Below are 72,089 nucleotides of genomic sequence, written 5' to 3'. Positions count from 1 at the left end.
CAAATGAATGTTCGACCTACTCCTCGCTATAGTAAAATTAACAGCAAGAATTTCGCAACGTTCATTCACAGCACTCTAGTTTTTCTGTTTCATTTTGAAAATGAAATTGGTACTTCCACTGAATTTTTTCACTGGTAATCGGGCGCACTTGATTCCACTGTAGCAACGAGCGAACGCTTTTGATTTCTGTACTTTTTCTCCCACTAGCGAGCATAATGTGGTCGCAGCGATAGCAGATCATCCCGACCTGGCTGCCGGACCTGAGCCTGGAAGGTCGTCCATGATATCGCGGTCGAGAACATCGCCGAGGGCGCCGCGAAAAGTGTCCACGCTGAAAGAAGACGACGAGTTTGTGTAGGAGGCAGTGGACGTGAGGCTCGTGCCCGTGGAAGCGTCGGAATAAAGACTTCCCAACCAAGTTGTAACGCCTGATATGTTTCAAAGGCACGTGATCTCTCGCACAAAGTGCAGATTCAACAAGTGCTCACGAAGGTTGCTCGCATACACACGCAATGAGCCTTTTCCGGGTAGGTAGTCTGTGCATGCGCGCCAGCCTCGAGGAGGCACGCGCCATGATTTTCGGTGGGCAAAACGCGACGACACGTGCGGACCAAGTGACATCTGGTGCCGCAAACATGCAAATGTTCTCTCCGAAGAGACCGTGAACGCAAGCCTCAGAGAGTGCTCACCGGCAAGCGGAAGGCAACTGCGGAACTTAAAAGTGTGGCAGCTTAGGCTAGTTGGTATGGCATGACGATAGGTATAGCGCGAGAACAAAACGATGACACAGAGACAAGAATCTTTCGTGTCCTTCTTGTCTCTGTGTGGTTGTTTTCTCTCGCGCTATAGCAATTGCGGAGTCCCAAGAGCTACCAGTTTGGATTTTGGTACTCTCCACTTGGGGTGCTGTTCGGACACGGAAAACGTCAATTACATATATTAACACAGGAGCTGTGCAAAGCCGAGGCGATCGCTGAGGATCCGTCGTCCGCGCTTTCAGGCCCAGCTGCGAGAGTGATGCCTCACGCGAGAAAGTGGGTGATAGGGAAGCCAAGCGCATAGGTGAGCAAAAATTGTGAAGCTCACTCAGACCCACTTATGAAATATGTTTTGCACTGGGGACTCGCTCGGACTCAAACTCACCAAAATACTACTCCCCGGAATCACGCAGACTCAGACTCACGGCTCGATTTAAATCCGAGTAAGTCTTAGTAAGTCGACTCATGAGTCTCTTAGCCAAAAATTAACTGGCTTGACCATCGTGTCAAGGCCCTTACACCAATAGCTCTCGTTATTGGTGCTGTTGGCGCCTTTTGTTATAGTATCTTGGAATACAAGTTATAAGTGGTTGCAAACAAATGAAGACATTTTTTTTCAAAGAGATGATCACATAACGTATATATTCATCAAAAGCTTTCCCGGAAGAGTTTGCTTGGGGAGACCAAGGCATCCCCTTACGTAATTCACGCCTCTGCTGCTTCGCATTACGTGCGAGTAGACGTGCGTTTAAATAAGCATCCAGGCAAGGCTAAATTTGAGTCTATCGTAGAGATTTGATAGATAGATAGATAGATAGATAGATAGATAGATAGATAGATAGATAGATAGATAGATAGATAGATAGATAGATAGATAGATAGATAGATAGATAGATAGATAGATAGATAGATAGATAGATAGATAGATAGATAGATAGATAGATAGATAGATAGATAGATAGATAGATAGATAGATAGATAGATAGATAGATAGATAGATAGATAGATAGATAGATAGATAGATAGATAGATAGATACGTGGAGTTTAACGTCCCAAAACCACCATATGATTATGAGAGACGCTGTCGTGGAGGGCTCCGGAAATTTAGACCACCTGGGGTTCTTTAACGTGCACCCGAATCTGAGCACATGGGCCTACAACATTTCCGCCTCTATCGGAAATGCAGCCGCCGCAGCCAGGATTTGATCCCGCGAACTGCGGGTCAGCAGCCGAGTACCTTAGCCACTAGACCACCGCAGTGGGGCGCGTAGCGACTTGAGTCTGGTAGAGAAAGGGTAGCGACTTGGAGAAAATTAGGCTGGTGGAGAGAAGGAGCGCGAAGGCGAACCTATTGCGGGAACGAAGCAAGAGGTATGGAGAGAAGAGGGCAGGAGCGCGATTATATATTTGTGCCGGTGAAAGGAACCGACCAGTGCAGTTGATAGGCGGGCCAGTTGGCATAAATTCATTATGAAAACTTGGCAGCAACCGAGATAAAGTACTCAAAGAAGGCACACTAACAATTTGCGCTTGTTTGTGCACCGTCTTTGCCTCGTTTGTTTACGTTGCGAAGTGGTCGCAATGAATCGAATATTGGTAGCGCGCGCTCAAACCCAGGTGGTGCCGGTAGGAGAGGAGGAAGAGTGCGTCAAGCGTTGGCGAAAGCGGACGAAAGGCACGCTGATGCTAACAGCTTCACTATTTAGTCAGCCTTCGCGGCGTTAGGTAAGTTGCGGCTCTTCATAACACGATTTGAGCATGCTTAGAATGCTTATGGTAAATACTTGCGAGCACCAGTTAACGACTTTATTATTCAACAGCGTTCTATAACTAGCTTGAGTCGTAAGAAGTCAAGGCGGTGACGTATGCAGGGGGTGGCTTACCAGGCCTGTGCCCCCAACACCGAAAATTTGTTTCGCCATGGCGTATAAAATGAAAATTGATCATTTTAAGGAAATCCCCCACCCCGAAATCAAAAAGCCACCACCCTCCCCATCAAATCTTTTTTCTTGCGCCCTTGCTCAAGAGGACTGAGCGGATCGTTTGAATAAAAATAAATACTGCTGCCATCAAGTTGTGACAAACTTTCTCGGGTGATTATGTTGTTAGTCTTGTTAACAAGGGTTGTTGCAACCCTACCGATCTTTCGAAGTGCAAACCTTTGTTTTAATGGTCTTTGCTGAGTAACAGTGGTGCATTGCGGTCCAGTCCGACGAATGGCAGAAAAAGCAAGGTTAGGTCCTGTAACGCTATCAAGAGAAGCGTTTTGTTACTACGTATGAAATAATTGACTACCCACCAACCCTTTCAGCTAAAGAAAATTCAGAAAAGTCCTGAAATGTCTTCTTTGCTGAAGTAGCTTCTTTCGTGTTCAACGAAGTGGCTTCCACGCAATTTTGACGGGAGCATTAAAAGCAACTAATAATTTTGCGAGCATATTGGCCTTTGAACTGCGAAAGAAAAAAATTACCATGGTTGCAAAACAGTACTTCTAGCTTTGCTTGACTTTTTGTTGTTATTGTACTTTTTATTTTGATAGCCCATTGAGAACGCTGAATCAGGTTACTCTTGCTCCCGTTCTGTTTGTTCTTTCATCGACGTCTTCACATTGACCGATCCCGCATAGTGGGCATGAGCCATCTTTATTGGGAAAATAACAAAGAAAAATAATGAAAACTGGGTATTAATACTGGAAAGCACTGCTATCGCAGCACACGACTTCAGAAGGAAGATACTGAAATTTGTGGCATACACCAACGCTGGGGGATACACAAACGCTGGGGCTGGAAGAACCCGCTAGTTCTAAAAAAAAAGTACTGCTAATTTGTTAGCTCTCGTTTTTTAAAATAATATGAGGGCTCAAGGGAAAACATAAATATGAGAAATAGACAATTAAAATGGACGGATACAAAGAATGAAGCATATGATTTCAGACCCAATAAATAAATGAATGAGTGAAGCAATTTAGAAAAAAGTAATTTAGAAGCAATATATCAGCCTGGATCTCTTCGAAGCTTTAATAAACTCCTGCAACACATCGGCAACCTTCCCTTTTACGAATCCTATGACAAAGCCTCCCCCCCCCCTCCCCAAAAAAAAGTACATTTACAGTGTTTAATTCTAGTCTCACGAGACTTAAGACGGGCCCCGCCACGGTGGTCTAGTGGCTAAGGTACTCGGCTGCTGACCCACAGGTCGCGGGATCAAATCCCGGCTGTGGCAGCTGCATTTCCGATGGAGGCGGAAATGTTGTAGGCCCGTGTACTCAGATTTGGGTGCACGTTAAAGAACCCCAGGTGGTCGAAATTTCCGGAGCCCTTCACTACGTCGTCTCTCATAATCATATCGTGGTTTCGGGACGTTAAACACCACATATCAGACTAAAGACGGGAACTAACGTAACTCGGCGCAATGCAGCGTACCTTTTACAATATATCAGATAATGGTCTGTTTTCTCAGAGGCTCCAGAAAACCAAGAATTGAGAGAAGCAGCCAGACCACCTTTGTCTCCTAAAAATTACAGATAAAGTAGCTGACACCTAAGCCTAATGAGTTCGACATCAATTGCATGCACGTGACATGTTTTACTCTTCCAACGATGATTTAGATGCTGACATTCCTATGTGTTTATTCGGAACCATGCAAATGGCTGGCGTCTGCTGAAGTTCTTTCTTCTTTTTTCTCCACGAGTCGAGTGAACTCCACAGGCTGCAAACAGTTTTGAACCCTGCGTGCTCATTTGGCATGATGTATTTTTATGAGATTTGGCATTTTATATATTAATAATAAACTTTTCGCATTGCGTGATACACTTATCGCTCACCCACCCCTACAGGAACGAGTTACAGGGCGTCAGGGGTCCTTGTGGACCATTTTTAAGGGGCTCGACGTCCCAACCATTCTCCTGGAACGTGTGTTGCGAACCACATGTGAAACCTAGACATCTGTTGAGCTCATGACTCTGATACCGCGACTGACATAAATTAGACGTAAGAAATAGCCCGTTTGTAGCGATTGAACAGTATATTTTTGTTTCATTAAAACTTGTGAAGTAATATAAAACTTATAAACTATTCCTAATAAGTAGATCATTTCCATTCACATTGTATATTTGCAACCGTTTCGCTGCACCGTCACCGGATTCCTCGCATAACCCAACTCTGTGGTCTGCTGGTTACGGTACTTGGCTGCTGTCCCGAAGGTCGTGGGATCGAATCCCAGCCACATTTAAATAGAGGCCAAATGCTTCACGCTCAGGTAAGTAGCTTTAGGTACAAGTTAAAGAACTACAGCTGGTCTGAATTTTCGGCTACACCATCTCTCGTACCCATATGATGGCTTCGAGATGTAAAGCCTCATTAACCTGCTATGATTTCTGCACCTCAAGTGCTTCCGGGTTCCGCTCTGGTGTGATGAGTTCATGCGATGACTTCGTCAATCAGCACTTTGTTGTGGTATCCCAGTCAAGTTACTAACATGTCATTGTCGTGTCTCATATTTTCGAGGCTTGTGACTTCACGATGACATCACAAGCTCGCTATATCATGATGATTTTTGCATCATTTGCGTCGACACCGATGGTGGCCTTTCGTGCTTCATAAAGGATTTTGCCTTAATAAGTGAAATCAACCGTCATCAAAAAGCCCAACGAACCAATGAGACGCGACGGAGAAAAAAAAACTTGCATGAAAAGAAAAACAATGGTAGCACAGGGTAGCATGGCATATTATCTTTTGTCTCAGACCTATGCTTGTGGTGTGAATGTAGGCAGTACCAATTTTATTCAATGAAAACTCTTGATCTCTTTAAAACAGTAACACTCCAAAATGTCACGCGGATCATCTATATTTTTACGTCATCGACGATGAGCAAAGTGTTGAAACTACCCTACGTTTTCTAAGAAAACCACATTAGCTCCCTACTACGCTAACCACACCAAAAAATCCCGAAATTACCAAACAAGTACGGTAATAACCATACAGTTGGCAACACTGCTGCGTGGGAAAGGGAGATTAGAGCTCAGAAGGCGGATGCTGCACTGTTCCCGTGACGGTGCGATGTCACTACTGTAGCAGACGATGGTTCTAGCCTAAAGACGCCATGGCCGCCATCCATGTTTTCTATTGTTACGGAAAGGCACCAGGCTGACAGGAAATTCACACACCAACCAAAAATAATGTGATCCTGCCTGGCGCACCGAGAAGCCCACAGTGCACCACGGCTTGCCAAGAACAAAAGCAAATAATAGCGGATATATCTTCTAGAAATCCGAGTCTTGCCCGACGACAGACGCAACTCTATATGCCAGACGCTCGCTGCACTTTCTTATTTGTTCTTTGCTTGTCCGCGCCAGGAAAGCGCTTCTCACGCTTCTCCGTCGAGAGAATCACCTTTACCACGGGAACGGTGCGCACACCGCACCCGACAACGATCAAAGGGAAGGTTCGCATGGAAACATGTATACTGTCACTGGAGCCAGACACGTGGTGATGAATTCGCCGCCGCATTTGACTGCTTACTAGAAAATATATCTTTAGTAATCATTAGGTAACACGTTCGAATGGCTCACGGAAGTTCGTAAAGTGAAGCTAAACCCGGGACCGACGGTTTAGAATGACTAATGCTGCTGAGTGAACAAGAGTTACACTTTTGCAAAAATTATTTTTCGCAATACGGCTACGTTTCTGTATGAATATACTGGTCTCCATTTTCATGGAAACAGGGATGGTGGTACAAGGGCGATCAGCATGAGGATGATGATGATAAATATCAAATATACCTCGCACCCACAATGAACCATGCACCGAAAATGCGGTGGTTGGCGGAAAATGACGTCAACCATTCAAGGGAGATAGATAGATAGATAGATAGATAGATAGATAGATAGATAGATAGATAGATAGATAGATAGATAGATAGATAGATAGATAGATAGATAGATAGATAGATAGATAGATAGATAGATAGATAGATAGATAGATAGATAGATAGATAGATAGATAGATAGATAGATAGATAGATAGATAGATAGATAGATACGCCGATGCCAGCCAGCCATTCGTGACTTAGTACGTGGGCTGCCCTAATTATTTTCCAATTGGAAACATACGTTTTCCAATTCCAAACATACATATAGATACACCGACTATAGTTGAGACATCCGACGTAAAAGATAGATAGATGAAGTGAGGTTCGTCGAAAAAGGCAATAAGAAAAAATCACTGAATCTCCACGGAGTGAATCATGATGAGTGAGGCAAAGCGTCCATCTGCCCGTCCATGCTTCCGTCCGTCCGCGTGACTATCCGTGCATCCATCCATGCGTCCATCCCTCCGTACGTCCACGCTTTCATCTATCTGTCCATGCATCTGCTAGTCTGCCTTCCGTTCGTCCATGCATCCGTCCGTGCGTCCATCCAGTGAACACTACATGTACCGCCATCTCGCATCCCGGTGGCTTGGTACGACAACGACGGAGGATGGACTGACCTACGCCTTGGGGAGCTAGTATACCACCAGATGTCGCAATAAAGACAAAAAAGAATGTGAAGTGGACGCAAATCGACTGTAAAATAACAGCAGAGCATATGAACGATGTGATCATTTGAAATAAGGCATACAGCAATTATTAATCTTCCTCCGCGCGCCGGTGCACCACGTAGCTATATGCAGCAGAGAAACAGGAGCGAGAAAAGAAACGCAAGATGAACGAAATCATCCCCATGAGCACTTGTCGTGGGTACTGGCGTGCGCAGAGTTTTCCCGCAGAAGCTTGCTCTACAACACTACACAAAAGCGGCCACACTGCTCAGTGCTCAAGTGACCGCGGAACAAGAAGCACAGTGAAGCGTTTCTTTTAGTTTTACGCCAAGAAGAGTGCATGTATATACGAAATGCTCCAGCACTGCCATGGTATCTCAGAATCAATTTCACGGCTGCTTCCTTCATAACAAGAGCGGGATAAATGGAATAAATAAAAAATAAACATATTCAAAGCGCAGCTGTCATCTGTAGACATACTTTTCATTTTCTAGTTCTTCATTTTTCGAAGCAGAGCATTTTAATACTGTGGTAAATTTACATTCCCCACTTATTTTTGCACTTTTTTTTCTACAGCAGAAAAAAATACAGAGAAAGGGAGGTACAGAGTATTACTTTCTGTCGAAGAGAGAGAGAACGATGGACTTTCGGACGAAGGCGGGCAACTCTTTTCGTAACTTGAAACACCGTTTGAGTCGATGAAGAAGCTAGCTCATCCGGCGGCCGAGATTTCATTTCCAGGCATTTAGTTTTCTTGGCGTTGATCCTCTCCACCTCTTGAGCACTTTTCAGGGAAGAAAAATCGTACGCGGGCCGGTTAAACCACCAGGCGGCAAAAAGCCATTGAACGGGGTGGAAATATTAGCAATGGTCGGTCGCCCTCCATTAGCACACATGCATTGAAAGAGAAACCAATTAACGAGAAGGCATTAATATTTATATATTATGTCAGGACTGGTGATCATTCTTAACAATGGCACTTGTCTGCCGCAATATTTTTCGGGGGTTCATAGGGGGTGAGAAGAAGGGTTCGCTTTTGTCACTGTCTGAACGCATGTATATACGGGGTTTGTAAAGAAATGTGTCCACTAATCCTCGAGAATAATCAAAATGGAATAGTTGCTCGATGCCTCCATATTGATTGATATGTGGGGTTTAACGTCCCAAAACCACTATATGATTATGAGAGACGCCGTAGTGGAGGGCTCCGGAAATTTAGACCACCTGGGGTTCTTTAACGTGCACCCAAATCTGAGCACACGGGCCTACAACATTTCCGCCTCCATCAAAAATGCAGCCGCCGCAGCCAGGATTCGAACCCGCGCCCTGCGGGTCAGCAGCCGAGTACCTTAGCCACTAGACCACCGCGGCGGGGCCCGATGCCTCCATAATTGCCTTAACTGTAGCGGAAGACATCTTAAGTTAACTGACTACATGAATTGTGACGGGAAATAAATTTAATAATTAATTGTCCTATTAGTGGAGACAGGTGGTCTATTCAAACTGAGCGAGCTCCGGACATGAGGCTCATTTCCACGTCCCACGAGCACGGAATCTCTCTCTCATTAGAGCACTGCACGGGCGTGAATTTTCAGCCAGAGCCCGGGCCGAGCCAGCTTTATGAAGCCCGAGCCCAGCCCGCGCCCGTTCTTCTAAACCCGGGCCAGGTTTGGCAATTGGTGTCAAGCCTGGGCCTGGATAGGGCCCGGGCATTTATTACTAAACTTATCCAGGGCGCGCGTATTCATTATCAAAATCGGCTCGAAGCCGCTAAAGATTCTTGTTGATCATTATTATTAGTGATGACTTACGCTTTGGAGTGGGTGATCGGACGGAAAATCTGATGTCTACATGCATCGAAATGTTGCTCTAGCATGATGCGTAGCTCAGTGGTTAAACTGTTTCGCTGTTAAGTCCTAGGACCCGGGCGCGATACAGGTGGCCAAGGCTGCCGTATCTAAATGGGGGCAATAAATGGAGGGGAAAAAGAAAAGAGAGAGCATGGCGTCACGCAGACAGCCTTGGCAAGCCAAGCAAATTTGAAATGAGCAGTGTGGGCCCAACACCTGACTTTTGCGCAAGATCAAATCAGCAACGAGAATTGGCAATACCTCGGAACATGGCACTCTATAGATTTTAATCAGAATTCGCTTGTTCGGCGCTCATCCACAGATAACACACGCATGCGGTTTAAAAGGGGAACATCATCAAGAGTGCTGGAACCCACCACACGTTATGACGTTTTGATCATGTGTTGAGCCAACATTGTAAGCTTCCGTCGTTTGTCGTGATGCTTTCTCATTTCTTTTTATTTCCATAGCAATTATATGGACACACTCGGCTGAATTTTCCGCCGGTGTCGTCGTCGCCGTCATTCACCGTATATGTATACGTATCTATATGTATTAAAACGCAAGAAAGAGAAATAATCCAGCAAAAAAAAACTCCGGCACGCGGAATCTAACGTTCGACCTTTTAATTGCGCATGAGAGGCGTTAGCCACTGAAACACGAAGGAGCACTACCTTTGAACATTTGAACAGCAAGGTATTTATATCTACCCCTTGCCACTGGTGATGGGCATTTTGCGGGGAGCTATCGTGATTTGAGCATTACCAGCGAGATGGCACATTGAGTGAGCATCGCTAGATCTTCACGACGCGGCGGCGCGCTCTCTTCTCTCAAGCGTACTTTGCTCAGCGGAGAGGAACACTCACGCGTCTGCTCACTTATCTCGCGGTGTGGACAATTGTACTCCTTGGACTTTCACTGGAACGATTCTGTTGCAGTTACCAGGTACACAAAGGTCACTTCACTCGTTCCACAGTTTCCGTTTGCGAAAAGGATGCGCTTTTTCGACACATCAACGTAATAACTTAGACGCCGTTTCGCATTCATCTGTACCCGTGAGTGAATTTCGTGCGTCATTCGAGCTTGAGAAACGTGGGGCAGGTTTTGGTCCGCCTGCCATTCTTCGCGTGACCTTCCAAAGCTTGCTATGGCGCCTATTGATTCGCCTTTGCGGCAAAGCTGTGACGTTTTCTTTCTCCCGGGGCGAAATGGAAGAAACCCTTTACTTATCTTCTGGTACACGATAAAAAACTTCAGGCAGTCGAAATTAATCCGGTGTCCACTTCGGCATGCCTCGTAATTATATACTCGTTTTCGCTTGTAACAACAAGGAATTCAAATGAATAGTGGCCTATATGGCACATGACAAGTCAATACAATAACGGTAGAGCGAAAATAAGATATATCAAAAAATTATTTTAAAGAAGTGTGCAAGTATATTGTGAAAAAGTGGACCCGGGACGTTCTCGTTATTGCTCTTTTTACGCTCGCATTGGAAACATTGATTACACAATTTTCAATAGAGCCTCCTGATTATTAATTTGTAATAGCGAGATAAGAAAGCTTAACGTTATGCATGGTGAGCAGCCACCAAAGGCAGATAAGATATAAAACTTGTTCTTATTCGAACGTCGCCATGCAAAGGGAATCGCCTTGAACAATATATTTATATAATCAAGCTGCTACAGACCGAACTTGATACTAGACCAGATAAAAGGTTTCACTTTTCGTCATGAAATAAGCATAAAAGTAAGCTTAAAATAATACCAGTGACGTAAAAAGAGCGCACTCGAAAATTATGCCATAGAAACAGAAACATGAAAGAGCCAGCAAAAGGCAAAGTTCTACATGTTGTCTAGCAGAACTTTGCAGCAGTTGTTTATGTTCTAAGCTTTAAGCAGGTTCTCTTGTCTTGGAGTACGTACCCAGTTGCACTAAAATATCATCTGCTGCTGCTGGCGCTCAAGGCTGAGAAGGATAATAATTTATTTCAATAGTATTATTTTAGCAGAAACGAGAAAGCCTGTGGCATTTCCTACACTGTTATGGTTTACTGGTTCAAGAACCAGCTCACTGGCTGCTGGTTCTTGAGCATGATCGGAAAACACTGCCTATCGGTAGTAGCGGCGCCCGACAACCCGCGAGCCAAATAATATAGCACAGCATCTGGCGTAGAATTCCCAATAAATTATCAAAGTTAGCTGAAAATTGCTTTCTCTTCTCTCGACAAAAGGCGGAATATGTCCAAACAAATCGCACGTAAATTGCCCTTCTATCAGTCATTGGCTGACTTGAACATGGTGCGCTCGCTCATTACAGAGATTGCCGCGGAAGGCCGTGACTTGTCCACGAGCGCGCGCGCGATCACATCGACCAAGCGACGCATTCGAAGAAAAAAAAGAAAAAAAGTGCTCAAGGCCACGAGGCGCTTGTGACGTTTTTCCGTGACCCTGCCATTCCTCCCTGCTTTGCTTCCAGTGCTTTCTTCGGGACGAGAAAAGAAAGAATACGATTGCAGAATGCGACAAACCTTTGTAACTCCACTCGCACTGAATGGATCCTTAAAACTTTTGCGGCGTTGAATTCATGAGACAATAAGCTTTTCCAGTGAATTCATTCCGTGGTTACATGAAAAATCAGTTCATGGCCCCTTTAAATTCGTGCAGATCGTATGCCCTTCGCTGGGGGTTAATTATCCGGCTTGTCTGTGCTCGTTTCTCCTCCTGGTAAACGCAGATGTACACCAAACAGCAATTCACGTACTCTGTCAAGAACTTTGCGCACTTCCGGCGAGTCTATCGAATGACCAGTCAGGTGATTCCTAAATTTTAGAGAGTACCTAAATACAAGCGGCAATGTTACGACTTTTTTCCTGCTCAAGCTTTTCGTTGGCCTTGTTGAAAGGCTCCGAAAATTCGAAGACCTCCGTCAACATCACCGCATTGACGTCTTTTAAAAATTGAGTTCCCCTTGAATCCCGGAGATTCTCTGTCGCATAATACTGAGTCAGCACGGACTTTATCATAGCGAGCTTCGAATTCCACTAAACCTTAGCATTTGCCATTTCAGTTTGGCACACAATGCTATATACCATGCAGTGCATAATGTTCGCGTGTGCTCGAAGGTCCAACTTTGGCTTTTAAAAGAGTGGGCCTGAGTCCAGCCCCGCCACGGCCCGCAGCCTTACGCGCTGGCCAAGTCAATGCCCTCACTTTCAAGCCCGAGCCTGGCCCGGGTCTACCAGAAAATTATTCGAATGACCCAGCCCAGCCAAGGGTCAGGGCTGGGCTGGGCTGAGCGTAGGCTTTCGGGCCTTCCCGGGCACGTGCCTACGTCTACCTCCTATGTCCTGGGGATGCGCGCCAAGAAGAGGTACACAGGGAACTATGACTGTCGGCCGATATAAAGACGGGGAGAACGATTTCAGCGATTGAGCCAGCACGCCGAGCAAAAAACTTGCGATGATGTGATCGACTATCAGTAGCACCTGCCACATAAACCACGAAATTACAATGGCAATCACCATTTCTTTGGAAGATTTGCTGTCATGTAGAAACAAATTTTGCCCCATGTCTGCATGCTTGTTGGACTGCAAATGTCGTCGAAATCGAAAGAAAATAGTCCTCCGTCTGGATAGAGTGAATAGAATAGAATATTTATTTGATGTTTTGTGCGAAAAAATTGATGAATGGGACTCTGGAGGCACTCCGTTAGACATGAACGTCATCACGTGATAATCTCAGAAAGCGAAAAGGTGGTCTCCGTTATTCATAGCTCGACATTCTCATTCTCGAGTACACTCGCTCACACTCACTCATACTCATTTAAACGTGATGAGTGTCAGTATGAGTGAGTATGTGTGAATGTGAGTAGGAGTGAGTATGAATGTGAGTGACCCCGTATTCACAAACGCTCCTTCACTCAAGAGCTCTCCTCGAGTTGACCAAGTCAAGGCGAAACGTGCTCCTCCGATCAAAATGCCGCTGCGTTTTTTGAACGCTCCTCCCCATTTCCTTCACCAAGGGATGCCTTGGAAATGCTCCCTACACTTGAGTGAAACGCGTGGGCCGAGAAAGGCAACTGATAATGATGTAGTGAATAAGAAAGATGTTGATACCATAAGGTCAGCTATCATCAACACAAGAAAAAGGCACGAGCTTGGCGATCAAGCACCGTCATCTGTTTCCGCCTACGTTCTTTTAGAGCTACCACCCGCTTGCTCAGTCCTTCAATAAACCTTCTTTACATTTGGTGGAGGTGCGGGGTAACTACATCACCTACACCTTGGAACTCCGATCCCGCACCTTACCGTCGACCATGCAAGTTGACGCTGCCCAACAGGCAGCACCTCTCGCGGCCGCTACTTGCCCCGGCCCGGTTCACCAGCGAGACCCCTCGATCTTTTCGGGAGCCGAAGACCAGGACGTCGAGGACTGGCTGTCATCCTACGAAAAAGTCAGTGGACCAAACAGGTGGGATGACGCTGCTAAGTTGAGCACCGTCAACGTTTACTTGGCTAATGTGGCGAAACTTTGGTACACAAACCACGAATCCGAGTTGGAAAACTCGGGCCACTTTCAAGCAGGCAATATCCTTGGTTTTCGGTTGCCCTGCCGTGCGGAAGTTGCGCGCCGAACAACGCCTGCGCTCACAGGCACAAGAACCTGGCGAAACGTTTACCGCCTATATCGAAGACATACTCGATCTGTGCAGGCGCGTCAAGGCCGCAATGAGCGAAAGTGCCAAGATCCAGCACATTATGAAAGGTGTTAATGACGACGTATTTCAAATGCTCCTTGCGAAGTCTGCTGGCACGGTGTCTGAAGTGGTAACTCTGTGCCAGAACTACGACGAATTGCGATGGCAACGAGCTCTCACCAGTCGTCCATTTCAGTCTAACCAACCACTCGCTGCACTGGACGTCGTACCTGACTACTCCCGCCTTCTAGCACAAATCAAAGACTTTGTGCGTGAGGAGGTCACACGTCAGCTTTCCCTCCTGCAGTTTTGTCAGCGCCAAGAGCTCCCGCAGCAGCAGCAAGAGCAACCACCGACACCGTTAGCTCCCATGCTCTGACATGCACTTCAGGACCAGATTGCCGAGGCTATGCCAGCGCTCTTTCAGCAGCAAGTTGTCGCCGCGCCTCTTACTTAAGCTGACGCAGTAAAGAGGCAGCAGCCACACCAGCCCTCGCCATTCAATGGACTGCCGCATGTCACCGCTCCTACTCAGTCTTCCGTCGCATGGGCACCTCGCCTCACTACCACAGCCTCGACTGAGCCGTATGCCGCGTGGGCGGCGCCCCTCGCTGAAAATGCCTGGTGAACGCGCGATAAACGACCGATCTGTTTTGCGTGCGGCGGCCCTGGCCATACATCTCGATACTGCCGTCGTCGCGTGCCCGCCTACACAGACGTCCGACCACGAAGCAACTACATAGACCGACCCCCTTTTAGTTATGAAAATTCGGATCGTCAGTCAAACACGTCTTCCTATGACTATCCGGCAACTTCGTCTCGTCGCTCACCTTCACCCAATCGACGCTCCTTGTCACCAATGCGTCCACGACCAGCCCATCGAAATGAGGGAAACTAGCCGTAACAGTTCAAGGGGCAAGAACTGCGCTATCTAAATGTTTAAGTTTTCGCACCTTGCCGTCAAATATCGTCGAAGGTTTCGTAGACGGCGCCCTTGCATACGCTCTTGTGGATACTGGAGTCACTGTGTGTGTTATAGACGCCAAACTTTGCCGCAAGCTCCGAAAGGTGACCACGCCGCTTGATATGATGTCTTTACGTGCAGCAAATGGAGAACCTGTTCGACCTATAGCCGCCTGCACTGCCCGACTGACAAATGCGGAGTGCCACTACATTGTTGAGTTAATCGTCCTTTTCTCGTGCTCTCATGACATCATCCTTGGCTGGGATTTCCTATCGCGTAATCGTGCCGTTATGGATTGTGCCCGTTCTGAACTTGAACTGCTTCCGTTGTTCGACCAGCCCTACGACCATACTAATCCAGCCGCGCACAAGCTAGTTGTCAAAGAGGACACTCACATCCCACCGACAACAGCTATTTTGCTCCGTGTGGTCTCCGACGGCATGCGTGATGAAGTAGCATTTTTTGAGCCACCAAGCCTCTTTCAAGTCGGAAACCATTTCTGCTCCCTTATGCAGCCCTCTCAATTTCTAATAGAGCCAGTGCTCTCTGCCTTACCAATCCCTTTCCGCATACCATCAAACTGTTTAAAGGCGAGTCTCTTGGATGCGTACAGCCCATTGATAACGGAAATTTTTTACTGTGCCGCAAGAATCATCCCAAAGTGACCTCGCCGCGGTCAGTGCTCTTAACCACTCTGATCTACAGGCTTCGAAAGTGTTCGATTCGGCGATCGCAGACGGACTGTCACCATCTGAACGATCTGAACTCCTGCAACTGCTGCACCAGTACCGCGAATCTTTCGATGTTGTTCAACCTTCACTTGGCCGCACTTCTACCACTCTACATTACATCGATACCGGCTCCCATGCACCACTACGACAGCGACCATATCGTGTTTCTGCGGCGGAACGCCAAGTTATTACCGAACAGGTGAACAATATGCTGCAACGCGGAATCATTCAACCTTCACAAAGTCCATGGGCCTCACCTGTAGTGCTCGTTAAAAAAAGGATGGTTCCGTTGGCTTCTGCGTGGATTACTGGTGCCTAAATGAGATCACTCAAAAATACGTGTATCCTTTACCCAGGATTGACGAGCCTTTGATACTTTACAAGGTGCCGAAGTTTTTTCATCATTATATTTGCGCTCAGGGTACTGGCAGCTCCCCCTTGCAGATGCCGATTGACCAAAAAGAGCCTTCGTGACACCGAACTGTCTATATGAGTTTAATGTCATGCACTTCGGCCTCTTCAATGCGCCTGCCACCTTCGAGCGCATGATGAACTCGGTTCTTCGGGGTTCGAAATAGCAAATCTGTCTCTGCTATCTCGACGATATTGTCGTCTTTGCGCCAGACTTTGGAACACATCTCGAGCGCCTCAAACACGCCCTCACGTGCCTGAAGAATGCTCAGCTCGAACTCAACCTCAAGAAGTGTCACTTCACTGCTCGGCAACTTACGATTTTCGGGCACGTCGTATCAAAGGACGGTATACTTCCCGACCCGGCTAAGTTACGTGCTGTCGCCGACTTCCCCAAACCAACGACTATGAAGCAGTTACGAAGCTTCGTGGGGTTATGCTCCTACTTTCGCCGGTTCGTGTGCAACTTCGCCTTTATCATTGCGCCTTTGACCGAACTTATAGGCAGCACCACTGATATTTCGTCATGGTCTCCTGAGTGTGACCAAGCCTTCTGTACCCTTCGTCGTCTCCTCACTTTGCCACCAATACTGCGTCATTACGATCCTATGGCAGCAACTGAGGTCCACACCGACGCCAGTGGTGTCGGCCTCGGTGCGGTTCTCTCGCAACGCAAGCCTGGATTCGCCGAGTATACTTGGAATACTTGGCGATCGTTTGGGTGCTTGTCAAGCTCCGCCCATACCTTTATGGCCATGCTTTTGATGTAGTAACGGACCACCACGCATTATTCTGGTTATCTTCGCTTAAGGACCCATCGGGTCGTCTTGCCCGTTGGGCTCTTCGGCTTCAAGAATATGACATTCGCGTTGTATATCATTCCGGCCGCAAGCATACCGATGCTGATGCACTGCCCCGATCTCCCCTATCCCCAGACATTACATCTGTTTCCTCGGACAACACGTTGTCAGCTCTTGACGAGTACACCATCTCTTCTGCACAACACAATGACCCATGGATTGCTTCGCTTCTTGACGCGTTATCCGAGGCACCCACACTACCAACCACTCGAACCCTGTGCCACCAGGCTCCGCACTTCAGTATTCGGGATGGCCTTTTGTACCGACGCAACTATTCAGCAGATGGTAGGAAATGGCTACTAGTCATTCCCCAAGCGCTGCTCTCTACCCTCGGCGCATCGTTTCATTCCGACCCGCAATGTGCCCACGCCGGTGTTTTCAAGACCTACGAGCGCCTACGGAAAAGGTATTACTGGCACGGAATGTTTACTTTCGTCCGCCAGTTCATTCTCGGCTGCCACGAATGTCAGTGGCGGAAAAGCCCACCACATCCTGCAAAAGGATCATTGCAGCCACTTCCATGCCCAGACCACCCATTCGAGTGTGTAGGAATTGACCTCTACGGACCACTACCATTAACAATGGCAGGCAACCGATGGGCTATCGTGGCAGTGGATCATCTAACACGGTACGCTGAAACTGCTGCTCTCCCCACAGCTGCAGCACAGGACGTCGCAACTTTCATACTCAATCGTTTTGTGCTTCGTCATGGTCTTCCTCGAGAACTCCTCAGTGACCGAGGGCGTGTTTCCCTCTCTGATTTAATCCAAGCACTTCTTCAACAGTGCCATATTGTACACCGGAAGAGTACAGCCTACCACCCACAGACTAACGGCTTGACTGAGCGGTTTAATCGTACTCTGGGGGACATGCTCGCAACGCATGTCGCTTCTGATCAAACAAACTCGGACCTCGTTCTCCCATTTGTGACATACGCGTATAACGCCGCTACGCAAGTCACTACCGGGCTTTCCCCGTTTTTTCTCCTGTATGGTTGCCAACCATCGCACACCATTGACACTTTACTGCCATACTCGCCAGATCCCTCTGAATGCAAGCCTGTCTCGGAAGCCGCTCGTTACGCAGAAGAGTGCCGCAAGCTAGCCAAGCGGCTTACTACATCCGACAACAGCGCCAGAAGGAGACCCGTGACGACGACCATCGTTCTGCACCAACGTTCGTTCCTGGAGTACTTGTATGGCTTCATGCACCGCCCAGCGCCCCTGGTGTATCACCCAAGCTACTCTCTAGTTATCATGGTCCCTACCACGTGGTCGAGCGTACTTCACCCGTGAACTACGTCATTGAACCCCTCACGCCACCGAGCGACCGTCGTCGGTGTGGACGTAATATCGTTCTCGTAAACCGTCTGAAGCCCTACTTTGACCCGCTTGACGCCATTGCCAGGATGGCTTCAACTTTTTCGCCGGGGGTAATTGTAGTGAATAAGAAAGACGTTGATACCATCAGGTCAGCTATCATCAACACAAGAAAAAGGCACGAGATCGGCGATCAAGCCCCGTCATCTGGGTCCGCCTGCGTTCTTTTAGAGCTACCACCCGCTTGCCCAGTTCTTCAATAAACCCCCTTTACAATGAGAGTATTCCTAATTTTGCTTTGTAAATGCCTTTTTCTGTACAATAAATGAACGATCATCGTAATTAGTCTTCGTTATAAGTTCACATTGCGGAAAACTACATGCATTTGAAGTGGTAGCATGATTTCTCCAAGCCTTGAACCGATAAAGAAAGAGAAATCCCCTCTTTAATCTGGCAACAGTCGCATCTACACAGTAAAAAGAGACGCAGAGAAATTTGTGGCTTGGCAATGACGTAATGGTGCACGGTAGAAGTGTTTTTTGAAGCGACAAAATAGGAAAGAAAGCTGTGGTTGAAAGGTTATGGAAAATAAAAACTTCGTAGTTGTGTGTATATAGACACATGTATATCTATAATTAATGTTTTAAAAATTTAGACTGAATATTATTATTACAATATGTAGGTTAGGAGTGATTCCATGTAATACCAGTTATGTCTATTTGAAGGTTGAATGTTTCTAGTCCCTAAATATGGCCGCAATTATGCAATGGCTTTCAGCGATTCCAAATTACCACGTGGAACATTGATTCCTGATGAGTGTAGGGACATAAATTTGTGTATAAATTATGATTTCATGTATTTATTCTCTCGTGGTGACCGGAAATTATTTTGTAGAACATAAAGCTTTGTTTTCTAGAAAGTGTGGTCCTGTTCGTAGAAGTGACCGGTTACTACTTTCGGTAAATTGTGCTTTGCGTCTGCACGGTGGCCGTTCAGTCTTACGTGAATTGGCGGCCCACTTTCGCTTATATATTGTTTTCTACAGCTGGCACACTCAGAAAAGTATATTAGGTTGTTTAAAAGTGCAGGTGAAGCTCTATGCGACCTTGTGAATGTAGTCAGATGCTGTGCTTTTTATGTTGGTAGCCGGCTGTATATATTTGCAGGGTGAGCACCTGGGCCGGCCACAGGGATCGGACGTCCTAGTCTAAGTTTGCGTGAACAAGCATGTCTTTAAGTTAGCGTTGCAAATGCCACGTGCCACGCATTGCTAATTCCCGCAAAACTTAAAGCAAACACAGGACGTCTGGTCCCTGTGGCTGGCCCAGATGCTCCACCTGTAAAAATATATACCTGGCTAACAACTTAAAAAGCACATAATTTGACTACATTCACAAGGTCCCATCGATCTTCATCTGCACTTCGAACAACCTAATATACTGTCTTAAGTGCGCCACCTGCAGACAATATATAGGCAAAACTGGGCAGCCAATTCACGTAAGACTGAACGGCTACTGTGCAGACACAAAACACAATTTACCAAAAGCAGTAGCCAGTCACTTCAACCAACAGGGCCACAATTTCGACCAAGCAAAGCTTTATGTTCTACAAATTTCTGCTCACCATGAGAGAGGAAATACATGGAATGATATTTGATACACAAATGTAAGCCCCTACACCGATCACGAATCAATGTAGCACGTCGCCATTCGGAATCGCTGAAAGCCATAGCATAATGACGACAGCATTTAGAAATGAGAAAGGTTCAACCTTCAAATAGACATAACCGGTATTACATGGAATCACTCCTAACCTACATATTGTAATAATAATATTCACTCTAAATTTTTAAAACTTTAATTATAGATATACATGTGTCTATACACACACAACTACGAAGTTTTTATTTGTAGCACTTGAGCAAAAATAATGAAGTTTTCCTTCGGTGGTAAGACATCTCCACAGCTTAATTTTCTCCAGCGTCGTGTTGAAGTTCTTGAAATGGAAAAATTACCACACCACTGCCGACTAACGCGCTGCGTTTTTTAGTGTTCTCAAATGTATAGCTTCAAGGAATACTGCTCACACAGGAAGGTCGCTTGAACAGGTTATCGGTGACAAAGATGGGCGTTAAGCGATGCCAGTATGGTACCGATGTAAAAAAGAAGAAAAAAAACACCGACGAAAAAGCGGCCACCACGTTCGAATGTGATAAGAGACCGCTGTCAAAATCCGACGCAGTGCCAGCATTTGTTTTTCTTTCCAGCGATTAGCGAGAAGCGGAACGTTGGTTGCAATCATCAAGCAAACAAGCAATGCGCGGTGGATCTGTTCTTTAGTTGATGAATCATTATAGGGTCTGACTCACGAACACTGTGCGGAGGGCCGTCTAGTGAGCATCAAGCACTTGACTCATTGAATATATACGCAGTGAATATATACGCATTGAATATATCGGCAGTATTGCGAAAAGCGCTTCTGAGCGTTGAATTTTCTTTTTCGTTGTTCTCATTTACTCTGTTGTATAGTGCTGACATGGGTACTTGTTCTGGGTAAGTCACCAGTAAAGACGACATGCACGTGGTCATGCCTGAACTTATCCTCTTAAGGATTACTCTTTGAACGGCGTAAAGCGGCATTGGGCAACAAAACTAGTGTGTCATCGGTTAATATTCTCGACGAAAGTGTATATGCTGACCAGCACATAGCCGAATTGGAGCAGTAGTTATGGAGTTCGGCTTCTCACCCAGAGTTCGGTGGTTTGATCCCGGCCGGGGAGGTTGCATTTCGATGGAGGCGAAAAGGTAGCGGGCTGTGGACTGCGCGATGCCTGTGCACGATAAAGAACACCAGAAGGTCACAACTTCCGGAGCCCTCCAATACGGTGTCTATCATAATCATCTCATAGTTTGAGAACGTAAAACCCCAGGTAGTATTATGCTGATCAGTAAAGCAGGGTATACTGAAAAAAGAACGTGTTCAAAGGGAGTTGTTTGCCCTTACAAAAGATGTCCTGAAATCTTGCATGCCTTTCGAATGTATTATGGACCCGCTTCCGCCACTTTCACTCAAGAATGGCATGCTTGTTATCAGCCCGAGACAACTTTTTTGTTTGTTTAATAGAAAAGTGATCAGTGCCGAGATTTCAAGATACGGAACGCAAGCCAGCAGCATAGAAGCGGATGGAAGATATCTCTGTCGTTATTACGGCAACTGCTTATACGTGCAGCTACGCTTTGTCGCGTTTCCGCGTCTGTTTGCCTACCGTTTCGCTGTCTGTTCCGCGCACATTAAAGTCCCTCTATCTACGAAAAGTAGCGAAAGGTCTTGATCTAGCCGCCTCGCCGCGCGATTGGCCGGTTGGCGACACGTGATTTTTTTTTGTCTCCTTCGCGCCCCGCCCTAAGGGTCCAGCAGTCGTTCGCTGTGCATGCGGATCGCGTGGTTTTTTGCGTTTCTGAGCGTGGAATTGGACGTTTCGGTAAGTAAAAAACATTTCTTGTGCCTCTGATGCATTGTTTTTGCAACGTAAAAGCGCTTAATTACCTTTCCCTTGAGTGGACGCGGCAATTACGTGTTTTTATTCAACGTTTGCAGCATGACACGCTAGCATGCCGGGCTGCTGTGCCTACGGTTGCCGCAACCGTACGACGGATGGAAAGAAGTTCTTTTCTATTCCTCGCGGTGATGATAACATCAGCAGACGGAAGATATGGCTCCACAGAATCGGGCGCAAGGATTTCGTGCCCACTGAAAATACCCGGCTATGCGAGGTAAGTGACTTCGTGGTTTTTATATAATGTAAACACTGTCGTAGATTTAAGCCAGCCATGTGCCTCGCTGGCGTGCCTTTATTGATGTATATACTGTTTCATGGGCATTATCTCAACAACGCTGTTATTGTTTTCGCGTTCTTGATGCGGCTGATTTGCGCATTATAGTTATTTACGATTCACATCCCGTATTTCTCACAGTGATTAGCTCGAGACCCCAATACAATTGCGTTTGTTTATGTCATCATAATGCGAGCTTTGTTAACGGTAAACGACTAATGTGTTGGCTGAGCACTGAATAGGAAAGTCTAGAGCAATGCAGAGTGCCCCTTGCCATTTAGTTGCTTTGACCCGTCTCCTTGAAACAGCTTTTCGTTTGTGCATTACGCATCAGGGCGTGTCACATAAAGTTATTTTTCAGGTGTGGGCATCCTTTTATAATGTTTAGATGCGACAGCATGTATAAATGAACTTATTGCAGTTTCCTGTTCATGCAAGGTTTCCTAGATCACGTGAGCATCGATGTAGATGTGTCAATGTGCCAGAGGCTGCTTATATTCTGTCAATTATTCTGTCAATTATTCTGTCAATTATTTTGTCAATTATTCTGTCAATTATTCTGCCCGCTGTGCCACCCCCTGGCTACGCCACTGAATCTGGTTACTGATAATTGTCAAATGCAGCGAAATCCTTTATTCTAAATAAAGCTCTTAGAGTATTGTGTATACAAATAATTCGGTTAGCGTTAAAAGACCGCGGGAATACTGCCGAACACTGAAAAACGCGATAAGAGCGCACGTAACTCGCTGTGCACCACTAGAAGCAATCAGTGCGCAATGATGTTTCCGAAAGTTTTGGTAAGCTCACAACCCCCTGATATTCTTGAACTATAAAACAAGCACTTTCAGTTGACCTAAATATCGTCTCTACTTCAATGTAAGCTGAATTTCAGATCGTGCAAACGACCGTAAAAAAGCGCCGTATGACTACCGCTGTGAAACACCATTCAATAGAATGAGATGCTTCGAAAGTACGAACGTTTTATTGCAAAGCTTCACGCGCCCCGGGATCGTTAGTCGTTGTCCCTACTGCTTAAAGTTTCCTGGGCAGCTTACGCCACAAAGGGTGACAATTAACCGGTTCAAACGCGCACTGAGAGCGGTTTCAGCCGTCCGCAAAATGCACGCGAGCGAGCGGAGCGTCGTCTGCTAGCGCTGCTCCTTGGACCACTCCAGAGGGCGCGCGTGTAGTTGTCGCTACCTTTATATGTATATAGGGACCTTAGCGCACATCGGTCCGCGCCGTCGCGGCTGACCCCCGCCAGTCAGCGAGGAAAAGGGGGAGGGATTTGTACATATCTTATTTATGCTCATGCGTTCATTTGTTCATGTGCGTGTCTACACATACAAAGCTTTAAAATTTCGAAAGGAGGGCAAACACCCCATCCTCCGCCTACGCCAATGTTGGCCAGTGAGGAGTACATCACAGCAATGCGCCATTTCTGACGCTTCAAAGCGGCAACTCTATATATCCTTTATGACGCTGTTACTGCCACCGTTTTCTAATAGCTGAAGTCACGGTAGGTCATTCGTTTTTCTCATTATAGTTATCATGTGTTTTCTGTCCTACATTCGCATATGCAATTGCCTTTTTTGGTAACCTCGTGGAGTACAGAAAAAGTGGAAGAGAAGTGAGCCTGTTCGCCGAGGCAGCCGGCATCGCAGTGAACCCAAACACACCCGCTTCACATTCATTATTCTAACAAATCGTCTGTAACTATAGGTTCTATTTAGTAGAAAGGCTGCTTTTATATCTGCAGGTAATATTTTCGATTCTGTAATTGGTGTGGATACAGGTAAATAAAAGCATTAGTGTAAGTTCTTTCATAGTGATCGTGAGGGCGAGGAATTTTCGACAATGCATCAGTGGCACCCGCTTTTCATCTCGCTTCTGCCGCGGTGTGATTGGATATGTTGACACTGTCATGACACCATATTCATGACACCATATTCAATTGTGATAAATTGTCACTTTTATTTAACGGTGCGCATTGGTGCTAGAATACCAAAGACAACAACAGCGTTCATTCTCGTGTGTCCTATGTTGTAATTAGGGCTGCGTGCCTTCAGATAAATAGAAAAATCAAGAAACTCACCCGTGTAAGATGTTCCACCATTCTGTTATATCCATCGACTCCCGTTTTAACGGAATAGCCCTAAAGAGCTTGTTTCGCAGAAATTCCGGCATTGGTATCAACTTTGCGCGTCGTTAGTTATAAGCAAAAAATCATCATATGCGTGACCGAATTATCAATAACGAGGCAAATAGCACAAATAACGAAAAATATTTCGCCAGAGTGGGGATAGAACACGCGTCGTTTGGGTACGAGCGAAAATTAAACGTGCGTTGTTGAGTGTCAAGCGGACGTTCTAGCACACTGCCAATCGTGTGCTTGCGGATACATTGAAAATAGCCTCCTCTGCTTGGAAATTCAGTGAGAGTGACACGTGATTTACAAACACACGCGTCCTGTATACATGCTTTATTGTGCAACATGAAATAACGCAGCAATAATGCGTGGTACAAGAGCCCATAGAAATCAGGCGTAAAAACAAGTGATTATCACAATTACTTCATGGTTTAAAGCCAATAACCTACTAAGAAAAACGCACACACGTTACTGCGCCTGTTTTCCTAAGGCTATGTAAAGGGTGCGTAGCTGGTTCGAAAATGTTTCATGCATAAAGCGTTTGAACTACGCGCTATAGGAACAGGAGATCGCTGTCGCGTTGAATTCCTAAAGGCGAAGCTTTAGGGTCAACTAATTTTTAATGACTATTATAACCTTATTCCGGTTTTATAAAATGAACATGGTCTAAGCCGTCATTGACACCTCAGCCGCAATGGCGTAGGCAGAATATGTTTATCGAGGGGGAGGGAGCAGGCACATTTTTGATAGGGGCCTTTTTTGCTTAGTATGTCATAGCGAGACCAAAAATTGGGAAGCGGGAGGGGGGTCGGACACTGGCCGTCGATCAACCCATTTGGCTAATATAAAAATCACCTTAGTTTTGCTGTGATTATACAGAATTCGGCTGGTGGATCTCTTGGACTCCTTAGAATGAAGTGTCCAGTGGCACGCACCATGCTAAGTACTTAATAACTATATCAGAAATGTGAAAACAAATCCTAAAAAAGAGGCGAGCTTGCGATGAACAATCCGTAAACAAGGGTTGGAATCAGACTTGTCATCCTCAAGGCTAGAATTAAACTGATATATTTGGCGTTATAGCGTGTCTACGTTTAGTGCCCTCTCCTGAAAACATAAACAAGTATATGAAGATACATTGCGAAGTACATTGTGTCCACAGACCCTTTTATGAAAAACTGCCCCATTTTCATGGCCATCGACGAGTTGCCAGAGCTCCGCGGATGACAGGCACAGTTTTTGCAATCATAGGGGACGAGGAGCTTGTTATAGGCGTAGGACCACCATGATATACTAACCAGTGGTTCAGCAGCACAGCAAAACATTAATTGGTATGTTGATACAGCCCCTTTTTTTAAAGGCCGGGAATCACCACTTAAAAGGCGTGCGCTTCCATCGGTGACAACAACCTCGTAATACATTCTTGCATTGATTACGAGTATACATTTGCGTATATTACCACAAGCTTTAGGAATGTTATACCGACAAAGTCATGTGTTAAAGTATTTCAACTTAATTTGACTTGTATTTGTGTGCGCCTCTCTGACAGTTAAATTGTACTCCATGTGTTCTGATGTTTCCTCCTTTACATACTACTGAATCTTATTCTGGGGAAGTGTGGGAAAACTGAGAAAGATTTTAACAGCGTTCAAGATAAGTAATATACAAACTACGATAATGTGCATATTTTCTAAACAATAGTAATAATAAACTCTGAAAAACACCATGCGAATTTAAGAAATAAGCAACTTAAAGAACACATATTCGGAAAATATGCACCCCTAACAGTGATATTTTTGTTGCCCTCATAAGAGCTTTTCGCATTCATGTAAAGCCATTGGTCCAATTGGAGGTGCCGCAATGCCGGGTAGCTCGGAATTGGAGCTGCTTTCATAAGTTTAACCTTCACTCAGTTGTAATATTGTACTTTTTTTCTTCGACAGCCGTTGATTATATCGTTTTTTGAGCTCGTTGCAAAGACTACTCACTGTCCGCTATGTTGCAGAATTTACAAAAGATATGTTGAATGGTTTCTTTTTTGTCACAGTTGTCACAGGCTGCAGTATCGGCAATGTCAATGCGGAAAGCGTAGGAGAACTGGCTATACTTTGAGCATGAATATATGTATATGCGCTCTTCACAAAAAAGAAGGAATCGAGCAAATGAAACATAAAAATGTAGAAAGAGTTATAGAAGTCCACAAAATTTTGAAATGTGATAAAAGGGCATGAGCGCAGGTTCCATTGCTCTTTCGAGCAACAACAAAAAAACTTATCCGTTATGATGAAATATGTTGTATCGATGATGGTTTGGTGTTTCCTGTGACAGCCCCAGTCTCAGAAACTTTCTGAAAGCTTTAATCAACATACGTCTTATCGCACAGACTTATACGATTCAGCACACAGAGTTTTACGATGGTCAAGGAAGAAGGCAAGCTGGTCCTTTTCGGTTCACGCAGCGCTTTAGATATGACAACTTATGAAAACATATCCCAGTTTCACCAAAAGGGTGACCTAATTAGTGTGGTATAGAGTGACAAATTGAGTGAGGCTAAATGTTTACATCAAATGTTGCGTAACTCTACAAAACGCTGCTGCAACAGAACAAAGCCGCTTGCGGTGGAAAAGGGGGAATCCGCACAGTCGCTTCTCGTTGAGATCGAAGAACGTAGAAGGGTGTACAAGCCGTCCGCTGATGTCTGACTCGCTTGCTGGATTCCGTGCAGACCAGTTGTGCCCTCACGATCTCCGACGTCAGCGTAACTCTCGCCGACTGGGCTCTCCCTACGTCATCTCCTGACGCTGACAAGAGCTCTCGCAAGTGATGCCCCGTTCTCGGACTCGTGTGATCGTATTTCCATCTTTCCTATCTCTCATATCCTCTCGATTTGCCGTCGCTCTCTCTGGCTTACCACCTTACGCCTCTTTCTCTTTTCTACACATTTATTCCTACCCTTTTAATCCTTCCTCACCCCCATCCCCTGTGAGCTACTGTTGAGCTGTCGCTCGCTTAAGCAGACAGTTACGGGGCTCACTTTTCTCTTCTTTTCTCTCTTAAGAACCGAATACTAAGTGTCAATATAGCATTCGCCACCGCGTCCTTATAGTTAACGTTCACAGTCGCTGCTCGAACGCTCCTCTCCCCCAACCCACCTTCACTTCCGCGTATTTTCGTGGGCCTTCACAGCAGACAGGGCGTTTACGCTTTGCTCACAGCATTTGACGGCATGCTTCACCTCCGGGTTAATCCTATTGCATGCACCCTCCGATCGACAAAGATGGGCCGATATGTTTGACGAGCCGTGTTCGTCTCCGCCATTCACGCCCTTTTGCCCGCGCGTAGATCATGCGGTTTACACAGGGGAATGATGTCAACGAGGACATTTTACGGAACTTGACGGTGACGCCGACGTTGACGGTGACGCCGACGGTGAGGTCCTATCGATACTACCTATAAAGTTGATATCGCAATAACACGCGGTTGAGACAAAACACGAAGTGACAGGTTCACTGAAAATATTTTTTTTTGCCTTTCTGAAGAAGCCCTACAGATTGACATACAATCCGATCGCATAGACAGGGAAGCACTTTTCGTCATTTCAATTGGCATATCCCACGTAATATCGGGATTAGTGTAATGTGAAGCATGTCAAAGGAGTGTGCCTTTTTGTACCTGTTTTATTAGGCCAAACATTACAAAATCGTGCTAAATACATGTAAATGTCTCGTAGCTCAGACATATGTTGGACAGTCGTGTATGCTTTATATATCCAGATGTTTACAGTTGTGCAACAATGCCAACAGCAACATGGTCATTACCAACACAGAAGTGGTAAGCGGTTATGTAGCGCTTGTGCTTGCGAGAATGGTAACTCTGGTTACTAATGCCTAGACCAACTTCAGCTGATGTCGATGAACTGTATAACTGACGCTAAGCCGGCGTAAATCCTGCGTCATAGGAGAGCATATGGGATGTTTATAAATTTGACTGGCCATTCAACGCAACCTCAATTGCCGTTTCGGCAGATATAGGTTATTTCCAAAGCAGTTTCAATACCTAACGCGGCGCTTTGGTTCTGTAGTTGAGCGCCACGAAAAATGCTTCGTTTCAATTCCTCTTGAGACTATAATATTAAACTTTTGCATTCATTCGGTCAACGCTGGCGCTTTCAAGCTTACTTGGCGCTCTCGCACTTAAAAACAAATGTATGTTCCGGCTGCTCCGGGGTCAACAAACTGTCGATCACCTATGTTGTATACCCGCATACTCCCACACGGGGTATGTGGGTATGTGCCACATACCACACATGTGTGTAGGAAGAAGTTTGATGACGTACGTACGCATTGAGATTTGCAAGGTAATCATGTCATGACCCGTCAAACTTAAATCCTAAAAACTGTACCCCTAAATACTAATTCTGGGTTACCCCAAGACAAGGAGGCGATATACGTAGCACATGGTGCGGTATATGATATACGGCTATACATACTACATATATCACCTCCTCACTTATTAGACAAAAATTAGTATGAGACGGCAATGTATACACACGTGGGCAACTAGATACGGACAGAGACAGACAGACAGACAGATAGAGATAGATAGATAGATAGATAGATAGATAGATAGATAGATAGATAGATAGATAGATAGATAGATAGATAGATAGATAGATAGATAGATAGATAGATAGATAGATAGATAGATAGATAGATAGATAGATAGATAGATAGATAGATAGATAGATAGATAGATAGATAGATAGATAGATAGATAGATAGATAGATAGATAGATAGATAGATAGATAGATAGATAGATAGATACTACGCAAAGAAACACTTCGCCTTTAAAAAGCAACCGCAAAACGTGCAATATCGTCATATAATATGCCTTGCTTCTCTAAGTTCGTTTTGCTTACATCAGGGAATCGTAGGGACCTGAGAAGAGCACACCGAAATTGATTGATTGATTGATTGATTGATTGATTGATTGATTGATTGATTGATTGATTGATTGATTGATATGTGGGGTTTAACGTCCCAAAACCACCATATCAATATGAAAGACACCGTAGTGGAGGGCTCCAGAAATTTCACCCACCTGGAGTTCTTTTACGTGCACCCAAATCTGAGCACACAGGCCTACAACATTCCCGCCTTCGTCGTAAATGCAGCCGCCACTGCCGGGATTCGTTCCCACGACATGTGGATCAGCAGCCGAGTACCTTGGCCACAAGACCACCACAGCGGGCCATAACAAAATCGATAAAACTGGAACCGAGTTTACAGCACAATACGCGTACCAAAAAACGAAAGAGCTCTGATCAGCTAACTTGATCGAGCGTTGTTTTCCTTAGGAGGCTTAAAAAATAACGTAAGAATTACAAATGTATATCATAAGACTGATATGTGTGCAGTATTTACAAATGCACAAAAGAGCCATAAAAATGAAGGAAAAGAGAAGACTCCACAAGACCACAGCGAAAAATCAAAACCGTACCAAACACTTATTTGTTTTGTTTTGATGGAGACATCTAGTAGGATGCTGTGGAACTAATTTATGTGATGATGAGAAAAAGGCTCTGACACGTGGCATTAAGCCTATGACGCCGTGCTGAGGCCAAGCCCCGCAACAGCGCAATTAACGCACTCGGCCACGAATTACACAGAGCCATCTACGAAAAGCAAGAAATTATTGATATACCACAAGCATTTGAAAGACCGCGTTGCATAAATAACGCGTTAGGGAACAATGTTATGCCTACTGCGGCACATCGAGAATAACTTCAATCGAAAGGTGAATGTCAGGACTACATACGGTGTACTGACCAACACTATACCCTGGTTAGTTTTTCTGCACTGAATGTTTTCATCTTTAAAAAATGGGCCACTTTTTGCCGTTTCCATAGACACCCATTGCACGATCTTCAACTGCTCTGGGAACAAAATTGAAGCTTACCCCAACATGATTGCTTCAGCCTTCTCGTCCGTTTAGGTTCCCCGACGCGCTCTGTCGTCTGCGTTTTTCAATATTCAAATTCTACATTTATTTATTTGAGAAAAATTCACTCTTTCTAATAAAAGCGCGTAGCTTCGAGCCGGAACCGCATGGGGCGCTGGTAGTTATGCGTCCAAAAAAGCTGGGTATGTTAGCTTCTATGTAGGTACATTCACTATTTTATGTCTGTTGCTTGCCCTGCCACGGTGGTCTAGTAGCTAGGGTACTCAGCTTCTGATCCACAGGTCGCGGGATCGAATCCCGGCTATGGCGACTGCATTTTCGATGGAGGCAAAAATGCTGTAGGCCAGTGTGCTCAGATTTTGGAGCATGTTAAAAGAACCCCAGGTTGTGGAAATTTCTATAGTCCTTTACTACGGCGCCTCTCATATGCATATGGTGGTTTTGAGACATTAAACTGCACATTTCAATCTGTCAATCGATGTCTATTGCTCCTATATATCGCACAGCAGTGTTTGCGGCTAGCTCGCATTTAAAGTGTGGTGGTGGGTAACATCATCTAAATTTTCTGTCTGAATTTGTGGAGATGGTATTATGGAATCTGTCATTAGTTTTAGCGTTATGTCCACAAAAGAGTACACAAGTGAAGGTAACCCTCCCGCATCTGTGATAATTCTGTGGAATCAAGGGAGCTGTTGCGACCAGATCGATTCCTTCTTGCCAGCACATGTTCGATTGTCTTCGTTTTAAGCGCTACCCCTATCTTTCATTACAGGCATCTGAGGACTTTGTCAAACTATAAGCGTCTGAGCCCAGAGAAAGAAAACAATAAAACATCTGCATGCATGTTCTCAGCGCAGAAAAAAAGAAAAAAAAGGAAAAGTACGCGGTGCGGCTCTGTTCTCGTGACGTTAGTTATTGTCGAAGCATGGTGCGCAGAATACACGAGTAGTCTATAGTAATTAATATTTTTTTGCTGAAAAATACATATTGGAGCTGTACAGTTCAGGGGGGATGCAAATCAATAGTTAAAACAGAAATCCAGGTCGCATCAGATGCAATCCAGTCAAAATCCTAAGTAGTAAAGACAGTAAATAAAGGTCAATCTAATCCAGTCCAATCCACGCCCTAAAGGCCTTGGCTGTAACCCTTATAGTGAACTAGAAAATACTCCAGTGGCTGATCCGGCCGGGCTCAGGCGTCCTCCTTTTACACAGATGCCACGAGGTGGTGCCGCTTTAACATTTAGTAGCAGTTTTGGCTGCGTTGTTGGAATACTGTGAGCGCCTTCAAACTTTCAGCTGCGGTTAATTTTAACTCGCGTGTTTTCATTCTGCCAAACATCCAACTTGCTGATTCTTGGGCACGCGGGTATCATTTAGGCCATTATACATATTTTTTTTCGTATTTACTACGCGTGCTGAGAACATTGTGAGCATTGGCAGTACATTTATTTACTTGTTCTATAAGATTTCCCAGGTTTCTTACCACTCGTGGGTCTGTTTCTAGCGCGCGGAGGTTTCTAAGCTCACGTACCAGTAATGGAATTTACTTTAAGTCATCACAGAAAACCTTAAAAAGTCTGAAAATTTGGTAGACACCCTGGGTGAGCATGGCAATTGATGTGATAAAATAATCGAATACGTTTATTCGATTACTGGTAAGACGGAAACATTACGATTTATTGATTATTCCTGCACCTTTAATTGCTTTCAACATCTCTATCAATCTTTATCAACCCAGATATCGGAAAATGCGCTGCCGGCGAAGACAGCGCTTTCAATGTGTGAAAACTTGTGATGAGAAAAACGAAACGAACAAAAACTACGACTCAAGCGGGAATCAAAACAAATCGTTCCACACGGCATTCTACCACTCAGCCATGACAGTGCTTCGAATTTTTTTGCGACAAAACCCTATACCCCAGAACAAGACTTCCGTAACAACGTAATATCACACGTTTCCTCGAACACCAGTAATGTTCCGTGCGGGAATTTTTTCCTTTTTCATTTATTATTCATAGGTCGTTTTGAGCCATAGGGAAGAGTGGAGTCTCCGTAAATTTCAGAAATGGGTAAGTTCCCCTACGACCAATAATTAGTAGTCCCAATGCGCCTTCATCTGCTGTAATCTGTTCTCACGCATGCACCACGCTAGCATGGCCTTTGAGATTTCTTTCAGATATTTACGCGGAGCGATTTATAGTTCACTAGTAGTGTTAGACCTGAAGCCCACAACGTTCTCTGTATACAGTATATAAATTATTAAAGTGATGCTTAAGAAGTGTGGCAGTGGAGGTGCTAGTCATGACTTCAAAATCGCGTATGTGAGACACATGTAATTATAGTAAGTGTGTGCATGGATGGGGGCGAGGAATCAGTACTGTTGTGCAGGGGATTTCGCAGGGAATTTTGTCAATTTTTTCAGGAAAAAATCACCAAAATAGGCAATTTTCATGTCTCCGAATGGGAATTCTTTGGTGTAGCTCGGAATATCACTGTCGAATACGCTGTTTACTGCTACTTATATTTGCAATATTACACCCCACGAAAATTTATTTGTGATGAAAGTAGAGTCTGTGTTGTAATGCCAGTAACAACTACGTCCGTGAGCTCTCTTTACACGCCAGTGTAGCAGACATGCCTAGCATTGGACCCCCATATAAACAAAATTTAGACAAAGAACTATCCACCTCGTTATGCTAGGTTCAAATGGCATGAAATGCTGCATAGGTTGTCGCTTGCATTGCCCCTTGATCCAATTCTGCATTTTTTGCTCTGTTGTCTAGATATACTCATAATTTTGCTACATCACCTTTATCTGGTTTTATTGTGTGCGCACATCATACGACTGGCCCCGTTACTAGCCATTCAGAGTTTGGGACCAACAAAGACGTTTGTTCTGCGATTATCTTGACAAAAAAAGTTTACAGATTGAAATGATACTGGCTTATGCAAGCTTGTGTAAATCTGACATCATTGGGAAAGGTATTTGTCCTGCAGTGGGCATATATTAAAGCTGATCATGTATTACATCTTAAATTACTCGCATAACTGGAAAAATTTCGAACAACTCGCATTCCAAAACATGATAGATAGCTGGCAGCCAGCCCCGTCATCTTACGTTTTCGACACTTTCAATTTGTGGTACAAAACATAAAGACGCAAAGTGAGTGAGAAGCCGTACACTTGCGACGGGTTTCGGAGAGTTTCCATTGTTAAATTATTAATTGATATGTGGAGTTTAACGTCCAAAAACCATCATATGATTATGAGAGACGTCATAGTGGAAAGCTCGGGAAATTTCGAGCTCCTGGGGTTCTTTAACGTGCAGCATTGTTGAATGGCTTACTCTGCTGGCACAAAAGTAAAGTATCATTCTAACAGAGCCGCACTAGTGCCTGAAGAAGTGTAAGGGCGATGGCGTTTGTTGGCTTCAGACCGAGCTGAAAACAAATCCATCGCTTCATCACTTCGAAGAGAAATGCTAGTTATGAAATATTTTTCGAAGGCGTTGTAGCATACTTAAGTTCACATTTTTGTAGCATACACTCGCTTCTGATCTTCTCTTTTTTCAACCGAATGACAACATACATTTCTCTTTTACACAGAGCCAATTGCAAAACGCTTGTCAATTGATGCACCTTTACACAAACACAAACACACAAATAATGAAATTCAAATTGCAGAGGAAACAGAGCATATGTAGCATAATAGATACTTTAATACCCAGAAGAAAAAAGAAGACGTACGTTTAATAATACAAAAAAAAACATACAAATGCAAAATAGCAGAAGCTGCACATACTGCTGCAGAATTGCAACACGCAAGTAAAAATAAATGTGCTGCAAACTGCCAACACAATCCTCAAGGCATGCACTTTTTGCTGCCTACTGGGCCTGCATTTTATAAGCAGACAGGTTCCACTTTTGCACATCGGGCAAGTGAAAAGTGTGTACAACCTTTACATTTCATCATCATCATCATCGTTATCATCAGCCTGACAACGTCTCTTTAGGGTAATTTTCAAGACCCACCTTTCTGCTCTCTTCATCTAATTCAGTCACCTTGAGCTGCAATCTTTATATTAATTTTAACACAAATGACAAGTTAATGAAGTGACTTTCTAAATTATAATATGACAACGCATAACGCGCACACACGTTCTGTTTACTCTCAAAAAATGAAAAAGAAAATAACTCTTTGAACAGTCATGCTACTTGTTGTTGCTAAAGATGATGCAAGTTCGGCTTCATGTTGTTGTCTTAGCCCGGCACATCCACAGAATCCCAGGAGAACGTCTCGGTCCTCACCTGATTTCTTTTTATTCTTTTTCTTTCAAACATAGTATCTAGCTCTTGACGTACCGCCCTTCTTTGACCGTATATTGGAATGGGCCTGCAACAAGGAAAAGTAAAACAATCAGCACACCGCGCACGGCGACACATATTCTAAGATTTTTAGTATGTTTTTATGTACCAATCTGACAGTCTGATTTTAAGGCATGCCAAAGTTGAGTGCTTCCGAAATTTGGGCCATCTGGTTCTTTTATGTACACGGACATCGTACTGCTCAGAAGCCTCTAGCACTTCACCTTCATCGAAATGCGACCGCAGCGGCCAGGATTAAACCCGCCATCCTCGGGTCGGCAGCCTAGCACCATGATCGCTACATCATTTTAGTAGACTGCAGACCTTTATGTTTAGCCTAATGTTCAATATTTACTGGGCAGCTAATCACAATGTCATCCCAAGTGACACTTAGCAGCACATCAAAAATCTACGCCATAGATGTAAATCATCTCGAGTGCTTACCTCGAAAGCTGTGTCCTTAATTTATTTGAAAACGAATAGGTATAAGGTTGTCTACAAGAACCCCGCAAGCAATAGTTTTAGCAGAACGCCCACTCCAACTGGGTGGAGTGGGCATTCTGCTAAAAGGTGGCGCACTATAACAAGCACAAATCTACTGAGGAGACTCCAACTGGGTGGAGTGGGCATTCTGCTAAAAGGTGGTGCACTATAACAAGCACAAATCTACTGAGGAAACTTTGCATGTTTGCATAGTGCTCAATGAAATTTTAACTGAACATTATAATGATTACTTTCACCAGAGTACAAACATCAGTAGCATGAATAAAAACCAGTTCAGCAAGTTTAAGGATTCGCCTCGAAGGATGTAGGCACGTTCAACATCGACACTCTTCAGCGCCCGTTCTTTTTGTGCCATTGTTTGCATCACTATCTTTTTTTTACTAGATGGATACAAGCAACACATCACAAGCCTTCATTTCACACTGCCTCGAAACTTATGTGGTAATGCCTCAGTGTTTAAGAGGCCCTGTTACGTTTTTTTTTTCTTTTTAAACCTTTTGTAGCAATCAGTGCAGGTAAGAATGCCAAAAATAAACATTGTTCAAGTTCAAAAACTTCAGCAAAAAAATAAATGTGTCCTTTCGAATTTCATACCTTTACTCACAGATTTTTGGCAATCACAATGCACCTACTGCCAATATATGGGAAGTCTTGCCTCATGGAGGCCTGAAATAGAACTGAATTTTACTTCCGCAGCAGGCAAGGAAATACACTTTGCCAAGGGAACCGGCTAAAGAGCATAAAAGCCTGAGAAGGCACCTGCCTCCTGTAAACCTAAATTCTACCAAAATGACAATGCTCAGTGTAAAATTAACAGTGAATAAAGAAATAACAACAATCAAACGGAGTTGACCCATTTCGATTGCTCAGAGCGCGTCATACAATAACATCAACCCACTCACGAGGCCCCCTGTCGAAGCAGAGAGGAAATGCCACGCCGGTCTTGAACAAACATGGAAAGACGTTTGAGGGGGTAGAGACATTGCTAAAGTAGTAACTGTAAACATTGCTTCTAGGACGTGGTCGTGATCATTGGTACGTGCGTTAGCTCGGCAGCTATCAGCGGGCAGCTTTAATTATCTGCGACGTGCTCTGTTCTCATCGCGAAGGGACTATGAAAATAATGTTAAATCTTGCAGTTGTGGCTGTATTCTCTTAAACCAGCGTTTCATAGAGTTACGCCACATCAGATCCAAAAAAGTTCTCTCTCAGCCTCATTCTGTATAAAATTACAATTTGTTGCTATCGCATTCGTCGCTGACCCCTTGTGGTGCAACTGACTTCTTTAGCTGTGTACAATCAACCGTTGAGTCAATAAGTGTCGTACAACAGAGCATACTGACGAAATGAACAAAAATATGCGCATGCACTTGATGAGCAATCTGTTGCACCTCTCTTTGTATACTAGGCTGTTTCGGGAACCTGATGCCACCACTGTCGCTTCTTTAAAACACTTGCCATGAAGTTATACATATACAGTCGAACATGGATATATCGAACCCACATATATAAAATTTTCAGGTACATCGAACTCTTGAATTCGTCCCTTGAAACCCCTTTCTAAAAGTATAGAAATTTGCACATTTATATCAAATGTATTTTTACCCGCCTTCAGATATATGGAACGCCGCGTGAGCTGGAAGGCGCGCTTCGGCCCTCACCGCGCCCCGCGATCTGCGCTGCAGTGCAGCTCCGCGCGCCATGTGGAACGTGCGCTTTGACACTCGCAGCGCCCGGCGACATCCGTGTGGCACCATGCCAGTGCAAAAAACCGAAATGCTTGAAAAAAAATAATAAGGGCGAGAGGTGGCGGACTGCACAGTCTTTACCCTGCGGAACGAACTTTTTCCCCTTATTGTTTTATTCCTCTCTCTTTCATGCTTTCACCTTGTACCCGTCCATGCTGTTTTACATGCCGCAATTGCAGCGAACAAAAATTGTTCCGGTCGCTCCAATCACTCTGTTCGCAACCGCCGCTAATGGTGGTTTCGTCTCACATGGACCGCGAACGGTCCGCGATTTTCACTCTGCGACTGGAGCGGCGAGTTCTTGCCACCGCTCATTGTGACAGACACGAATTTAATGTAATAATGTGTGCATTATATTATCACGAAGTTGTCGAGACCGGTAGCGAAGGGCCCGCTTGTTTCATCATTTAAGAATACTTTCCAGTCTGAATTTCTTTTAAAATGCATAGCATCGGCCATTATCAAAATAAACACGTCGACTATGTTTCGACGGCTTGGCTGCACGAGCCCTATTGCGACGGGTCCCGACCAAAAATCGCTCCCCGCCGCTGCGATCAAAGCGAAAATTTCCAACATGTTCGAAGCTCGCCGCGGACTGCTGCGGCGGGAGCGAACGGTCAATTTTTTCGCTGCTAGCGAATTTGCAGCCTGAACATTGCTACTTTTTGTGTCATGTGAAACGGCCTTCAGCTTGGAGAGCAGGAACGAAGGAAACGACGTCTTACTTCTTGCGCCTTTATTTTTAATGTTTTGTTGTTGTTTTGCGAGTTTTGATCAGCCAACCACAGCTCGCGTCTTTTGCTGTTGCCCCTGCAGGTGGCCATCGTCTCGCGAGCGCTTTTTTGCCTCCGTTACAGTGGCTGGAATGAAATAGTGTGATGAACGACGCCGGCGTTCGCGTGACGCCTTAGAAGGAAGTCACCAGATGGCGCTGGCGCACGTTTGCATGGTTTTTCAAAGTTTTTCAAAGCACTGGGGTTTCGGGACCGGGAGGGCAAATAGACTTTAAGCGGGTAGGCTTAACTAGAAGGAGGTTATCTGATTGGTGGCTAAAGTCAAGGCACGAGTGAAAATTAAACCCTTCACTGCAAAGTACGAATCCTCAAACTCACTTTTAAAGGAAAAAATAAATCTAGTTTTTGGTTCATTAAGTATTACGGCTTGGTGGCGCTAGCCACCGCCCGATCTAAAGGGTACAGCCATATCCATCTATCCATCCATCCATCCATCCATCCACGATAGGTATGATGTTGTGAGAGGAATATGGAAAGGGGTCATGGTTCCGGGTCTGACGTTTGGCAATGCGGTCTTGTGCATGCGATCAGAAGTGCAAGCAAGATTAGAGATTAAGCAACGGGGAAAAGGCAGACTTGCTTTAGGAGCTCACGGGAATACACCAAATCAGGGAGTACAAGGTGATATGGGTTGGACATCATTTGAGGGCATGGAAGCTAGCAGCAAGATAAAATTTGAGAAGCGATTGAGAGAAATGGGGAAAGAGCGTGGGGCTAGAAAGGTTTTCAGCTACTTGTACATGAAGAATGTCGATACAAAATGGAGGAAGCGAACCAGGAAGTTGACTGGTAAATACTTAGAAAACAGCAGGTGGCCAAACCAAAAAGAACTATCGGTTAAGAAGAAAGTGAAGGAAACGGAGACTGAACTGACATGTGGAGAATGGGCATGATTAGGAAGTCCGCACTAGAGATCTATTGATCTTTTAAGCAGGAGATTGCCAACAAAAGGATCTATGATAATACTCGGGGTAGTTCTCTACTGTTTGAGGCCAGGACGGAAGTACTGCGAACCAAGACATATCGGGCCAAATACGAAGGGGTAGACACAGTATGCAGTGCGTGTGGAGAGGAAGAGGAAACTGCCGAACACTTGATAATTTTCTGTAAATGGCTTCACCCTATAGTTCAAAATGATGGCGCAGAGTTTTTCAAAGCACTGGGGTTTAGGGGTAGAGAGGGCAAAATAGACTTCAAGCGAGAAGGATTAACTAGAAGGAGGTTATCTGATTGGTGGATAAATTCAAAGCACGAGTGAAAATTTAACTCTTCACTACAAAGTACGAGTCCTCAACCTCACTATTTAAAGAAAAAAAAGTCTAGTTTTTGGTTCACTAAGTATTACGGCTTGGTGGCGTTAGCCACCACCTGATCAAAATGGTATAGCTATATCAATCCATCTATCCATCCAACTTCACCCAAGGCAGTGATTCACTGCGCAGATACGGGAATCAACCACGAGCACGGGCAATGTGAAACATTTAAAATATATATTTTTTGCTCGTGTATGACCTGAAATGGCGACCAAGAAAATATAATAATTAGCTTCTGGAAAACAGGCTGCATACGCAGGTGCGTGACTGAACCGAAATATCGACAGTGTGCCGAAAGTGAGCGCGTAATGGCACTGAAACATTTTATTGATGTGAAGTGTTAGAGAAGTGAAACGATGAACTCAGTTGTCAGCCATTGCTTGCAACTCCTTCCACGGTGAACCACTACTTCCTGAAGCACTAAACTGTAAATAGAGGCCCATAATTCATAATGTCATACTCAGTTACGAGAATCACGAGCGGTATCTGGATGAAAACCTTATTTTTCTGCACACATGTCATACAACGCATTTCCTTGTTATGACTCACTATGTGTGTACAACAATGCATTGTTAATAACTTGTCACGCGTCCTGTTTTATCCCCAAGAAAAAAGTTTTATAGCTCACAAGCGCCCAGCAGAACATTGGGCTGCAAGCCTAGGTGACGCGCCTGAGCTTCAGGTGCTTCCTCTTTTCAAGGGAAGATGCTCGCTCCTTCTCGAGTACGTTTGTGTAAAAAAGCAAATGGGAGAGCAGAAAAAAATTTGCTAATTGATAGGTGAGGCTACAACCATGTTGTGCGCAGCCCAGTGTGGCATTTTTTTTTCTTTTAAAACAGAAAAAAGCCTTTCCTAGCTGTCACTGGGATGCTCGTTGTAGCTAAACCACTTTGAAGAAGAGATTTCAAGGGTGCCTACAAATGCAAAGAGCTTCTCCGAAGGGCCTACCCATAGGCATCTGCACGAGGGGGGGGCAAAGGGGGCTGGCCACCTGGGAGGGGGGCACTAAGTCTGCTTTATACATTGACTAGGCAGCCAGGCACTCTTTTAGTCAACTAAAAGGGGGGCGTCAACTCTGCCTTATACACTGATTTAATAGGGAGGAGGCGCTCAGCAACGAACCTTCGCCCCCCTCCCCATTCATAACGACAAGCACGCCTGTTGGCCTACGCCTTTCAATGCAGGTAATTTCGCCATTCACAGTGTGCTTGCAGTGCCGGGTGGTGTAGCTCTCGCTGAAGTGCAGCTCGCACACAGCCTAGTTTTCTTGAAGCAGCTTGTCAGCACGCGGGATCGCTCTCCACCACTGCGCTAACAGAGTTTCGTCCTTTGGAACGCCAAACAACGCATGCTTGTTTTTAGCTGACTTGTAGCCTGTAGTGCACCCCGGGACGAAGCAATGACTTTTTTTTCGCGCCATGAGAGTGCATACAGAAGCATTGCTGTCAGAGTGCCCCCGCAATTAAAAAAACGAGGACGAACGTGCCCGACGAAAATGTCGGGAACGTGCTAACAACGTATAAAAAACTGCGCGCGCCCCCACGCGGCTGCTCCTCGGAGGCTTCAGTGCGCTCCGTAGGCGCAACTTGCCGCTCATCACACCTTCCTATTCTAGCCACTGTACTTCCGCTCGTTTGCCTTCCATACCACCGCATGTGCAGCATTTCTCATTTGCGGGTGTGGTGTGCCAAGCTGTTGCAGACTCCTTGAATTATCGACTTCTCGTGTAGCTATGGCCAGCATCAAGAAGTGCAACACCCGTGACTTTGGGACGAAGTTGAAGGCGATTAAGCATGTTGAGGTTGGCTAGAAATATTCGACCGTCACGAACGACTTTGTGATACCAAAGAGCACTCTGTGTAACTTGTTGAAGAACAAAGCAGGTAGCAAGGCAAAGGCGGTGGAGCAGCGAACGTCGGGAGCCTGTCATGTGCGCGCTCCTCCCCACGGGAATGTAGAAAAGGCACTCCATGCTTAGTTTTTAGAAGTGCGTGCGAAGATCATTCCGGTGGAAGGCTACGATGCTCATCTCCAAGGTCAAATGATTTGCCGCGGCACTCGGCGAAACAACTTCGCCGACAACACCAGGTGGCCTCTCCGATTTAAGCAGCGCGACAACATCGTTGGCAAAAGCAGTTCTGGCGAAAGCGAAGCTGTCAGCACCCAGGACATCTAGTAGTGGATGATGAAGAAGTGGCCGGAAATCTCCGCGAAGTTTTCTCGCACGGAGAAGTTCAACGCCTGGCGAGACGTGAAGACGGACACAGCCGTCAGCTGCTTCCACAAGGCAGTCTTGGAGACGGCGGAACTTGCAGAAACCGGTGAAGACGATGACGTCGAGTGCATAAAGGACGTGTTTCGCGAGTTGTCATCCCGCTTCTCGGCAGGAGTTCCACACGAAGTGTCTGTGGATGATTTCGTTTAAGTGGACTGCAGTGTCCAGATTGTTGCGAGCCTCGCTCACGAGGACATCGTAAGTGCGGCCGCAGAGAACCAGGATGGCCAAGCTGACCGCTCACGTGCCGAGGAGGATCGTCCAGACAAGGTTCTGGCTGCACGTGGGTACTCCCCCACTGAAGTAGCGGCAGAATTCGGCGCCATTCGCCGTTTTATCAGCCACATTATTGGAACCAGCTGTTGCACCTGGACAGCCTTGATATGAATAAGACTAGTGTCTTCAACATTTCAAAAACAAAGAAGCAGGCCAAAATAGGCAAATTCTTTCATGCAAATAAATCATCCTGTTGTGGCGCGTGTGCGGAATTCGTTGTCATTCTTGAAGGCACCTATTGTAGGTGTTTATCCGCTACAGGTGAGTTCTCAAGGCATGTATTTTTATATAGAACTTTTTATATATCTATCGCGTTAATTCATGATCCCATTCGAGTTCAATATATCTCTGTTCGACTGTATACAAAACAGTTTCAGCGCAAGAGAAATACAATTATTGTGCTATCAACAAACTTTTATGTTATGTGGCTGGAAGCCAACTTTCTTGAATTGCACATCACGTAGTCATACAAATTGCTGAAGATATCCTCTTATAGCCCGGTCTTTTGGCATTGATAGCGCTACACGTAAAAGGGTTTATGGGCTAATCGCCCTGTGGCATGCCGCGATTGCACACGCACCAGCTATTGAGACCTTGCAATCAAAGTTCGTGGCATTTGCTTGAGTGATCACAGCCTTGAATATACCGCAACTGTAAATGTTACGATGAAACTGAAGATGCAATGTTTCAGGCACAATTCAGGCACGGGGAACCTAGCGACTGAATCCGGGTGCTCCAATCCTGTAAGTTGCTGACATGAAAGTTCGGCGCAACAGAGGTGGTTCGGCACAAGATAGAAAAGGTAGACAAGTTTGGGCGACAATGTGTCAAATGGCGCAGCTGTTCCACCTCTGCTAATTTAAATGCAATCTGTGTGCAAAAAACGCAATCACAACTCTTTCTTTATTTGTGAAGTTACCGTAAAACTGGAAACAAGAAGAATTGCAGAATAATTGACATTTAGATAAGTTGGAATTGGTTAGGCATATTTGATATGGGTAGGGGGTGGGAAGTAGCCACGAAGTCCATTTTCTTCTCTCTGAAGCGTAAAACTGAGGGGCAGCCACTATGTCGCTTTTTGCTGACAGGTGAAATATTATATTGCGTCTGTTTATAGATTGAAACAGATGTGCACCACATCACACCTGAAGAATAAGCGGTCTACTTGTGTATTTTTTTGTATTTTTTTGCTTGCCAACTTTCCTGACCATATTCTGCTTTGATGTGCCTTGATTCAAAATTCATCACATCCTTGTCACGTGTAGTACTCACCTCGTGCAACAAAGGCTATGCCAAAGACAATCGGTTACAATTTCCCCCTTAATGTTTGATTATGAATATTTCAAAATATGCACAGTTTCCCGACTTCTACTGGATATGCCATGAATGCCATAATGATGGGTCATAAGAATTGGCACACACTACACCTTTGCCTTAAAGAACAAATGACCTAAAGTCAATAATTTAAAAGTTGCTCAACAAGTTTGTTAATTGGTCTTGCAATGTTGTTTTAATTGCAACAAAAAATTTACACCATGAGAGAGTATGTGTGCAAAAATGACTGAGCATTATTGTTCATTTTTTTAATTTACATTGCCTAATAAAATTACATTCTTTAGAACTAGACCATATTGATTAAGATGAATCAAATATGTTTTACCGTCACGATATGAGTGACCATATGCAAGGTCTGTTAGAAAAGCATGTGACTTTGGTGGAAAATAAAAACACTGGCGAAAATAGAGCAGTCAAAACCTAATTCCACTGAAAGTAGACCCCTTGGGAATCAACACACTTCTCTGAGTAGTGCTGCCATTGTTGTAAGCATTCTGAGAAGGCCTCTTTCGGTATGGAGTTTAGCTCAGCTGTGATTGCCCTGTGATGTCCTCAATTGCCTGAAATCACTTCCCTTTCCATGTCCTCTTCAGTTTGTGCAGCAACCAAGTCGCAGGGGGCGATATCAGAAGAATAAAAAGCCCATTGAACTACTTGTCTGCCTTTTCGCCAAAAATGTCTGAAACTAGTGTGAGGATTGTGCAGGACTATTGTCGTGATGAATGGTCCCACTTTCTGTTGACCACAACTCTGGTCTCTTGCGCTGCACAGCATCACGTAGGCGATGAAAGACATCCCTGCAGTACTCTTTTGTGATTGACCCTGTGGTGCGTACTCGTGGTGTATCACACCGCGAGAGTCAAATAAAGCACTCAGGATCACTTTGACGTTGCTGTGCACTTCACGTGCCTTCTTTGGTCTTGTTGATGAGGAATGCTTCCATTGTGATAACTGGGAATTGGCTTCCATGTTGTACGCGCACACCCAAGACTCGTTCCTTGTGATTATGGTGTGTCACTGCTTGTAAAATCCAGCATGTCCTGTCAGACTTCAACACGAAGTTGCTTTTCCACAACCGTGAGCAGTTTCGGCATAAAGTCTGCAGCAACTCTCTTCATGACTGAATCTTCGGTCATAATGGAATGTGTAGAGAAAGTGCTGATGCCCACCTCTTCTGCCATTTACTGGATAGTCACATGATGGTCCTGCATCATCACAGCATTCCCTTCGGCAGTGACCTGCAGGGCTTTTCGGCATGTTGATGGCCGACCGGAGCGTGACTCGCTCTCCACAGATGTGTGGCACTCTTTAAACTGGTTGTACCACTGCTTAATCTGTGTGCGGCTCATAACTTCGTCCCCAAAAGCAGTCTTGATGTTACCAGTGGTTTTTAATTGGCTGATAGCCAGTTTCTCGCAAAATTTGATGCAGTAATGCCGCTCCAGTCGCTCCATCGTTTTTGATTGCAATCAAAAACCAATGAGAGCATTGCGCACTACCTCTCTCAAACGATGCGTCCGAGAGATTGAAGCTATTCGCAGGCGGAAAAAAATGAACGCATGCGCACGATGTTTGGCTGATGCAAGCGTGCTCGTTTCAAATCCATCAGGTGCTCGCAAAAAAATATTTTTAGAATACTTTTCTAACAGACCTCACATAAAATTTTGCAATCACAAGCCTTTTATTGGGTACTGCCAGTTTCATTGAGGGATTTCACTGAAAATAGAAAACAAGGCAGTCAAAACCCACTTCTTTTTCAGCAGGAAGCAACCACCTGCCCCGCCGCGGTGGTCTAGTGGCTAAGGTACTCGGCTGCTGACACGCAGGCCGCGGGATCAAATCCCCGCTGCGGCAGCTGCATTTCCGGTGAAGGCGGAAATGTTGTAGGCCCGTGTGCTCAGATTTGGGTGCACGTTAAAGAACCCCAGGTGGCCGAAATTTCCGGAGCCCTCCACTACGGCGTCTCTCATAATCATAGGTTGGTTTTGCGATGTTAAACCTCACGAATCAATCAATCAGAAAGCAACCACCGTGGCAGTTTTTTTACATAACTAGTGGAAATCAGATGAAGTCCATTAGCGCACTGTCAGATTATGACTAAATATTTTTCAATATCCTGTCAGGTAATTCAGCACATCCTTCATTATGAATGATCACAAATGGCTATGCAGAATAAACATCTAATGAATTGCATTGCACAAAATCTGCAAATGGTTAAACGTTAAACAACTTTTTAGCAAAAAAATCAGCTGCTATGCTTTGGTTTTTGAAGGCTCCAAAGGAATTTCTTTAGGTTTGAAAAAGAGCATGGCCATGCACTAGTCAAAAGTGACATCAGCGACCTTTAACATCCCACCTACAAATGATCTACGCTGCATACCGACCCAAGGCGTAACCAATGCGTAAACAAGCAGCAAGTTTTCTTATAAATGATGCCAGAATATGCCAAATAGTATAGTGATCAGAACATACCTGGTATGGAGCGATGTGTTGTGGGGGAAAATATAGCCTCTCCTTCAATGTCTTCCTGAAGAGGATTAAAGAGCAGACAGAAAATTAAACCATCATTACAATGCGCCATAGCATAAAACTAGAGTGCAGCTGAACTCAATAGGATCAGACACAGGGTTATCACCATTACAACACTGATAGCACTCCTCCGCCGCGGTGGTCTAGTGGCTAAGGTACTCGGCTGCTGACCCGCAGGTCGCGGCATCAAATCCCGGCTGCGGCGGCTGCGTTTCTGATGGAGGCGGAAAGGTTTTAGGCCCGTGTGCTCAGATTTGGGCGCACGTTAAAGAACCCCAGGTGATAAAAATTTCCGGAGCCCTTCACTACGGCGTCTCTCCTAAACATATGGTGGTTTTTGGACGTTAAACCCCACATATCAATCAAACACTGATAGCACTGAGTAACTTGAACACTCCTCTGTAAAGTTGTTTGCACCTCGTAGCGCACATGGTTCACGCATAGTCTGCATTCAGGGTTCACAACTATAAAGCGGTTGGTGGTGTTGTGCTCGCGAGCGTTTATTACCACCATCATCATTAGGGTTAGTGCGGTGGTGCCGGCAGTTATGCCTGGCGGCAAGCCTGGGTGGCGGCATATGAGAGGTGCACGGTCCTTTCAGGTGCGTAGCAGTTAGCGCAAACGGTTGTCTCTTGCGGCGTGTCCGTGGTGGACGGCACCGCGGGTCGTCTGTCGTGGGCCCTAGTGGTGAGTCGAGCGTTGGCGGCACCACCGTCACACTACTTCGTGTTTGTTATGTTATTGACGGAGTTGTAATATTCTGTAAGGTTGCTTTAGCGTAATGATCACAATTGGTGTGTATTAGTTCGGCTGACAATATCGTTGATCTAAAAGCGTTTGTATACATCTGTTCTTTTGGTTCGATCCGACCTTGTCTACTGTGTCAGTTCACTTCAAGAGCGTGGTGCTCTGCCCTTCGAGACCCCAAAACATCCCCATATTTGCCATGGTGCATCGTATGAACATCTGGTTACTAGTTTGTTGTCGTCGTAAGTCAAGCTCCAGCTTAGCAGCGGTCACAATCCACTGCATATGCTCACATATGGACATCAGGTTACTCATTTATGCTCTAAATCAAGGGCACTGCCAAGGACTTCATTTGCTGCCATGACCATCGTACCGTTGTATGTTGCAGTCTTCTTGTCTGTTTTGGTCTCGACAGATCTTGATCTCGTGAGAGAGCTGCCGGTAAGGCACACAACGACCGTAGTCGGCGCTCTGTAAGCGCCAAGATCTAACGTGCGCATTCATTACATGTGCAAATGCAAGCATCTCTCTTAGGTTCAATGCATGCGCATTCTTTTTCTCTCTTGTGCGTTGTCTACACTGAGTCGTTGCAGGCGCTAAACAAAACTTTTCTATAAGGTATCACAAGTAGACCATCATTGTAATTATAGCTCAGTTCATATACACTAGCCGACAGATTATTTTGACTCCGAAAATTTGGAATACTTGGATATTTTGGACTTCATAAATGCACTGTAAAGGTTCTCGGAGCACAAATGCATTTTCAATAAAGATTTTTTTAGACAAACCTATACCCCAAAGTATGCTTTTTTGTACTGAATTACTCATTTTGAGCCATGCATCTCAGTTTTGGAAGCTGGCGTGTTGAAGTTTGCGTTAGTGTCGTCGAGTTAGGTTTTTAGTGGCTACCATAGTTGGGTGGCTTCCAGGATTAGAAGACACACAAGCTTTTAGAACCGGAGGTCGTGTCCAATCTTTCTTGTCTGGTCAAAACTTTAAAGGAGACGCAATTTTTCTCACAGGGGAGTCCCTTGGCATTTTTGTTTTTTATACTGTACATAACTTCGATTAAATGTCCCCTGGTTTCGCGATGACCCACATTTTATGAGGAATCGGTTTGGTTCCGACAAAATCTCTACAAAAATGATGTATTAAAAACCCTGTTATACGACGCAGTTTTATGCCGACCCCGCACCTTATGAAGAGTTTCAGATTGCATCTGAGAAAAAAAAGCACATTTACGAGAATCAAACGTCAACTAAATATTGGCGAGTGCAAAATATAAACTTGCATTCCCCTAGCTTGACAATCAGAAAAGTTGAGAGTGAGACAGGATGTCTTCTTAAAATTTGATATGTGGGGTTTAACGTCCCGAAATCCACCATTTGATTATGAGAGACGTTGTCTTCTTAAAATGAAAAAAACTCTTTTGGAAGTTCATGTGCTTCTCCATAGGCCTCAATCATTCACGTATGCATCCGTGGTCGTTACCTAGTCAAACTCTATCCACACAGAATATATCAGCCGGCTAAAAAGCTTATAGTTCTTATATTTGGTGCGTGGAAACGTTGCCTGGTCAACATACAGCTGGTCTGCGACCTTTGTTCCATTCGCAGTTACAGCATTGCACGCACACAAGGGCGCGATGCAGCTGTTTTCACCGTGCAAGATTACTTTCACTTGACGCCGACGTTCATACTAACTGCGGGACATTAATAGTTGCAGTTCAGAAGGAAACAAATTGCCACACGCACAGCTTAGTCATAAACGAAGGCACTCTATGCAAACTTGTGCTCCGTCGCCATTATGTGATAGCAATGACACTGTACCCGACTCTGCCAAGGGGAGGCTGTTGCCAATACAGATTCGATTCCACACGCAGGCAATTTCCAGACCTTGTTTATTGGTAAAAAGATGCGGGTTTTATTCAATTTTTTATTAAGTCGAGAATAAAGATTCGCTGGCACCTCCTCCAACTAGTATGTAATGCTACCATTAGCTACCACTGGCAAGAATAATTTATTGTACTTTCGTGCAGAGGCACAAGGTCCTGCTGTGAGCTTATTCAGGCAGTCTGTACCAGGTTTTTGGGCAAGGCTTAGTGTCACTCTCTATCATCTTAGTTTTTTCTATTATGTAATGCCCGTCTGAATTATACACAACGGTATTGTGTGGTCTCCTGAAAGTCCTATAATCCGGGTTCCACTGTATCTACACGGATTTGAAGCCAAATTAGACGGGAGTGGTCTCGGCTTCAGCCTCTCATTTTCCAAGCAAGGAAAACATGTTGAACAGTCATTACCAGCATTGATATATGTAGATATATAGTAATAATGACCGACAAAAAAGATCTGCAGGGATTGATAGACATCATTGGTAATGAGGGAGAAAGGTTAGATTTGAAGTTGAGTTAGAAAAGATGAGCACGGCAGATGGCCACGGCAGATAGCCACGAAAAGCTGCCCACGGCAGCATTGCGCTCATTTTGTAGGCTCGCCAAGTAAGGAAGAAGGACGATTGCTTGGGCGTCAGAGTAATTGAACCGACGCGCAGGCATAGCTCCAAACTCTAGCCGGCCGCGCACGCTCCGTATGGAACACGCGTCCACGTCAAGTGTGCATTGAGCTTCCTGTCAGGAAAAACATCGTCAAATTCCGTCTGCTACTTCGTCCACAAATTTAAGGGCTTTTCAACTTCTTGACATGAGCTTTTGGCTTTGCTGCCACTACGCTGACTTGCACGAGCTCGATTCATTTTGGCGTTGCACGTGCAAATTTCCGTTTAGACACGACTTCACGCAGCCGGTCACGTTGGCGCAACATGACGGTTTTGGGGCTGCATTTCCCCCTTTGATTGTACCACGTACGCTGCTTTTGGATCAGTGCTTGAATGCGATCTTTTCAATACTAAATCTTCGTTTTGTCGTGTACAAACTTTTACCGACAACATGCCGAAGGGTAGGCAAGGCCTAATCACTGTTTGTGCTTTTCGTAGGCGGTCGCGAGCAATCATATAGCGGTTTTGTACGGAATCGACGTAAATCTTTTCTGTGGCTCTTCTTAAGGCAAAGGGGGCTTGAGTGGCATTTGAAACACTCGAATGGTGGTTTGCGATTCAATTACAACGTCATGGATATGAAGTACGAGCCACTGAATTCGAACAATCGGTACCGTTCAGCGCAATATTAATCTATGTGGCCTGTAACGTAATCGGTGAATTTCTGTGTAGAACTTTGTTTTCGTAGTATTTTTAGTTCATTTGTTGGCAACACAGGTTTTCAGATGGCAATTTTTTAAAATTTCAATGCATCGTCATCTTCGATTCTACGACACGGGAGACTGCATGCTCTACAGGTTTTGCACTAGTGGATCCTATGAAGAAGGTTGTTTCGGTCAAGACGGATATTTGTGACTTTGGTAACATATGCGTTATGAACGCTCTGTTGATAAAAATAAAATTTTCGCAAATTTTGCAGTTCCTAATAGAACTTAGAGCCAGATTTTTTGAGAAAACATGCACCTATCATAAGAATAAAAAAAGTATTTAGACAACAGCAGGAGATAAAGTCAAAATAAAATGCCTGTTAAAAAGAAGGTGAATGAAAAATGAAGGGGCATGTGGAAAATGAAAAATCTCACGAAATCATCGCTGGATATCTGCCAAACATTCAATAACAGGAAATTTCAAGAGAAAAGATCTATGATAATTCTTGGGGTAGTTCTCTGCTGTTTAAAACCGGGACGAGAGTATTGCGGACCAAGACGTACTGAGCCAAATACGAAAGCGTACACTCGTTATGTAGTGTGTGCGGAGGAGCTGGGAACGGCTGAGCATTTTATAATTTTTGTAAAGGGCTTCACTCTATAGTGAAAAATAACGGTGCAGAATTTTTGAAAACATTGGGGCTTAGGGACAGTGATGGCAAAATAGACTAAGTGGGTAGAAATAACCAAGAGGATTTGGTTGGTACAATCAAGGCACGAAGGAAATTCTTTCTTTCAATACACAGTAATAGTACTTAACTTTACTATGTACTATCATGGCTAGGTGGCTTGAGCCGCTGCACATTATCTCAAGGGTGCAACCTTATACATCTAGTCAGCCTTATTTTGATCATAAATAGGTCATTAGGGGGGGGGGGAGTTCTGTCATTTCGCATGTTGTCATGTTGGTAGTGTGTCAAGTGTGTTTGAGCAGTCCTGCATGTCACAGGTTCTCAGCCGTTGTGGTTGCTCAGTAGCATTCCGTGGTTATCGTGCTTTGATTCTGACCTGAAACAACATACAGCGTTGGTCATTTATTTATTTATTTTATTTATAAATGGCCGTGGCAGCAGAGTTTTAGTGAACGCGAAATGCTGGAGGCTTTCGTTGTCACAATGTCAGTGCAGATTAAAAAAACCCAGAGCACATGAATAAATTCCAACAGACATACTCTACGTTGCATGCACGTTTTTGCGACCAGCATCATAATTTGTTTGCTTGGTGCTATGAAGCCAACAGTTGTGCTGCCCAATGCACCGACGATGTTATTGTAGCCCAATTACAACCAAATCTGCTTGTCCCTGAGGACAGCATGACTAAAGGCATTATTGGGAATTTTTTCGGCTGCTATAATTCAAATTAGCTTTGTTATCAATCACGTCCTGAACTTTTTTTTGGACTGCCATACCCCTGTCATACGGCACCTAATGTCATTCGCTGCGAATGACATTAGGTGTTATTGTCATTTTGTGGCTGCTACATGGGCACAGGGAATGACTTTCACACCTAATGACATTTGCCCGTTGAATGTGTTCACTGAACTCGTGGAAGCGCGCGTAACATGTGTACTGTCGTCAACAGGCGCTTGACAAGAGGTTACAAAATCGACACCTGAAAGCAAGTGTAAGGAATGTTCAGATGTTTATTAAAGGTGGTAATTAAATTTTCGGTAACTTTTGAACGTAGAAGGTGATAATTCAAGCAATTTGTGCACCTATATTCTCTTTCCCTAACTTTGACTTAACGCTAAGGCGCCTCCTGCAGGCAGCAATAAAAACGTTCGCTGTTTGCTGCAGCGTTGCCGTTGTCGCTATCACCAAAATGCACACGCAAGTGTTGGACACCAGTTTAGGAAGAGTGTTTTTAAACCAATTATCTTCTCTTGGATAATTGGTGACCACAATTATCTGTTAATGACCTGCCAAGTCGAAGCCAAGCGAAAATGAATCGGGGTGTAGGCGCAGCTACACATTCCTCTTCATCGGTGATTTTTTTTCAATGGCATGCTTGAGGCGCTTCAGTCGATTCTGATGCTTCATTCGCAGCAGCTGGAGGGAAATAATATTCGATTGCACTGATCATCATTCATCGCGATTATGAAATTATGAATGCTGTCATGGTTCCAATGGCTGCCATGGTTCCAAATATTGCCGTCTGCAAGTTGTGAGTGGCTTTAAGGTAGTTGTGCTTTGAATGTGTACGAGCATTTTTATTCTGCTGATGCTGTTTCATATCGCACTACATGTTGAACCAGCTGGACAATGCTATGTAAATAAATACGCCAACTTCTGGGTATCTATTCAGCCTGCCCATACACATTGACATCAATGGCAAATGTCAGCTTACATAACCAATCAGACGCAGAACGCAAGATTTCACAACAATCGTTAGGAATATCATTCATGATGTTCATGAATTTTCGCATGTACTTGATTTACATTTATGTGATTTATTGTAAAGAATATAACGATTGTTATCTGCTGCATTGCGAATCAGGGTGTGTGTTTTTCGTTTAGAATGCAGCGCTTTCACGTGTTTGTATTTATGTATACTTGGTTTGTTATTGTGAAATGTATAGTTATGAGCCTAATTTGTTTGTACAGTGTGTCGCTCCTTTCCTGTAATAAACCTCAATAGAGGGTTTACAGTATTTCTAAATAAATAAATAAATTAATAAATAAACAAATAAATAAAGATTCGAGCTAAATGGCAATATTCAGGCCACAAATTCTTGGTTGTTAGCGGCGAAAACTCGTGTTTCTGTAGAGTAACAGTGGGAATTATAAAAATTTTGCGATATCGAAAGCATTTTTTGGAAGAGGCAGTTTAAAAGATCTTATCGAAGAGCTGGTAGCAGTGATTTGTTCTTTAGATGACCTGTACATTTAAGTGCTCTTTTCGTAGCGTTGCTGATCTCCAAACTCTTTCCTCATTTCAGTTAAAGAATTTTAAAAATTGAAAGTGGTAAGTAAGAAAAGCACACTTGAGGCAAGAATGCATGATTTTATTGGTTATTTTCAAGGCGTGCACAAATCAGGACCTGGGCGAATATTCTCAATTTGATAGTGGAGAGCACTTGAAAGTCAATCAGCTTTGTTATCGGCGTGACTCCCATTCTTGGTGGACAACTCTTTCTGACCTTCTGCAATGCCCTTGAAACTTCTAACACAACTAGAGTGCAGATAGGATTATCTTTTATATAGGAATCATTTCAAACAAGATGCTGTTTTAATGCCAATTAACGGGTACACTTGTCGCTACACTGAAGAAAAATATTCGCAATACATTCTACGTTGATTTACCAAGCCTCCATACAACAAATTTTTTTCAGAAAAAAACAACCAGACAGATTTCAACACAAAATAAATGCTTTACTTTAGTTAGTTACTGTACGACATCAGCGTTTCTTTTATTGACCATTGTGTTCTTGCGGTGCCATGCCCCCTTCTCGGCCTGTATGGTTGCCATGTGGATCGCAACTCCACGCATTGTACTTGTTATGTATCCATTTTCATGTTGATAGTCTTTTGCTTCTGATGTAAGCAGAGGTCGAACTGAACCTTGGCCCTACTAACAAAAACTGAGCCATGTCTCTTGAAACAATAGCCAGTGATTTTTTCAGTCTTGAACAAGGTTAAAATTCCGTACTGGTGGAGCTAACTCTTATTTGTACTGATAATTCGAACGTATGGTTAGCAGCCTCGCCGCTCGAGTGGACGCACTGGAAAGGGTGGCTCAAACTGACGTCGTATACATTGACATTTCTAAAGCAATTGATCGTGTCACTCATTAACAACTAATAAACAAACTCTGCTGTTGGAACTTGGATCCTTCAACTTTGTCATGGATTCAATCAGGGCCGTAACTAGACGGCGATAGAAGGGGTTCTGACTCCCCCTGAAATTTTTATTGTTTTAACTTTTTTAGTGATACTCAAGTATTTACGTGCCTCCACATCAACCACAAGTTGCCAAAGTTAGCCGTTCTACACAAAAACACTTCTCGGAAATTATTCTTGGGTGCAGCACTGGATTCAATGCTTCCTAGCACATTCATCTCAGCTGAGTGGCATTGCCGGTCTACCAACCACTGCAGCGCCTGCTAAATCCCGCGCCCCTCAGGGGTCAGTGCTCAGCTTATTACTCTTCTTTACATATGTTAATGATCTACCATCAGGAATTTCATCATCCAATTGAATATTTGCAGACTGTTGCATCTTTTATAGCCCATCAACCACCCCTGACGATCACAAAATTCTACAAAATGACCTACTTAAACTTGCGTTCAATATGGTTGTACACAGAGTAACGTTTCCAAATGCTAAGTCATGCGCGTATCTCGAAAGCATTCGAGCTCTGAATATATCTACAATTTAAACTCAATGAACTTGACATATGTCAACAAATACTGATACCTTGTCATGCCGATTTCTAACAAACTCGCATGCTGGGATCGTGTGACACACTTGGTTGCCGACACATCAAAAAAGGTCTTTACATCCAAGGAACTTCATGCCTATCACTTCTTGTCGTCTGTAAAATTGGATACATAACTATCATTCGAACAAAGCTCAAATATAGGTGCAACCTTGGAGTCCTCACCATACCTATCTGATTATTCTTTTGGAATCTCTACAGAATAAGGCTGCCCAGTTCATCACGTCCAACTACGGTAACTCGTTAGGCGTCACTTCCATTGAGGAATATTTATTATTGCAGAATCTAGCTGACAGACTCAATTTTTCTGCACTGTTTATTTTATAAGTTATATTAATATTTTCACCATTTGCATTGCTCCTACTTTCTCCCGTCCGCTACTCTCGTCAACTATTTATTTCACAAAGCTTCCAGTGTCCTTTTGGTAGGACGTTTCCATTCAGGAAGTCATTTCTTCCTTTCGCCATCAAATAATTGAATCACTTACCGAAAGCCTTCGTCCAGAGCGTGACTCGTGCGCATTGAAACAGCTACTAAGTGCTCTTCTGAATTTGAAGCCCATTAAAATGCTTCAACTGTCACTGTGTTTAATGCTCTTGTAAGCGTAAATTTTAGTTACACGTGTTTTTAAATTTGTATAGGTACATTTTTTCATATGTGTTCTGAGATCCTGCAAAAATAATTTTCGTGTATTTGTACTACTTTGCTATTTTCTTTTCTATACAGTTAAATCTTCTTATAGGACGCATGCTCTAGGCAACGACTCTAGTCTTTTTAAATGAGATATCTGTTATAAGCAGGGGACCTTGTATGCTTTATCTTATCCCCTGTATTTAGTGTAAGCTTAGTGGTGTCTCCCATTTCTATTTTTCTCTTACAGAGCGGTTACAGAGAGTGTCTCTTACAGAGCGGTTAGACTGTATTTAGTACAAATTTCTCCATCCTTATTCATGCCTCAAATGGGTCCTTAAGGTTCAAATGAAAGATGAACGTAAGTATGGGGTCTTTTGGTGTGACTACAGCATGAACTTTATATTTACAGACTATAGCAAGAATAAGTTGTTGGCTAAGTAAGGTGACTAAGTAGTGCTTACTCTTGAAAAGAAATAGAGGTTTTATGTGCATACAATTACCTATAATATACAACAGGTAGAAGGTTTTCAAGTGCACAGTCTTTTTTAATCTTGGGCAGAGTCTTCTGGGATGCCCAGTAAGTATAAACTACAAAGAAATAGTACAAAACAAATTTGATAAATGAACCCAGTACTTTCTGGAAAAAAAGTGAGATGCATATGTCCCACTTAGGAGAATAGAGCGTGCTCTTCCCGATGGTGCCTCGTTCCCAGGCTAGCATGTGTCAGCAAGTGTGTCCTAGGGGCCAAAAACTGCTGTAACTGGCAAAATGTTTGCCCTGTGTTTTGCCATGGAGTCCAAATTGAACTTCATTGCTCCTGCAAATGCAAATAGCGTCAAAACCAGGAAGCGAGCCAGGTCAACGTCATCTAGCCCGGCGGCGCCGGCACGTCTTACGCAACACGTGGCAAGCTCCCTCCACCCCCGGGTCCGTTCCAGCTTGAAGATGCAGTCGACCTTATCTAGCTCGGCGGCGCTGGCGCGTCTTTTGCAAAGTTTGGCAATACCACTCGCCCATAGGTGCTACCTAGAGGCGGTTCCTGATTGAAAGCTGCTGACGCCAGGGTCATCAAGGCCTATAAAAGAAATTAGCGACGCGGGGCCAAGGAGCAGACCTAAACGTCGGAGTGCCCGAGAACAGACGACACCGTCAGAGCACCCGAAGACTCCACATCGCACATCAGTGCGAGCTCCTTAAGCTGTCGGCTACAGTGCCGAATATGTAGCGTCTCTTTTTATGTTGTACATAAATGTTGCCTTAACTCACCATCACCTTGTGAGCTCCGTCTATTAGCTCTGCACAGAAACAGCGCAGAAATGCCGGCCCAGGACCTTGGCGGCCCGAGTCGTAACACCCGGCTTCGCTGCCAGGCCTGTTGGCTGGCGTGAGTCCTGCATTGGCACCTTGCCGGCCGGCTTGCTCTGACATTCTATGCCAGCACACACTACGCAAGCACACATTGCAGCACGCCAACCATTTTTTAGGAGCCCGGCTCCTAAGGCCCACACCGCATCGTCGCAGCTCCCTGCCATATCACCACTCGCAGTGCTCTCCCTCTTTCTTCATCTCTGCTCTTTCTCCTCAAACGGGCGAACACGCGAAACCATTGTTTTGCCCTGTCATTGTTACCACCCTTGTATTTTCGGGGTTTCACTACACCCAGTGGTTGGTCCATAACCTGTGCTGGCTCGCTCCGCACACTCATCCTTCAGTCGTTACTGCCATAGAGAGCAACACACGCTCTCCCTACCTGCTCCCCACAATACTGCTTTAATGAAAGGCAGCAGCGAGATGAGGCGCAAAGTCGTTTGTGTCCCACTTTTAAGGAGCTTTGCTCCTCAGTTCTATTTGTACATGCAACTGCTAGTTTTTGACAACATTATGTTCTCTTCTGTTATTGGAATGGTGGAGTACTGGTATTCTTCACAAGTCATTGCTTGATTGATTGATTGATATGTGAGGTTTAACATTCCAACACGACCGTATGATTATGAGAGATGCAGTAGTGGAGGGCTCCTGAAATTTCGACAACCTGGGGTTTTTTAACGTACACCCAAATCTGAGCACACGGGCCTACAGCATTTCCATCCCAAAACACGAAAAAATTAAACCACAACAAGAAACAAAAAAGAAACTATGTATTTCCGTGAGCCACCTTTCTTGCATACCTTACTTCCGCGCATATATTGTGCGACCTTAAGATTTAGCCAGCTTTACTAAAAAAATTTACTTGCATGTTTTGCGCTCCTCAACCTGCCCAAGCCAGTTCGCCGATGCACGCATGAGGAGACTGCGACATGTGACGGGCGCGCCTCACCGAGTGTTGTCGTACATAAAACGGGCAGTTAGTGCGAAGTTCGTTCTTCCGAGGACTTCCCCTGGACTACGGTCCCTAGAATACCGCACCACCCGAACACGTAAACCTGTTGACGGGTCGTCGAAAGTGCCCAGACATTGCCACCCTCTATTTCTCCATCTCTTCCACCATGACTGTGTACGCTTGCATCGCCCCGGTACGAACAATTTTAGGTCTTTAAAAAGGCAATAAAAATGTTTAAGTAATTATCGCCTAGTTTCAATTCTACTTATACTACTCTCAAACGGCATTGCGAAGTTTATTCATGCTAAAATATTTACATACCAAGACACAAATAATTTATTAGCTGATTATCAACATGGCGTCTGGAAGCACAGTTCCACAGAGACCACTCTTTTAGCTCAAAAAGAAAAAATCTTTCAAGCTTTCAATGATACAAAGGTAATTATGGAAATCTACAATGCTTTCTCCAAAAACTTTGGTCTTGTGAATCATAAATTATTACTGGCTCAGCTACAGGCTTGTGGTATTCGTGGTATAACCATGGGGCACCTCAAATTGTACTTATCGCATTGAGCACAATATGTAGAGATAGGAAAAGTCCAATTTTTCAGGCTGTAGGAGACGGAGTTCTACAGAGGATTACTTTTGGCCACTCCTGCTTATAATTTACGTAAGTGGCATGCGAAACAGTTCGAAACAGGCAAAATATTTCTCCTATGCGGTTGGCATAGCAATATTTATTATCGCTACACCTGAAACTAAACTTGAGCGTCAAAAGAACATAGCGCTAAAAAAATTAGGTGGGCTTAAGCAATCTATTTTCGAATGAATGCCAGCAAGACAAAACTGGTGGTTTATATGCAAAAAGGCAAGCAATCGCAAAGCCCCAAAATAAAGATAGATGTGGATGATTTAGAAATTGTTAACAGTGTTTTCACATAAGGTGTAACTTTTTATAAAAACCTAAGCTTGAACGTCACGCCTGTTAAAAAAAGCGAACCAGAACGGAGCAACAAGAACGCGCGACACTGGGAGGGAAAAAAAGAAAGCCGAGAACACAGTGCTCGCAAGGGACCGCAAAACAGATAGTTCGCCATGACCGCAGAATAAAGTCGTGTATTCCCTTACGGTTTTGAAGCCAGTTGTTTCAATACAACGTCAGACACCCAAGTAAAAAGCTTTCTTCTGCTGTAGGAACCATAGCTCGCCTAAAATGTCTTCTTATTGTTAACAATAATGTATTGCTTTACAATGTTCTAGTGTTTTCGATTATACAATATTGCAACCTTGTTTGACGCACGACTACAAAGAAAAATCTAACAATATTGCACTCGCTCCAAAAAAAGAGCTGCGCACTCCATTGCCAACGTTCAATACTCATTTGACTACAAATGATCTGTTCATAAAGGTTAAAATTCTACCTACTTTTTATACAATTATCGCTCAATTTACCTTTACAATCATAATTAAAGTCGAATCATTCCATTGAACCTTCGCTGACTGAGTTGAATGTAAACCGCAGTAATTTTCATATTAGGCATATTGAAAAATGGCATGTTCCTACACCTTGGAAACAAATATTATAAAAATCAATAAAAATTTTGGAACCCTAATTAAGAAATAAGATTAATTTGTCCGTTGCGCCACTGAGATTACTAACGTTGTGCATGATATCTATCTTTATTTCTTTATCCTCGTGTTCAAATTGCGTTGCATACGTTATGAAAGAGCGTATACACGTGCCTATGTAGAGCTCTTTATATATACTTTTGTATCGAGTATAGAAATGCAAATCCAGGAAATCCACATTTTCGTTCATAGGCGCATATTTTTTGTGTAGAATTTATATGTATGGATGCATATAAACGTTTTGTTTTGGTATTGCGACCATATTTGTTATCGCTTATTACTTTGTTTTTAGTGTGTTGCACTTATTGTTTCACGGCAATGTGCTGCTGTCATTTATAAAAGAGGGCAAGATGTCAGTCAAGCTTCAGTAGCTTTTAGTACTGTCTGCTCTCTTTCGGGTGTGAAAATAAAACTGATTGATTTATGATTGATTGATTGCTGTATTTTCAGGCTGTAAAACTTACATTTCCCGCAAAGCGTTGATAGAGACGTTTGTGGCTAAAGCAACGAATGTTTCACTTAAGTTCTGTCGTCTCGCCGATAGGTATCCGCTGCAGTCAGTGAACCAATCGGCGCACAGAGTCGTTAGCTGTATCTGGTCGATAGCATCTGACAAGCGTAGGGCGGATGCCTAGAATGTTTAGAGTATATAATCTGCACTATAGTTGGGGTCTGCACACATTGACTTATGGAGCGAACTGCAGGTGGCCAACGTGGCCTGCATTTCTCGCCAAAATCAGCACTCCTGAAAAAAATTTTGAGGCTGGCTGGGCTCTCTGGCGCATTGTGGTGCAGTTTCAGCAAATTTTACGGTTTTGGCACAGCTTGGTGCAACAAATCGAAATTGTATCAAATTGGTGCAATTGGCGCAGCTGTGTCCTCCATGGGCTTGGAAAGCTTGCTCGCGATAGCTAGGTTCGGGAAGAGAAGATGGCAGACTATTTTGTTTGAGAAGTGTCAGTTTTGAAGCAATAAAAGTACCATAATTGTGCATTTTGCTTAATTGGAACTTCCATTAATGCGAAGTTTTTGTGGTTCCAGTGAACTTCGCATTAATGGTAGTTCACCGTACACCAGTTTTCTGCCGTTGAAAAAAAACCTCTTGAACTACGTGAGAAAAGTTAGCTTCTCCGATATTACTGTGTTGTGGCACAAGGTTCCTTCAAACATTGTCGAGAGGAGCTTCAAAAAAAACGGAGCATTCAAACGTACTCAATTGCACTGAATATTACGATATTTGGGAGAACGGTGACATAGTGGCTGCGACGATTCTCCATCAGACATCTCAATCAGGTATTCTGACTAGATCACGTGTGACAAGCTTTCGCTGGTTTCATTCTGGGCCAATACTGTGAAACAAACAAGTACACTTTATTTGTTCTCCAATTTATTTTCAGTTTTTCATTAATATACTGCCTGTGTTGGGACTACAGTCGCTGACAGATTTTTCGGACTCCAAATATTCGGACTTGTTGGCTATTTCGCATTTCACGAAGGCACTGTCAAGGTTCCCATGCAGTAATGCACCTTCGCAACTATTTTTTCGAAAGAATTATTGTTACCAAGATTGACTTTCCGGACTAAACTATTTCTTCCGAGCTATGCCTCTCAATTTCGGAAACCGCCATGTTGGACGTTTTGTTGGCTTCGTTGAGTTCGGCTTGCAGTAGCTAGTTGTGCGGCCTACAAAATTGGAAGCGCGTACTAGCTTCCGATTGCAGAGGCCATGCCTGATTTTTTTAGCCCGCACTATCTTCCGAATTTGGAAGCCACGTCTTATTTTCCTTCGCTAGGAAAATGTCAGAGTTTCTTTTTCAGTCAACCTTATCACAAATGATAAAACGGTAGGTTTTTATTTTCTGAGAGGTTTTTTTTCGGCCGTTAATGCGCACATCGTGTTAGTCGTGTTAGTGTGCCAAGTGTTTTTGAGCCACCGTGCGTGTCATATGTTTGCTGCTGTTCGCGATAGCCCAATAGCACTCTGAGAGGGAAGGGGGGCACAGTGCTTGGCTACTGATCTGGGGAGCTATTCTCGCGGTGTCCAAATTAGAGAAGCGCAATCAATTACTCAAAAAAACAAACAAATTTGAGTGAGTTGTGACGTCATGGCCCGCTTGACCACATCGGCACACTGAATCCACCAGCACGTTCCCAGCGTAAAAAAAAACCAAGTCGACAAAATGTAAAGTAACAGAGCTCCTAAACAAGCTTCATTAAGTCTGAACGTGCTTGTGATCATGTTGAGATCTTTGAAGAGCGATCCAGAGTCTGCAGACAGACCTTTTAGGGGGTCAGGCGGGCGGCCTTGTTAAACGTATTTCAACGGCTACCTCTATTAGAGTCAGTGCACTGTCTCAGAGATGCGCCTGCTAAAGTAGATCTCTGGGGGCAGCATTTGTTGGGGTGAAACGCATTCCAGCAATCTCATTTGTGTCAAGAATTGTGAAAACTGCGTAGCGTTAAAATGGCATTGCGCAAAAAACTATGGAAAAGAGGCAGCACGCTGCTAGCCACCTCTAACCATTCAGGGGAGGTCGAATTGGATATGTCCACGAGTTGGAGGACACTGTGAGAATCACTGTCTTGGAACACGCGGGTTTGATCGCGACCACGAGAGGGCTATTTTGATGGTCGCTGAAGGCTAACATAATGTACAGTGTCTGTGCAGGTAAAATAATCCCAGACCGTGTTGTTAAATGACACCAAACATGCGATACGTTGCATACATGTTTTTGCGAGCGGCATCAAGCTTTGTTTGCTTGGGTCCATAGAGCCACTCACTTTGCCTCCCACAACGGTCAGCAGCAGTGATTGCTAACGTGCTCTCTAACATTGTTACCATAGCCCAAATAGAACCAAAATTTCTCGTCCCGATGAAAAGCAGGAAGAATTGCATAATTTGTGTTTTTATATAGGCTTGATCATTTTTTCAGACTTCAATTTTAGACTATTTTGCAGTCTTCGCCAACTCCGGAAAATGGGTCGGCGACTGAATATACCATTGTACATTACTTTACGTCATTTCGTGAAATCTGCGTAATTTGCACAACCCCTTTTCAGCGCTTCGAAATCACAAAAAAGTGTGCACAAATTATACCAGTAAATAGAGTAATTCTAAATTAGTGCCATAAAGCCAACATGCTTATTGGAATTTACACTGAAAACACAGTAACTTTCTAAATGTTTTATACTGAATTATACAAGTTATTGAATACAAGTTTTTACAGAGTTCGTTATATGCAGGCAAGACTGCTTTATATTCTTACGCAATTAAATAAAAGTGGGTATACTTGCAATGTCAAACTTCTTTCTACTTTTGTAAAGAGATAACTTACGATTTCCAGCCAGTAGTTGTCCAAATCCGTAGTCCTGTGGCTTTTGTTCAAGCTGAAAAGCCAACGGCCTTCGTTTTGGTTCCGGCTGTCTTCCCACATGGGCTTGATGCCATACTGTAATAGAAACATCAGTCTGTAAAAAGGGATAGCCAGCCACTGATATAAGGTACAAGTCCACCTGTCTCAGCAACCATTCACATGTGCTTTGGCAGTATGCAATGGTGCGACAGCCAAAATAGAACTTGGAGCAATTTTCGGAGCAACAAAATAATACTTTTGAAGCACTAAAATTCGAATGTGAAGCAGGTTACAGAAAAAATAAAAATTGTTTAATCGTGAAAGAGCCAATTTTGAGCAGTACGAAAAAGAACCCTTACAATAAAAAATAAATAATTACATGCGCAAAACATTCAACCACCTAAATAATGCAATATGAACATGGGCGCTGCTATTTCAGTGAAAGTAGTATTCAGAAAGCAAACACTGAAGTCTGCATTAGCAATCCCCGCGTCTGTCCAGTGACGTAACTGACTGTGCGAATTCACATGTGGCTCTGTCAAGCTCGGGACCTTGACCTTCGGGAGATTCGTAAAACTAAGGAGTACGGGGGACGACAAAAGGGAAGAACTGCTACACAGGTGCGTCTGTTTTTATTTTTTTTTAGGGCAGCCAAAACGTCGTTCACTTCGCTGCCCCGAATAATTGCCAGTAACTTTTTTAGACGTCAGTGACCATGCGAGCACTCAATTATGCGGTGCATAATCGCATGAATAATTGAACAAAATGTACTGTGTCCTGTGACTGGTGCCAATGGCCCGTTCCAAGTCTTGATACACTTTTTTGCGAAGCATTGGTGAACAACGGCGAAGGAAGCTTCACAGCGTTCTGCACAATTTTAAACAAGGTCAGCTAATTTTCCAACCGCTACAACGCCCCCCCCCCCCCTGAATCCCACCCCCACCTTTCTTATTTTCTTTCTTTGTTTAGGACACAACTTCTTGGCTCGCTTACAAGATAAGTTCAACCATATAAAGCAACAATGTGCTTGCCCGTTGGCCCGGCGATGGCAGCGGATCTCGAGACGACCAAACTTCAAGCCTGAAAAATTTCAATTAGCCATTGCTATGGGAACCAACATGGCGGCTGGCAATGACGGCATTTGCAGCACGTCAGCCGAAAACACGGCATACGTTCCTAGCACCAAATAACCACATTTGCTGGCTAATAAATTCATATTCCCCGCAACACGTTGATGGCTACAGCAACGCCTCTTTTTTTCGCATGTAGTTCCGCCGTCCCACCGATGAGTATCCACCGTGGCCACCAGCATCACTTCATCTTATTTTTTATCCGGTCAATCGGATCTCACAAACGTGCTCACCTAACGAGTGCATAAATTACACCGTGGCCTAATTCATAAATACGTGGGGTTCGCGTTCCAAACCACCATATGGTTATGAGACATGATGTAGTGGAGGGCTACGGTAATATCGACCACGGTAATTCTTTAGGCTGCACTAAAATCTGAGCACACGGACCTACAGCATTCTCACCTCCACCGAGAATTCAGCCCTTGCAGCCGGGATTCAATCCTGCGACCTGCTGCTCAGCGGCCGAGCACCTTAGCAACTAGGCCACCGCGGTGGGGCCTTACACCGTGGCTTAGGGTAAGGGTCTGCGCGCTTGGTTTGATTGACGACGTAAAATACAGGGGGCCAATGTGGCCTCCGTTCCTCGCAGAGATTAGGGCACCTAAGATAAATTTTGCGGCTTGTCGGACATTTTCACTCAGCGCGGCATTATTTCGGCAACCCTTATCACTTTGGTACAGTTCTATTCAACAGTAGGGAATTGTATAAAATTGGCATAATTGGCGCAGCGGTTGCACCCCTGGGCATGCCATAGAACGAGTTTCAACACAAACTCCTCCACTGAGCCTTCTGAGATCATGATGCACCACTCGAGCAATACTTCAGCATCGAAGGTAACCGAAATTTCCCAGGATTTTTTGTTGGGTATTATGGTTCCTCGAAATAGGTCGCATGTGTTTTTAATACTGCTACCTTAAAAATAGTTTTGAAATCGATATCGAGGAAGCTGTTTCTCAGTAACATGTAATGACAGTGCGAGGTGATGGTGAGACAGCAATTCACGACATTAAAGCAGCAGATCCATTATATGCTCTTGGTGCACGCAAATAATGAGTAAATTAACATCCAGTCGTCCCGACAGTGACTTCCAATTTAAACTGTATGTGGGACGCATATGATTAAACACTGTGGATTAATGTTGACTCATTCAGATAATGTCCATTGCGATTGGGCTAGCCTGCTGATGCTCAGAGACGATCACTTTAAAATCAAATAATTTTTTATTGAATGTTTGCTTGCTCAATTGTTTGGGGTGGTTCAAAGGGACTGTAAAAAACAATGATTTGTTTTAGATTCACATACTCGAATTCAATATGTTTTGCTATCGTAAGTTCAATATAAGGGGAGAAAATCAAGCTTGAAGTTTCATACCCGGTCATTAACCCTCTCTCGCAGCCAGTAGGGGGCCAAAATGTTCTCCAGGTGCCTTCTGGGCGGGATGAGGTTTGCAACCAGCCCTAGCACATCGCACCCCCCAATGATGTGGGGACCTCGCACCTAACCAGAATAGCTCTGAGATTGAGCCCAAAGGTCAGAACCTAACCACGTTTAGCGGAGGAGACCATTTGAGACCTCAAACAAACAAAAGCCTGAACGGCTGCGACGTCTCAAGCTGACACAAAACATTGTAACTGTAAAAGCTTGAAACTGAGGCACTGTCTTCAAACAAAAAGCTTGTTTGCTCGTCACTCACTTCAGGTAAAAATGCACGCGTTTCTAACGGTGAAGTTGCACGCTCATGCACGCGTGACACCACCACCATAGGAGAAGCTAGCGACAACGGATGCACCTCCGTCAGATTTACCAAGACAAGCAAAACCAAAGCTGCTAGAAACTGGCTGAAAAGGCCACCTTCAGACGTATTCACATGTAAGACCTTCAGCAATGGGATAATATTACTGCCTACACTTACATTTCTAAGCTGACACTATAATTCATATATGCAAGCAAGGGTCCGTGTAACTACAAAAATTATAAACTGACATATCCCCATAAGTGACGGGCTTTTTCCTAGTGTGGGTCAGCCAAGTACGCTTTCTCAACACATGCACGTAGGTTTGCACAAAGGTCAGGTAAATATCACTATCTTGTCCAAGCATGCAAGTTCAAACTAATTTTGAACGTTCAATGGCTAGACTAAGCCCTAGCTGGTGCTGGGATCACAAGAAACAAATCCAACACGAAAAAATCAATTATTCAAACCAGTGATGATAGGTGATACATATACTTGAGCGTGGTGATGAACAATAAAGAATGTTTTTATTTCATCTTAATGGTCATAGCCCCATATGATATGTGGATACCTCCTACCTACTATCAAAAGACCAAAAATATGGCAAAGAAACTTTTTTACAGAAAATACCAAGGATGTACAGAATATACCACAAGACAAGAAAACTATACTGCAACAAAACGAACTGGTGTGTTTACCTCGAAAAGAGAATATTCACATCCACGACGAAGCTTACTGGCCACCTCCAAGTGGGTAAAGAGGGCCCAGAAATCCTCAACAGTGTCAAAGGAGGCGACTTCAATTTGGCTCTCCTGCCAGCTGCGCTTCTTGTCGTTGTTGTAGTACCACACGCTCCATCGATGTTGAAGCGGGTGCTTTATCGAATGAAGTGGAGGATGTGGACGAGGGGCCTTTTTGACAGGTCCAGCCATGCCAGAATCGCTCTGCACAAAATTGGGTTAAACACTGGGTGTGCCTACAATCTCGAATTACAGAGCATTCTAGGCACCTATATAAGTATTTCAATGGACACTACAGTGAAACATTGAGCTTGGAGCGATTCCCTCGCAGAACTGCTGTAATGACTTTTGCTATCATGGTTCATATTTAGGATAAAAAATGCTCTGATGTCACAAGATTAACATACTGCATCTAAACCCCACTTTTATAATGCCTTAATGATGAGACTGTGTCAACCCCAGTATTTTGTTTTAGCCCTTTCTGGATCATGAATTGTCTTCTCAAAGCAACAATAATTGTTTTGGTAAAATGGAAAGGTAATTTGCAAAAATACAACTGAGATTATTTTCTCTTCAGTGCCAGTTTAACCTTTATTGCCACGTGTCATGTATTCGGCAGATACCAAAAAACGCCGACCAAGCAAGCAAAAAAACGTGTTCTGCCTTCGCTTCCGGTTGTCACGTACTCGCAAAATACGTACCTTTAAGCACGACACATCTACACCATCTCATGCAAGGTATTCTGGGCTAAAACCTAATGTTCCCAAGTTCATGAAGGAGAGCAGAAGCACATGACCACGCTCTCGCTTCTTCGTTTCTTTCTCACATGAGTGACCAAAGGTGTATGTTTTATAAAAACTTTTTCGTGTGCAGACATACAAGAAGCTGCACGCATTTCACGTTCTGAAAAACGTTTATTTCACAATGATCGCTTTTGTGGTATGTCATAAATTCGCGACATTCGGCATTTGAGGCAGTGTGTGGTGAATGCCGGTATGACATGTTCGTATTTTGATTATTATTAGAGCACCGACGTCCACTCACTTCATGGAAAAATAGGGCTCCGCAGGTGCTTGGCGCTTGAAGTTTATAGTAACAATAGCTGTCTGTATATTGATGCTGATCCTGATGCACAAGCACAAGTTGCCCTTCAGAAAGCAGTGAGGATGAAAACAAAAATACGGTACATGAACCAAGTGCCTCTCCAGCACATGAAATGGTATGAAAGAAAACTGCCAAGAACCGCGAGGAATTCCACCCTGAAAATCCACTCTTCCTAATGACACTATCTAAAGTCTAAGAGAATATTTCGAAACTTTTTTTGAAAGTGTCAATGGTTGAGCAAAGCTTATTTGTTGAGCTGAGGATTCTTTTTGCAAAGGAACAAAAATTATCCCAACAAGGAACTGGCTCTGCCTCATGATGAGCAAGATGAATATTTTGGCTGTTCACATTTACGGCACATTTTCAACTCCCCAAAGTCTGTTACGTTAGGCGGCGAAGTCTTGAGTTCCCACCTAGTCGCCGACACGATGTCACGTGATCACCGTGAAAAAAAAACTAGTCAAATTCGCATTTAAACAAGTGACAATCGACAATCAAAAACCTCGGTTCGAAGTTTGGCTTTCATTACGTCTGTGTATTGAGCCACTTACTGGCTTAAGTGCCTGTTGTTTCAGTTCTGCAACATACCCAGATGTATGCATTGAAGTGGCATTTTGGACAATTAATTTGCAGAATTAAGCAAAATATGATATTTCATGCTGAAAATGAAAAACAAAATTGTGGTTTCATAATTCAAGCATCAAACGGTTAGTGTAAAAAAACAATAAATATCTATATTACTTTAAAGCTTCTAAGGTTCCAAAACTACTCGGTGGGTTATAAGGGTTAGCAAAACGCAGGACTTCAGATAAATTCCCACTGCTTAGGCACAGACTTGTTTCAAAGCCTTTTAAATAGGTTCTGACACAAATATTCACGGCCGAGATAGCCTGCGGTATCGATTCCAGTGAACATTCGTATATCCTCTGCAAAATATCAACGGCGAACATAACTTTAAAGGTATTTTAATCGATTTTGAAGTTTGCGTGAGAACTTGACTCCATGGTGCCATTGACACCCTGGAAAGGGATCCTTTGGCAACCTCTTAGTTCTCTCAGGTCAGCACACCACAGTCAATAAAGCAAGTCATGATGACGTCATTGCCGCCATTTTTCTATCGACGGGTTTGTTACTGCTAAGTGTTGTTCCCGCAGTCTCTACTTCTCAGCGGTTGGTCACAAGTGGGTGGACCTGATGCGCGCTTTGTAGGTTCTGTGAATGGTGACATTTCACTACCGTTTCCTACTCAGAGATAATTCTTGAAGCGGAGCGTGCGGAAATGTGTCAGAGCTCTGTGGACTGACGTGGTTGAGAGCTGCACACACTATGTGGCAATAGTTGCACCAGTTGGCTTCTAGTTTTTGGAGCTGTCTCAAACCGAAACCTGCCAATAATTAGAGGCCTGTAATTATTTATCTGTCGCATGCTGCTGCAAACGATGTGTTGTGTTACGACTAACAGGCCCCAAAGAACTCATTGCAGCAGAAAAACGCTAGGCCAACGTTTTTGCGCCAGTATGCCTTTAACCACACTGCAGGCTTGATGTTTCATTCGAGCTGCAATTCATTTTTATCATGGCATAACACAGCGCTGGGCTCTGAAATAGCCTGCAGTAAACTGGGCGCAAAGGTTTACAGGTTAACGAATACGACAAAAAATCTGCATGACATTCCCAACTCTGAGACACGACCTCTTAATTGCACAGAGGCGCACACAGCAAGAGAACGCACCCCGACTTCTGCAGCGCGCGTTGTACATTCATTCCGTTAATAAGTTTTATCGCAAAATGAACCGCGGATGACACCAAACTCTCACGGAGAAGCCACAATTGCAGGGGCTAATTTCTTTGCCCAGTATGGCTGCAGTTTGGACACAACCATCACAAAGTCTGACAACTGGGAAAGAGACACCAAACAGAACCTGTGGTTCATGCTTGTGTGCATAAGCCTTTGAGGGAGAAATGCCGCTGACTTATAAGCGACTATAGCTACTGCGGCGCTGACTGCTTTCATAAAAGGATTATCAGTCATGAGTCATGGCACAACGTCGCACAAGCTTTCTAGAGATCGCAAGCTGCGTAGAGTTTGGATACGTGCTGCTCAGCCATAATGCGAACCCTGGACACCTTTACAAAATGACCTCATTGGCTAGCTTAGAATACAGTTTGTTGCTTCACTTTGTCAAATCCGGCAAAAGAAAAAGAAAAAGGCAATGGATGGTACGCATGCAAACCAGTCTCATTTTCGATTATTTCATGCACTCCATTGTGACGAAGTCAACCAATTTTGATTATTTGAACCTGTAAATGGCTTGCAGTAGCATGAACGTATGAGCAGCTGTCGTAAGCACAGAGCTCTAAAACTGCCAATAAATTACACACATGCGGTGCCTCTCGAACAAAAAAAAACTGCACGGCGATCGCCACGCAGACTCCGTAGCTACACTCAAAATGACGATCTACGATAGCATAATTCAGGTGTTATAGCAGCTTTTCTGCCTCCGCAAAGCTGATGAAACAATGCATTTCACATCCTAAGTAATGACATTAGTTTATCTACTGTTGACGCTACACGTTGGACCACGTTGGTGGCCTAGACTGCCTGACTAGCCCTTATATGGCTTCCTGCTCCACTTCATCGTTTGGCACAGAATGGGTCACTGGTAGAAAGACCACGACATAAATGCATACTGTGTTGCGATGTCAATGTGCTCCCTTCAAAGTAGTGTGGCCGGCCAGCTGTCAAATAAGAGAGTCGTACCATCACGGCTTCGAACTCGCATGGGCCGAGTGGCTTGGTACACGCACGCAAAAACGTAGAAAATAAGACCAGCCACTAAAAATTTCAATAAATGACGACTTATACTGTGAGTTGTACCCTGAGAATCGATTTCCAGCATTTTTGCGAAGTTTTCGGATTTTGTTCAGTACTAAAGAGATGAACTGCACAGTGGGCAGCTCCCCGAAGGGTAGGGAAATATAAACCTGCACATACGCAGACACTAATACGCTGCGCTTCAGCAACACGTAGCTCGATCTGCCAATGCACGCAGACGGTATGTGCCCCGTCCCGCTGGTCTCTGCTTAGCTTCCCCAAAGCGCGCTCTCTGCTTTCTGCGCTTTCGCAGCAGCTTATTTGTCAGCGACTCGAAGCAGTCGGCAGCGCAGAAACATTGTTGCTGCTTGTGGAAGATGGACTACTTTGATAGCCGTCGCACGCTAGCACAAAGCGAAAGGTAGAGAACATAACTGCGTCAAAGGTGACTCACGATGCTAGCAAGGTCAGTGTTTTTGACTGTCATAACCACTTTGACCACAGCCTCTAGAGACCATTGAATATTTGAGTCTTTGCCGAAACGTTCTCTCTTGGCGCTACTAAATGTCATGCCATATTACTTTGTATCACAGCTCAATAAAAGCGTCACCCCACCTTCCTGCCTAAGTCCTCCAACAGAAAGCACAGTGTCAGTGACGCAGGCGGCGCCACGCGGCTTTCCTCTGAACCTGGCACCGGTGAAAAGTTTCCAACGCAGTTCAGTCTCACCTTATTCAAAAGTGCTAATTCGTTTTCATTCAAACATATATGCGTCTTTTTAGCGCAAGACAGTGTGGTGTGCAACGAAACTAGAGGGCCTGACGAGCTTTGCTGCCTGAGAGGCGCACTATGGCACCGTCTCGACTACCATTTTGACCCACCATCGCGACACCTCTAATCGCTGTAATGATGAAAGTGTGTTTGTTGTGCACCGAGTGCTTGGCGTCACGGGCCGAGAGGTCAAACGTTTGATTTCCGGTTGTGCATTTTTTTCTTAGTTTTTTTCTCATTCGTCAATATCAATCGTATCACCTCATATACGAGACAAAAATTCGTTACTGAAGTGCTGGTAGACTCAACACGAAACACTTTCGTTTAAATAAAATGTGGGTGGTGACATCATCTTGAAATTCTCACATCACTGTGACGCCAGGGGCACGATTCTCAGTGAGTTCACATAGTGGCCATCACCTCAGCGGAGCACGTTAAATTAGTTGAAAACATTAGTGAGTCGCGACATCATGATGGTCTTGGCCACATTGACGCAACAAACTCGCCTACATATTCCTATGGTGAAAAGAAAGAAAGTGGACGAAATGTACTGTAACGTGACTTTTAACAGTAACAGAAGAAAAGCCTAAACTTGCATATGAACATGTTCAGATGTTTCAGAATTATACAGAGATTGTTTCGCTTTAATATCCCTAGAATGTTCAAAAGGTCGATGCTTTAAGAAATGTTTTTGAAGTTTTAATATCAGATTGCACATCGATGCAGCAACCCAATGCACATAAATATGTCTTGGCATACTAGGCTTGTAGCATTGACTGGTACAAAACCTAAGGCTTACAATTGCAACAACATCAATTCGGTTAAGTGAAATAGTTATTCAAATCAATCTCTTTACAATTAACCTGAATAAATTGTTAGAAGAATGAAGTCTACACTAAGCCTGAATGCATCTGACAAAACCTGGACGGTATCCCGCTAAACACTGGGGCAGTGTCCCTGCATTTCGGGTACTGCAGAGCTCTACAATTGGCTCTGCTCATACATAATAATCAGGCGGTAAGCAAGGCCGAAATCTTTTCGGGATTTTTGTTTAGTTGCCATAACAATCAGCCAGACATGCTGTGTACAATTTCTTATAAACCATGCATTTTGCGAAAATTGCCACCTTACCCATACAGCTCTCTTCTCACTAAATGGTTTGTCCTTCAGCCACGCTAACAGACTGCAAAGCACAGATTCTTAATTCATGTACATGCTACATAGCATAGAACTATGTTTGACGTGCTGCCAGGACTGGCAACGCCCGTGGGCAGCGCCGGCTCCCGTTAGAAACAAGCTAACTATGAATAATTTCAAAGAGGTGACTGTCGTGGGGCGAGACTTGGACACGTCAAGAAGCACCATGTGACGGCAAAGCTCGTCCACAAGGCGCTCTTGGTGACGCTCGTGATACGAAACGTTTCCGGGTCTTGCCCCCGCGCACGGGCACTCACTGGGCCGTATACACGGTTAGTTGCACACAAAAAAATAGGGCGCCTCAACGACTTACAGTAGAGTCGGAAGCGTATGTTACTTAACTAAAAGCTCATAACAACGAAATAGGCCAACGCAATCAACGAGGAAACACTAGCTCACAGTGCTTATGCCTATACACGAAATCCGGTGCAGCTAAGCAACGCATCTGGGAGCCCTAGCCGAAAACCCTTAATGTCAAAAAAAAGGTCGAAAATATGAACCTGTATCCTCCGGTAATGTCTGCGAGAGTCGCAAGCACGAAACGTGGTGAAAATAGGATTCACATACCTTCAAACATCGCCCTTCGCCGCCATGGTGGTTGGAAATTATCCGACTGTTCTGCCTGTTCCCAATGTTGTTGTTGTTGTTGTTCTCCTATTGTTAGTGGCGCATGCCCACTGTGGGGGATTGGCCAAGAATTGAGTGGTTTTAAAATATACTGTTCAGATTTGGAATGATGGAGGTATAACAGAAAGATTACCGATAGCCTAGGCAAGTGTGATGCTTAATGTAATGCATACAAATGTTTACATAAACGAATTTATTCTTCTTAGAATCGAGCAATAATCTGATTTCATACGTATATAATTATGTGGACATGTTAGGATAATAAAACTGGTTAATTAGTCAACCTAGTAGTTTCATCAATATAGTCGCGGACGGCCGCGCATACTGTCCCATTAGAGACACCAGAAATGGAAGCTCCAGAAGACAAAATGACAG

General features: G+C 44.2%; 1 protein-coding gene across 1 annotated transcript; it reads right to left on the bottom strand.

Moving 5' to 3' along the window:
* Positions 1-33,807: 33,807 nt before the first annotated feature.
* On the bottom strand, positions 33,808-71,724 carry LOC142761718 (eukaryotic translation initiation factor 4E-like). The gene is made up of 5 exons (XM_075881540.1): positions 71,655-71,724; positions 65,161-65,406; positions 61,580-61,693; positions 45,159-45,213; positions 33,808-34,469 (listed from the first exon to the last, which is right to left on the bottom strand). Exons 2-5 carry the CDS (start codon positions 65,392-65,394, stop codon positions 34,423-34,425), a joined length of 450 nt encoding a protein of 149 aa, XP_075737655.1. The 5' UTR covers positions 65,395-65,406; positions 71,655-71,724; the 3' UTR covers positions 33,808-34,422.
* Between the last annotated feature and the right edge of the window lie 365 nt (positions 71,725-72,089).

This window comes from Rhipicephalus microplus, chromosome X, assembly GCF_043290135.1.
Source record: "Rhipicephalus microplus isolate Deutch F79 chromosome X, USDA_Rmic, whole genome shotgun sequence".
NCBI lineage: Eukaryota > Metazoa > Arthropoda > Arachnida > Ixodida > Ixodidae > Rhipicephalus > Rhipicephalus microplus.
This window is presented reverse-complemented; position numbering and strand designations above follow the sequence as displayed.

Excerpts from the sequence above, each read along its gene's own strand:
- LOC142761718 (XM_075881540.1), bottom strand. The coding sequence starts at position 65,394 with ATGGCTGGACCTGTCAAAAAGGCCCCTCGTCCACATCCTCCACTTCAT. Across the intron at positions 61,694-65,160 it reads GTGAATATTCTCTTTTCGAG|TATGGCATCAAGCCCATGTG; the intron begins GTAAACACACCA and ends TTTCTATTACAG. Across the intron at positions 45,214-61,579 it reads ACAACTACTGGCTGGAAATC|GAAGACATTGAAGGAGAGGC; the intron begins GTAAGTTATCTC and ends AATCCTCTTCAG.